General features: G+C 43.2%; 1 protein-coding gene across 1 annotated transcript; it reads right to left on the bottom strand.

Moving 5' to 3' along the window:
- Window positions 1–27,768: 27,768 nt before the first annotated feature.
- On the bottom strand, window positions 27,769–56,380 carry MTPAP (mitochondrial poly(A) polymerase). The gene is made up of 9 exons (XM_073677594.1): window positions 56,211–56,380; window positions 54,795–54,958; window positions 53,886–54,104; window positions 50,535–50,759; window positions 41,485–41,696; window positions 34,876–35,102; window positions 31,142–31,234; window positions 30,944–31,017; window positions 27,769–28,419 (listed from the first exon to the last, which is right to left on the bottom strand). The coding sequence occupies exons 1-9, from the start codon at window positions 56,311–56,313 to the stop codon at window positions 28,087–28,089; spliced, it is 1,650 nt and encodes a 549-aa protein (XP_073533695.1). The 5' UTR covers window positions 56,314–56,380; the 3' UTR covers window positions 27,769–28,086.
- Window positions 56,381–72,089: the final 15,709 nt, after the last annotated feature.

Below are 72,089 nucleotides of genomic sequence, written 5' to 3'. Positions count from 1 at the left end.
TCCTGGCACAGCACATTATGTGGGGCTCCTGGCATAGCTCCTGGCGGGGACCTGGTCTACACTATATGATAAGTATGCACTAAACTCCAAATCCCTCCATTACCCCGCCCCCATATGACCAAAGCCCCGCCCACCCCACCCCCTCCTTGCTGGGCCATGGAAAAATGATCTTGCTTCAAGCCGGTCCCTGGTGCAAAAAAGGTTGGGGACCACTGCCTTAGAGGATGAGATCCACTTCCAGTTGCAATGTGCCAAATACTCAGCAGTGAGGGACACTCACCTCAGTAGTAGATTCTCTAATCTCTTACCGGACTTCAAGTTCAATGAGGAAGAAGAGAAATGATATATCCTGCTGGATGAAGAGGAAAATGTAGTTAACATAACAGCATAATATATACAGTATGTGAATGACATAGACTGAGAGGAAGAAGGTATGTCATGCACGTCTATACCTCCCACACTGGATGTGTCACTATCCCTCATTCTCACATTTCTCATCCCTCAATTCCCCTTTTCCCACTTGCTTTGTCAATCCTAATGTATATTTGGTCCCTGCAATAAAGCTTCTTTGAATTTAAATAATATAATATAAATTAGAGAGATAGATGATAGGTGCAATAGATTAATTGGACAAGCACTTCCTAAAAAACGAAGTAAATGTACCGTGCAGGTAGCTGTGACTGCATCGTACAAGGAAACAACCAAATACAACCATATATAGACTGTAATTATCAATTTTTTAGCATTGTATGTAGTAAAATATATATACAAAATAATTTAATACAATCACTTATATAAGGTAAAAGTGAAGCATTTCCGCAGCTGCACAAATATAAAAATAATAACAATAAAATAGGAAGTCTATCTGTCTGAATCAGAAATAGTAACAGAACAATACAAGGAACTTATGAAAGGAAATGGCAAACATACAGGTATATTTAGTTTCTGAAAAGGTTGAGTTTTACTAACTAAGCAGATTTTCCTAAATAATTCTAAACAGTTTCTAAAAAAAAAACAAAAAACCTCATACTACTACCTGTTATTTGTATATGAGGAATACAGCAACAGTATGTCTGGCTATTATATGGTTTGTTTCCAGCTGCTATAATATGTCCAATACCCAGAGAGATTCCGGCTATCTGATCTCTATGTAGCACATGATCAGAAGCAGCATTAGTAGTACTAAACAACGTAACTGTGAATCCAGCTCTGGGTGAGATAGCTGACTCGCCCCCTGGTCCGTGGGGTACTCAAGACCGGGTCTCTAGGTTGCGCGGTGCTGATGGGGGTAGTAGTGGCAACCCGGTCCCGTGCTCAGGGTGTCAAGCTGTAATGGTGGCAGTCTCTTTATATATATATAGACATGTGAAAGTCCGACTACGCCACCCGTGGATTGCGGTCAGGGACAACCGCAGCTGCAGGACAGACCGCTGGGGCTGATGTTGGTGAGCAGCACAGGAATGGTATAACTCCCCACGGGAGAAGTGTAGCCCCAGGACAGTGTAGGTGGAGGTTGGGGGTGATAGTTCCGGCCGCGATAGTCAGAATGCAGAATCCGCTTAAACAGTTCAGGGTCTTTATTGTAACAGGTGGTAATGACCCAACAGCAGTACCGGCTAGAAGGGGGCCTGGATATCTGAGAACACTCGGGAAGCCCCTCTGGTCAGGGTGAGGGTGTAGGCCTACCGTGCTCTCTATGCTCTTTCTGACTAGTTCCCCCTTTAGTGGTAAAATAGCCCACGTCCCTGAGCGTGCCGTGTATTCTCACCCGTATGGCTTGCAACTTGGGCTCCTGTTACCTCTGACCTCTCTTGGCTTTGCTGGTCCCTTCTGTTGTGGCGGAGCCTCCGGGCTTTTTAGGCCAAAGGACATGAAATCCCTCGCGGATTGGTTCTCTGCTGCTGGACTTAGAGTGTTTACAGCCTCGGACCCTAATGTCCGGTAGGAAGTTCTCTATCTGCCAGGACAGGCTCTTGGCGCCGTACGTCCCTGGCTAGCAGTTCCTCCACTGCCTCACGACCTCCTCAGCTACAGCTGAACTGTCCCTCCTTCTCTGGGACTAGTCTCACTCCTGAGCTAGGTCGTCCAGTTCTCCCTAACCCTGCCCCCAGTTCCAGCTTTTATAGGGGCAGCCAGCATCCCCTACTGGCCTGGGACAGGAGATGCTGTATGCTAATTGTCCCTGACCAGGGAACCTCCCTCCTGCTCTCAGACACAGCCTTTATTATTTGTGGCATCCAGGCCTGGGGTGACACATAAACACTCACTAGAAAGAAGCAGCAAAAACCTGTGTGTAACTATGCCTCTCTTTCACACTCTACTCTTCCTGCCCCCTTTCTTATGTATAAACTTTAATAATCAGCTAGAATTTGATCTGTAAATGGGAAGACTTTGATAAAAAACATTGGCCATAGAAGAGGGCAGAGTTATCTATTGATATGAGCCTGTAAGCCAGCCCCCTCCACACCATAAGCACAGGTTCAGGAAGTGAATATGTAAATTGTGTACCAGGGTGAGTTCCTCAGGATATAGTCAAGTCATGGGTGAGAAAATCAACTCCTACACAGTTCACTCACCAAAATTATTTTACTTAGTTATGTGGGTGACTCAACCAGAAAATAGAAAACATTCATAACATTATCCAACATTCAACCGGGAGGCTGAGAAACTTGTGCGGTACAGCGTGGCATCCAAACAATCAGTACCTACTATACTTTCTATAAATCTACTTACTGTAGAGCCTGTCTAAACCCGTTAACACCCTGAAAACTGGGACAATTACATGAGGGTAAATTATGGGTTCATGTAAGGTACAGCACAACAGTTTACAATCTTACAATTAATTACCTCTATCCCCCAATCAAATATCCTCTTCCCGTCCTGATGTGACTATAGGAATAGTTTGTCTTCAACTATACTGGGAACACCGGGAATTCCCTAACAGTTAACCAACTGCAACGGCTATTTAGCCGTAAACGAAGTCTGTCGAAGTTGAAAAATTATCCCGAACTATAATGTTCCTCAGAAACTCTCTCCTGAAACAAAAAAAAGTTCAAGTTTGGTCTGAAGTCTGTTGCGTTCCGTGTCAACACCTAGACATGTATTAGGATTCTCAATTACGGAACAAACAGGAAATGTGGCAGCAAATCCGGTAGTTCCGGATGCTGGTTTTGGCAATAAACGTGGCCTGAAACAATCAATATGCCTATCTATCTAACTACAGGCCCTATCTTGAGTCTTTTGGCACCAGAATGTAGTGTGGTGCATGCACGGTTACCCACTGCGGCTGCACAGTGGACCTTAGTTTTCTTATCTACCCAGATCTGCTTCCTGACAAACAATCGGTGTATAGGGACAGATGTGGGGTCCCTCCAGCAGGTGAACGGTACCGATGAAAACTGTGACTTAACTCCCCAGCAGCGTCCAACACCTCTCAAGCTGGGTCCCGGCTTTTTCCATCCTGGCAGAAATCTCCATACATTTAGACAGGTTCTGGTAATTGACACAATCGGCTTCAATCTGCCCCTGTTCTGGTCTTGGTGGGATGCTTCCACAAGAGGATGTCCATAAAACTTTTGAACAATCTGTCTTCAGATGTTTCTTGGCCCAGTCTTGACATTTCCCCTTCTGTGTCTTGTTCAGTGGTGGTCGAGTTTCAGCCCTCCTTACCACGGTCATGTCTCTGAGCACTGACCACCTTCTACTTCTGGGCCTCCAGGGAGGTTGTCCATCTGGAATATGACAGTTATTACACAGATAGAGACTGTTTCATGGATAGACTCTCTAATAAATTATTCTCTATATACAATTGCAATCAAAAATATTCAACCCCCATTGTATATTAAAGGGGTTGTTCACTACTTTATATTCCCCCCGCCTCATGTATCCCCCCAGGGTCCCTAAGACTTCTTGTAAATACTTTCTGTTGCTGATAATGCCTGTGAGTGGCGCTATCACTGGCCGCTCACAGGCATCACGTGACCCCCGGCTGCAGCCGGCTCTGACAAGCGCTGGCAGCAGCCTGGGGTCTTTGTCTTTCTAGTTCCAGGTGGATGGCAGGCTGTGGGTGGGGTTACCCCCCCCCCCGCATCATACCCGGCATCCACCGTGCGCTCTGCCTCTCCACATTCATTGGGAAAGCGTGCGGTGTGACGCGGGGGGTAACCTCGCCCACAACCCAGCAGCCACCGCGGGGACCCCAGCGTTGAGTCATGCCTCACTTGTTGTGACATCAGCGCGGGGTCTCGTGATGCCTGTGAGCGGCCACCGATCGCGCCGCTCACAGGCATTATCAGCAACACAAGGTATTTACAAAAAGTCTAAAAAGTCTTAGGGGCCCCAGGGGGATACATTGGGGGGTGGGAATAAAGTAGTAAACAACTTCTTTAAGTTTATTAGCAAAATTTCAAAACTTTCTGCAGTTTAAATCAATAAACCAATCAAACAAAAACAATCTCAGGACCTGGTGCTCTGTTTTTTTGCGCTTTAATTTTTTCTTCCCTTTCTTTCAAGAGCCTTAATTTTTTTTCCATTGCTATACCATCAATATAGCCTTATAACGGTTTGTGTGGGAAGAGTTATATTTTACTATATAATGTACTGAAAAACAGGAAAAAAATTCCAAGTGGAGTGAAATGGTGAAAACAATGCAACCCCACTGTTGTTTTTGTGTTTTTATTTTTTTATTTTATTGTATTCATTGTGCTACCTAGTAATATGATTCTCCAGGTCAGTACGATCACTGCGATGCCAAATTTATAAGATTTGTTTTTACATTTTAGTGGTTAAAGAAAATTATGAAATACTGTATGTAATTATTTTTTTTTTGATACTCTTAAACGTTTTTATTTTCTGTTTGTTGAGCGGCTTGGGACCATGTTTTTTGCGTTCTGAGCCATTGTTTCTTTATACGATTTTGGGATACATAAGGCCTTTTGATCTCTTTTTATTGCATTTTGGGATGGGAGTGAGGCAAATAAAAAAACGGCAATGTTATTTTTTACATACTATATATATTTTTACAACTTTATTTCTCTAAAACGCTGCAATGTTTCAGAGAAAACGTAGCTTCAAAAGCCGGCCAGGGCCATCTGAGTGTGATCCGATTCTCTTGCATGACATAATTGCAGGAGAAGATGGAGAACCTAATTTCTCCATTGTCACTGTGAGCGTACATGGGTGCGTGTGAAACATTGGACTGCACTCGGATGTCATCTGAGTGCAGTCTGATGTTTCTTACGCACTGATAGACTGTATGAGTGCGTATGATACGATCATTGGATTCACTCGCAGCATGCTGCAAATGTTTTCTCATGCCGAATCGGTATGAGAAAATAATCGCAGGTCTGCACTGCCCCATAGTGTAGCATTGGGCCAAGTCCTATCCGATAAAATACCAGATAGCAAGGGTGAGTGAGGCCTTATTCTGAGACTGCAGTAGTCAGCAAAAGTGGAATTTTGTGTTGACTTTGGAGAAACTACTTGTTACATTAGTTTTGTTCAGCTACATAAATGGTTCTTGTTTGATTGCTTTATCACAAACAGCAGACAAGTTTCTTATATTTTGCTAATAAAACTAATTTGCATAGGGGGTTGAGTAATTTTAATTGCAACAGTAGTTATGAAAAAGTAGATCTAAACTGAAGCTACACCTTAAAAGTGTCACAAAGTATTCATAGCACACCAAGAACAACACTGCTTAAAACACAAAATGTTGTACAAACATGTTCCTGGTCTGACGACCTTCTATAACTGAATAAATAAAAATTTGGATCAAACATAAAAAAAATGAGTTGTTATTGAATTGTCCGTTGTCCTCTGCTGTTCCGCAGCCTCTTACAATAATATGAAATCATAGAACTTATCTGTTTGTTTTAAAAACAAAACTTCCTCCCAAATGTTTTTGTGGTGCAATTGCTTTGATCTGCCCAATGGTAAAATTAAATTTGGTTCAAAGACTGAGCGAGTTAAACGTTCCCATCTGCTGCAAGTAGATCACGTTGAATTTTAATGAGATTGTTAAAGAATCAAACGTTGCTGGAGATGATGGAGAATGGGGAGGTGTTGGCATGGAAAGCTCGTTGATAACATTCTGTCCTCAGTTTTATAGACTCAGATTATGTTTTTTAGTTTGGATTTCTAATCATTCTTAGAATTACTATTAAATCATTAACTTAAGTAATAAAAAAAAATCCCAAAGATCTACCCTAGGTAACACTACATAAGTAACTGGTGGCTCTGGAAACATGGGAGTATCACAATTTCCTCCATATTATTTATGATAGTCTTTGGATGGACATTGTAGAATTGGTAGTTCACACCAGCTAGTGGTCCAAACACTGATCAAGCCTTGTACATGGTGCGACCATAAAGCAAAGAAGGTGGTCAAGATGCTATAGTCGTAGCCTAAATTCCTATAACTATGGATATTTTTCTGCTGGGGAGAGAAGTTCTGCAGAATTCTTGCTCCATGCCGTGACATGGCTGCTCCACCTGAGTCAGGATCGGGTAGCTGGAACGGAGGGGCACAATATATGGATTAAAAAAAAATCTATCATCGTAAAATAATAGAAACAATCTTGTTTTCCATAATATAGTAATGCTATGACTATCTGAATAAACTTTGCATGGCCAAATGTTGTGCAGGAAGGAGAGCAACTAAAAATTCCCATCTTATCCTGCACTAGATTGCTGTTGGCCCATCTCATGTCTAGCTGACAACTCTTCCTCTAACCTCCCATACCCATGTATACTTGGCTTCACTAAGAATACATGTGTCCTCATTAATGGGAAGGGAGTAGACCTCTGGTGGAGGCTTATGTCCCATAAAAATAAAAGGATTGGGCATGTTGAAAACAAACATGTCTGACCTTGTTAGGATGGGGTAGCTGGAATGGGTTGGCACAATGTTATGACTATCTGAATAAACTTTGTGAGGCCAAATGTTGTACATGAGGGGAGATAATGGAAAATTACCATCTTTTGCTGGCTTAGATTGCTGTTGGCCCATCTTTTGTCCAGCTGACAACTATTCCTCTAAGTCCTCCAAAACATGTGTACTTAGCTCTAATAAGAATACATGTATCCTCATTAATGGGAAGGGAGTAGGCCTCTGGTGGAGGCTTATGTCAAATAAAAAAATAAAAGGATTGAGCATGTTGAAATCCAACATGTCTGATCCTGGCTGCTTCACCTAAGTCAGGATGGGGCAGCTGGAACAGGTGGGCACAATGGTAGGACTATCTGAATAGACTTTGCGTGGCCAAATATTGTACGGGAGGTTGAGCAATTGAAAGTTCCCGTCTTATGCTGCCTTAAATTGCTCTTGGCCCATCACTTGTCCAGCTGACAAATATGCTTCTTACCCCCCCATACACATACTTACTTGGCTCCGCTAAGAATATGTGTGTCCTCATTAAGGGGAAGGGAGTAGGCCTCTGGTGGAGGTTTATGTCCTATAAAAATAAAAAGATTGGGCATGTTGAAATCCAACATGTCTGACCCTTCTTTTTTCATACATTTGCCTTTGTGGGTCAGGACAACATATATATATATATATATATATATATATATATATATATATATATATAGAATGGAAATGCCAACATCATCTACTTTGCCCTGCCCATAAAGAGTTTTTGTAAAAAAAATTAACTTTTTTATAATATGCATCCATGATGGTAATGTAACTCTAAAATGTGTAACAGCAACAAAAAAAATTGAAGCAAAAATAAAAATGGATTTCAGGTGTCTTGGTAGGCAATCCCCTGAGGCCCCTTCAGTCCTCCCCAGATACATTTTACACATGGTAATTTTTATATCATTCCATCTAGAGAGGATTTTGTGGAATTCATGAATTTGACATTTGTAGTTTCTGGAGGAGTAACATAACATTTACTTATTATGATATGTTAAGATCTGTCACAAGGTTCACTGTTAGGTATGAAATAGGGCAAACACATGGTACGAGCCGTGGAACTGTTAAGCATATATAAGATGGGAGGGAGACATTAAGGATCGGTGATTTATTTGTATTGACCTTAACATTACTTAAGAAACTGAATTCCTCAAATTCTGAGAGGTTCACAAGGAGCGATACAGAAGGAAGATTTACATATAAGAGATGGAAACACACAGATGTTTTCACCTGATTCATCAATTGCGACTTTTTTAAAAAGTTGCAAAATTTGGTGCAATTTCACTTCAGTCTTTCCCGGATGTATTTCCGAGTACACCAATTTTTGAGTGAATCACGTGCAACATTTTGATGAATTTGGCGCCAAAAACGGCAACTAATACCACTAGACAATAGAGGAAAGTGACTTAAAACCCCCCAAAAATGATGAAACGAGGCCTTCATAGTGATAACAATATCTGCATTCAGCGTGCCCTAATTCAGTGATGCTTAAAGGGTTGTGACTGCAGACTTGTGAATCCTTACAGCGCTTAGTGTGTGTGCTATCAGGATTCTCCTGTGCCGGCATTGGGAGTGGGCAGGCGGCCACGTGACTCTAAGTATGCAATTCGCATGTGTGCAATCACGTGATGACTAGTCGTGCGCTGCCTCGCTCGATAAAAGTGAATTGAGTGAAGCCGGACATGTCTAGTCGGACTGTGGCCTGAAGTATACAAATTGCATACTTGCAGTTCTCTGGCCGGCACCAGAGAATCCTGACACCACGCACTGGATTCACAAGTCTGCTGCTGCATAGAATGACTGCAGACTTGAGTACTAAGACTGGATAACTTATTTAATTGGGTTGATATTTTGGACTGTATAGGCCATCAAAGCAACATATTATGTTCCCGGCCTGATTTTACGCTACAGTATATGTGAACTATTTCCAGGATCCGCACATTCCTTAACCAAGAATCTGCAAAAACACTAGTGCACTCCCTCATCATCTCCCGCCTCGACTACTGCAAACTCCTGCTTTGTGGCCTCCCTTCCAAAACTTTTGCACCCCTCTAATCTATCCTAAACTCTGCTGCCCAACCTCTCCTCTCTGCCAATCCCTTCACTGGCTCCCCATTGCCCAGAGACTTCGGTTCAAAACCCTAACCTTGGCATACAAAGCCATCCACAACCTCTCTCCTCCATACATCTGTGACCTAGTCTCCCGGTACATACCTGCACGCAGCCTCCAATCCTCACAAGATCTCCTTCTCTACTCCCCTCTTATCTCCTCCTCCCACAATCGCATACAATATTTCTCCCGTGCATCCCCCCTACTCTGGAACGTTCTACCCCAACACATCAGACTCTCTCCTACCGTGGAAACCTTCAAAAGGAACCTGAAGACCCACCTCTTCCGACAAGCCTACAACCTGCAGTAACCATAGCTGCACCATACCACTGCACGACCAGCTCTACCCTCACCTACTGTATCCTCACCCATCCCCTTTGGACTGTGAGCCCTCGCGGGCAGGGTCCTCTCTCCTCCTGTACCAGATGCCGACTTGTATTGTTCATTGTTGTTATTGTACTTGTTTTTTATTATGTATACCCCTTTTCACATGTAATGCGCCATGAAATGGATAGTGCTATAATAATAATAAATAATAATAACTTGTGTGATATAACACATTATCCTGTCAATCCTGCTCTCACACAGTTCCATCAGTGGAAAAATAAAAAAGTTGTGGGTCTCAGAATATGATAGCACAAACCAAAATTTATTTTAAAATTTTACTTTGTAAAAGTAGTAAAACTTAAAATATATAATTTGGTATTGCCATAATCATACTGTCCTGCAGTAAAGTTACCATGTCATTTGTATCGCAGTGTGAATCCTGTAAAAACTAAGCTAAAAAACAAAGGCAGAATTGATGTTTTTTTCTGTTTTGCAATATATTATATGTTGAATTACATGGTGCCATCAAAACTGCAACCTGTCCTGTAAACTAGCTATCATCTGTCTATGTTAAGGTGAAAATAAAAAAGATATGGGTTTTGGAAGGGAAAATGAACAAATGAAGTGACAAAAAAATGAAAATAGTGGTTAATAATCTGCTCCAGTATGTCCAAAACTGGTCTTCTAACATATAGTAGATATGATTCCACGGGACTACAATGGGTACAGAAAGTATTCAGACCCTTTACATTTTTCACTCTTTGTTTCATTGCAGCCATTTGGTAAATTCTAAAAAGTTAAATTTTTTCCTCATTAAAGTACACTCTGCACCCCATCTTACCTGAAAAAAACAGAAATGTAGAAATTTTTACAAATTTATTAAAAAAGAAAAACTGAAATATCACATGGTCATAAGTATTCAGACCCTTTGCTCAGACACTCATGTTTAAGTCACATGCTGTCCATTTCCTTGTGATCCTCCTTGAGATAGTTCTACTCCTTCATTGGAGTCCATCTGTGTTTAATTAAACTGATAAGACTTGATTTGGAAAGGCACACACCTGTCTATATAAGACCGCACAGCTCACAGTGTATGTCAGACCAAATGAGAATCATGAGCTCAAAGGAACGGCCCAAGGAGCTCAGAGACAGAATTGTGGCAAAGCACAGATCTGGCCAAGGTTACAAAAGAATTTCTGCATTACTCAAGGTTCCTAAGAGCACAGTGACCTCCATAATTCTTAAATCGAAGAAGTTTAGGACCACCAAAAGTCTTCCTGGACCCGGCCATCCAGCCTTGGTTAGAGAAGTAAAGAAGAACCCCAAGATCACTGTGGCTGAGCTCCAGAGATGCAGTAGGGAGATGGGAGAAAGTTACACAAATTCAACTATCACTAAAGCCCTCCACCGGTCGGGCCTTTATGGCAGAGTGGCCCGACGGAAGCCTCTCCTCAGTGCAAGACATATGAAAGCCTGCATAGAGTTTGCTCAAAAACACATGAAGGACTCCCAGACTATGAGAAATAAGATTCTCTGGTCTGATGAGACGAAGATAGAACTTTTTGGTGATAATTCTAAGCGGTATGTGTGGAGAAAACCAGGCACTGCTCATCACCTGCCCAATACAATCCCAACAGTGAAACATGGTGGTGGCAGCATCATGCTATGGGGGTGTTTTTCAGCTGCAGGGACAGGACGACTGGTTGCAATTGAAGGAAGCATGAATGCGGCCAAGTAGAGAGATATCCTGGATGAAAACATCTTCCAGAGTGCTCTGGACCTCAGACTAGGCTGAAGGTTCACCTTTCAACAAGACAATGAACCTAAGAACACAGCTAAAATAACAAAGGAGTGACTTCGGAACAACTCTGTGACCATTCTTGACTGGCCCAGCCAGAGCCCTGACCTAAACCCAATTGAGCATCTCTGGAGAGACCTGAAATGGCTGTCCACCAACGTTCACCATCCAACCTGACAGAACTGGAGAGGATCTGCAAGGAAGAATGGCAGAGGATCCCCAAATCCAGGTGTGAAAAACTTCTTGCATCATTCCCAAGAAGACTCATGGCTGTATTAGCTCAAAAGGGTGCTTCTCCTCAATACTGAGCAAAGGGTCTGAATACTTATGACTGTGATATTTCAGTTTTTCTTTTTTAATAAATTTGCAAAAATTTCTACATTTCTGTTTTTTTTCAGTCAAGATGGGGTGCAGAGTGTACTTTAATGAGAAAAAAAAATGAACGTTTTAGAATTTACCAAATGGCTGCAATGAAACAAAGAGTGAAAAATGTAAAGGGGTCTGCATACTTTCCATACCCACTGTAAATGCATTAGATCATTGGCAGAAATAAAAATTGTTTGCACTGCTTTTGCCCAACTTTTCCATCAAGGAAATCCCCCAGTTATTTATTGGTTGATCACATATGATTTAAGTAACAGAATGTATTCAGACTATTTTAGAAATTCCAGTTTTGAGCACTTTATGTAAGTAAAGCATGGTTGTAGTCATTGAAAATAATTAGTACTAGGGAAGTTATTACGGCAGCACTCAGGTAGCCATTAATGAGTGCTACATTATATCCGAGCTACAGGAGGGCAAGGCATGACTTCTGATAAAGGTTTCCAGATGTAACATAACAAGTACATGTGTATATCTGGAAAATTTTATCTTGAAGAATAAAGTCTACATTTTTACCCATCTGAGTGCTAGATACATCCCTGCATATAACAAGAACATGCCCCTCTAAATCATTTGCAAGCATCTAGATAACTGAGTTCTGGAATATCATGTATATATTACATTGGTATTTGAGGTTAAACAATGCAAGAACCAAAAACACTGGTGCAGCACGTAGAGCAGTTCTTCATTTTCAACGTGGCCAGACAGCCCCAACCCTGGTGGGTCCTATTCCCTTTTCAATGGAAAGAAACCGTGCAGAATTACCTCTCCAAAGGAAATATGAGGGTAAAGAATTGCCCTAAGGGTCATGAAAAGGATGTAAAAGTGGAAACAGATAATATAATCCTTGTGCCATGCGTGGTGAAACCTAACACTCTAATGTTGCGTACATTTAAATTTTTGTTCTTCCAAGGTTCCTTTTTCTTATGTACAATACTGCAAATTGTGCCAGAACCTTGTCATTAACAATAAAGATAGTAGGACTTAAAATATACTAATATTTATGTTAAGAGGTAAGCATGATAAATGAGGCATTAATTAACTATCCAGAACGAAAAGTTTGAATTGTTTTCCCACCAGAACATTAAGCTGTTGCATTCAATTTTATGAACTTTGAATGGAGTGTCAGCGACTTTCTCAGCATTGTCCACATTAATAGTCCTTTTAATCCACTAAGAACTCAGAAACCATGTTCTGTTCATTAGTAGAGGACCAGCATTCAAATAATTATCATTTATACTTGAATAAGAATGTTTAATATAGAAATAACTGATCTGCTGACATTTTTAAAAATAGGATCTGGTGAGGTATTTATGTACTGATGATGGTTCTGGTGCTGTATCCATGTACTGATTGTGGTTCTGGTGATGTATTCCTGTACTGATGGTAGTTCTAATGATGTTTTACTGTACTATTATTGGTTCTGATCCTGTACACATGTAGCAACTCATAATTTGTCAGATAACGTGATAAATGGCTATGTTAATAAAGTATTTTGCCGTTTGACAATTACTTCATCTGCACTTATGTTAGGAGCATTAATTATAAAATTAAGCTTTGTAGCATGCAAATCCTATCATTGTGTAATGTACTGATGGTGGTTCTGGTGCTGTATTTATGTTCTGATTGTGGTTCCGGTGATATATTCATATATTCTTGTACTGATGGTGGTTCTGGTGCTGTATTCATGTATAGATGTTTGTTTTGGTGTTATATTTGTGTACTGATGTTGGTTCTGGTGATGTATTTATGTATAGATGGTGTTTATGGTGATGAATTCATGTACTGATGGTGAATCTGGTTATGTATCCATGTACTCATGTTGTGTCACGCTAGGTGTGAGTGCAACACAGGGGAGAAAGGGAAAGGGAGCCCAGACACTAGGGAAAGGGGGAAGTGGTGACCTCCTAAACTGAACCAGCATCATCTTGGCTTCCCCTACTGTCCCTATACAGCCTCCGCAGCTGTCGCCGATCATGTGCCTTGCCCTACTATCCCTGGCGTAAGGCTATAGCTGGGGGTGGAAGAAGATGAGCACTAGTCAACCTCCACTAGCACTCCAAAGACAAAAGGGGAAGACAACACGGGGAATAACAACTTAGCTTTAGAAGAACTCCAACAGGGCACACGGCCTCAAGACTTCAGAGAGGACGTGATGCTGCTTCAGCCAAGTTCCAAGTAGAAATGAGTATAACTGGTGACGCACACCTAGACACACCAGGTATATATACACCCAGGCTAAAGGGAGGTAGTCACTGGGTCCGAAACACAGCCTCCTATCTAGGCAGCTGTCTGCATTGCCAAACGTGGAGATCTCCTGCAAAGCACTGCATGGCAACTGTCTGTCACCTCTGACACACCCGTGACATGTTGGTTCTGGTGTATTCATGTACTGAGGATGGTTCTGGTGCGGTATCTATGTACTGATTGTGGTTCTGGTGATATATTCATGTACTGATGGTGTTTCTGGTGATGTATTCATGTTCTGATGGTGGTTCTGGTGCGGTATTCATGTATAGATGTTTGTTTTGGTATGTATTCATGTATTGAAGTTGGTTATGGTGATGTATTTATGTATAGATGGTGGTTATGGTGATGAATTCATGTACTGATGGTGAATCTGGTTATGTATTCATGTACTCACGTTGGTTCTGGTGTATTCATGTACTGATGATGGTTCTGGTGCGGTATCTACATACTGATGGTGGTTCTTGTAATGTATTCCTGTACTGATGGTGGTTCTAGTGATATTTTACTGTACTGTTATTGGTTTTGCTCCTGTACACATTTAGCAATCCATAACTTGTCAGATAACATGATAAATGCCTATGTTAATAAAGTATTGTGCCATCTGATAATTACTACATCTGGAGTTATGTTAGGAGCATTAATTATAAAATTAAGCACTGTAGCATGCAAATCCTAATAGTAAATAATGTACTCACTGTCAGGATTCAGATCTAGCATGCATAACATGACCATTCCTATGTAATTTTCATATTTGTGGTCACGTGCTAACTAGCTTCTATTATGGTTTCTCTCATTCAAGCAGGGGCAGCAGTTTTTCACTGAAAATTGAGAGAATTGGAAAGAGCAGCTAGTTGGCATGTGACTGTAAGCATGCAAATCCCACATGAGTGGTCACATACTGACTCCTCAAACTGCTTAAGCTGTTTATAGGATGGGTCACCAAACTGAATTTTTGTGTCAAATGCCGGAAAACCTAGATTCGCCTCTGTATAGTATATTATGTGTTTGAGCTCTGGAGGCAGTAGCATAACTACCAATACAGTTAAATCCTGCGCTAAAGAAGGGAGCCGTAGTTGAAGTGCCTTATTACTCCCTGTTCTGTAGGAAGACGCCTGTATTATAAATTGTACATGGTAGGTGGAGGCAAGTGTTTAAAATTTTGCAATAGGGCCCAGAAGCCTAATGTTATCCCTTTGTATATAATGTTTTGTGTTGCTAGTATTTGAGCTCCAGGATATTCTAATGATGAGGTACTGTACAGACCAAAAGTTTGGACACACCTACTCCTTTAAAGATTTTTCTGTATTTTCATGAATATGAAAATTGTACATTCACACTGAAGGCATCAAAACTATGAATTAACACATGTGGAATTATATACTTAACAAAATAGTGTGAAACAACTTAAAATATGTCTTATATTCTAGGTTCTTCAAAGTAGCCACCTTTTGCTTTGATGACTGCTTTGCAAACTCTTGGCATTCTCTTGATGAGCTTCAAGAGGTTGTCACTGGAAATGGTTTTCACTTCACAGGTGTGCCCTGTCATGTTTAATAAGTGGGATTTCTTGCCTTATAAATGGGGTTGGGACCATCATTTGTGTTGTGCAGAAGTCTGGTGGATACACAGCTGATAGGCCTACTGAACAGACTGTTAGAATTTGTATTATGGCAAGAAAAAAGCAGCTGAGTAAAGAAAAACGAGTGGCCATCATTACTTTAAGAAATGAAGGTCAGTCAGTCCGAAAAATTGGGCAAACTTTGAAAGTGTCCCCAAGTGCAGTTGCAAAAACCATCAAGTGCTACAAAGAAACTGGCTCACATGAGGACAGCCCCAGGAAAGGAAGACCAAGAGTCACCTCTGCTTCTGAGGATAAGTTTATCCGAGTCACCAGCCTCAGAAATCGCAGGTTAACAGCAGCTCAGATTAGAGACCAGGTCAATGCCACACAGAGTTCTAGCAGCAGACACATCTCTTCAACAACTGTTAATAGGAGACTTTGTGCAGCAGGCCTTCATGGTAAAATAGCTGCTAGGAAACCACTGCTAAGGACAGGCAACAAGCAGAAGAGACTTGTTTGGGCTAAAGAACACAAGGAATGGACATTAGACCAGTGGAAATCTGTGCTTTGGTCTGATGAGTCCAAATTTGAGATCTTTGGTTCCAACCACCGTGTCTTTGTGCGACGCAGAAAAGGTGAACGGATGGACTCTACATGCCTGGTTCCCACCGTGAAGCATGGAGGAGGAGGTGTGATGGTGTGGGGGTGCTTTGCTGGTGACACTGTTGGGGATTTACTCAAAATTGAAGGCATACTGAACCAGCATGGCTACCACAGCATCTTGCAGCGGCATGCTATTCCATCCGGTTTGCGTTTAGTTGGACCATCATTTATTTTTCAACAGGACAATGACCCCAAACACACCTCCAGGCTGTGTAAGGGCTATTTGACCAAGGAGGAGAGTGATGGGGTGCTACGCCAAATGACCTGGCCTCCACAGTCACCAGACCTGAACCCAATCAAGATGGTTTGGGGTGAGCTGGACTTCAGAGTGAAGGCAAAAGGGCCAACAAGTGCTAAGCATCTCTGGGAACTCCTTCAAGATTGTTGGAAGACCATTTCCGGTGACTACCTCTTGAAGCTCATCAAGAGAATGCCAAGAGTGTGCAAAGCAAAAGGTGGCTACTTTGAAGAACCTAGAATATAAGACATACTTTCAGTTGTTTCACACTTTTTTGTTAAGTATATAATTCCACATGTGTTAATTCATAGTTTTGATGCCTTCAGTGTAAATGTACAATTTTCATAGTCATGAAAATACAGAAAAATCTTTAAATGAGAAGGTGCGTCCAACCTTTTGGTCTGTACTGTATGTAACCACCAAAGTACAGAAGTGTCCATTCTGCTCAGTATGGTGGCTCAGTGGTTAGCACTGCAGGGCTTCTTCTGGGTTCAAATCCCACCAAGAAAAACATCTGCAAGGAGTTTAAATATTCTTCCTGTGTTTGTGTAAGTTTCCTGCCACACTCCATACTGACATACTGGTAGGGAATTTAGATTGTGATCCCCAGTGATGACAATGTCTGTAAATTGCTGTGGAATATGATGGCGTTATATATAAGAAAATAAAAATAATAAATCCTTGTCTCTAAAACTGTAATATTGCAAGATGTTAAACAAACTAAAAAAACTTATAAGTCAGACATTTTCCATCCATCAGCTATAGGCCTCTGGGTAAAAAAGAAGTATACATCTAACATATCCATTTTTTTTTCCTTTGCCAGATACCCCTGACAGGGGCTATCCACTAGTTATCCTTCATCCATAGGCTCCCATATTAAAAATACATTTATATTTAATATATACTTTCTTTTACTGGATGTGGCGAGATTGTACTGGATTGGTATCGTGATAAATTGTAAAACTTAACACAAGAATAGTCAAATCTGTTGTTTGATTTGTACTCGGTCTGTGTTCTGGGTTCTGTCCGATGAGTAAAAGGAGACTTGGAGGACTACCTGGCACAACTAGAAGATAGGAGGGACCTCCTTCTAGGAAGAGCTAAGAGAGATGTCAACAACTTCTTGTGGTTCTCCATTCTCTGCTGGTAGACATTCACAAATGTCTCATATGGAGGCTAATCTATGAATTTCCATTTATTGTTCTAAGCTGTTTGGTCTGATGTGAGAACCATCCAGCCGGTTTATGTTCCTAGATGTTTCCCTGATCCCTGTGTAATCTTACACATTGCATCCTAACTTAAACTTTTTCTGGCCTCCACACAAGTGTAAGTGAGTGGAATGTGTTTAATATTTATGGGGATCCAAGAAACACATTTGTACATTCCAGAATGAATTCTTATGTGTTTTATCATATCAAAATTTACTATCCCAGCACCGGACAGGAGAAGAGCGTTCATGAGGGAACTTCATAATGAGGAAGTCCCCCAAACATAAAAATCAGAACATAAATACATGTTCTCCACCAATGAGTATTTCTACAGTGGGTACGGAAAGTATTCAGACCCCTTACATTTTTCACTCTTTGTTTCATTGCAGCCATTTGGTAAATTCTAAAAAGTTCATTTTTTTCTCATTAAAGTACACTCTGCACCCCATCTTGACTGGAAAAAACAGAAATGTAGAATTTTTTTGCAAATTTATTAAAAAAGAAAAACTGAAATGTCACATGGTCATAAGTATTCAGACCCTTTTCTCAGACACTCATATTTAAGTCACATGCTGTCCATTTCCTTGTGATCCTCCTTGAGATGGTTCTTCTCCTTCATTGGAGTCCAGCTGTGTTTAATTAAACTGATAGGGCTTGATTTGGAAAGACACACACCTGTCTATATAACACCTCACAGCTCACAGTGCATGTCAGACCAAATGAGAATTATGAGCTCAAAGGAACTGCCCAAGGAGCTCAGAGACAGAATTGTGGCAAGGCACAGATCTGGCCAAGGTTGCAAAAGAATTTCTGCATTACTCAAGGTTCCTAAGAGTACAGTGGCCTCCATAATCCTTAAATGGAAGAAGTTTGGGACCACCAGAAGTCGTCCTAGACCTGGCCGCCAAACTGAGCAATCGTGGGAGAAGAGCCTTTGTGAGAGAGGTAAAGAAGAACCCCAAGATCACTGTGGCTGAGCTGCAGAGATGCAGTAGGGAGATGGGAGAAAGTTCCAAGTTCCACAAAGTCAACTAACACTGCAGCCCTCCACCAGTCGGGCCTTTATGGCAGAGTGGCCCGACGGAAGCCTCTCCTCAGTGCAAGACATATGAAAGCCCACATAGAGTTTGCTCAAAAACACATGAAGGACTCCCAGACTATGAGAAATAAGATTCTGTGGTCTAATGAGACGAAGATAGAACTTTTTGGTGATAATTCTAAGCGGTATGTGTGGAGAAAACCAGGCACTGCTCATCACCTGCCCAATACAATCCCAACAGTGAAACATGGTGGTGCCAGCATCATGCTATGGGGGTGTTTTTCAGCTGCAGGGACAGGACGACTGGTTGCAATTGAAAGAAACATGAATGCGGCCAAGTAGAGAGATATCCTGGATGAAAACATCTTCCAGAGTGCTCTGGACCTCAGACTTGGCCGAAGGTTCACCTTCCAACAAGACAATGACCCTAAGCACACAGCTAAAATAACAAAGGAGTGACTTCGGAACAACTCTATGACCATTCTTGACTGGCCCAGCTAGAGCCCTGACCTAAACCTAATTGAGCATCTCTGGAGAGACCAGAAAATGGCTGTCCGCCCACGTTCACTATCCAACCTGACGGAACTGGAGAGGATCTGCAAGGAAGAATGGCAGAGGATCCCCAAATCCAGGTGTGAAAAACTTGTTGCATCATTCCCAAGAAGATTCATGGCTGTACTCGCTCAAAAGGGTGCTTCTACTCAATACTGAGCAAAGGGTCTGAATACTTATGACCATGTGATATTTAAGTTTTTCTATTTTAATAAATTTGCAAAAAATTTTACATTTCTGGTTTTTTTTCAGTCAAGATGGGGTGCAGAGTGTACTTTAATGAGAAAAAAAATGAACTTTTTAGAATTTACCAAATGGCTGCAATGAAACAAAGAGTGAAAAATTTAAAGGGGTCTGAATACTTTCCATACCCACTGTATACTGATCAATCATTTTTCTTTTGATGAGGAGGCACGGTGTACTCAGATGCTTCTGATTCATGAGGAGGTGCATTCCATTTACAGTGCTGCTCACCATTATTGGCACCCCTTCATTTTTTTCATAGACTGTACAATATCTTCAGAAATAAATGGAAATGTACCAAAGTTATATCCTCAGGATTTTTTATTTAGTGGTCCAAAGTAATACAACAATAAAACATTGTTTTTCAACTTCCATGTTGTAGTTTCAAAGAAGAAACAGAATAAACAGCATGTGCAGCAATAATGGCACCCCTAATTAATACTTGGTTACACACCTTTTGGCATTGCTGACAGCCTCCAAATGTTTCTTGTAGCCATCTATAAGCTTATTGCACTTCTCAGCTGGAATTTTCTCCCACTCTTCCTTTGCAGTTTGTTCAAGCTCTTGAATGTTTGCAGGTTTCTTTTTCCCAATGGCAGATTTCAACTCATCCCAAAGATTTTCAAAGGGATTGAGGTCAGGACTCATTGCTGGCCATTTTAAAACAGTCCATTTTTTCTTTGTGTTAACCATTCCTATGTACGTTTGGATGTGTGCTTTGGGTCATTGTCTTGGTGGAGGACCCATGATCTTCAACTCAAACCAAAGTTTTCTTACACTGAGTAGGACATTACGCTCTAAAATCTCTTGATAATTCTCCAATTTCATGTTTTCTGTGATACGGTCAAGGCCTCCAGTACCAGATGGAGCAAAGCAACCCCACAGAATTATGAATCCTCCACCATGCCTAACTGTTGGTTTGGTGTTCTTTTTCTTATAAGCTTCATTTTGCCATCTGCAAACAAACTGTTGCTTTGCATTGCCAAAAAGCTCTATTTTTGTTTAATCTTTCCACAGAACATTTTCCCAGAATGATTGTAGTTTGCCAAGTTACTCTTTGGCAAAGATCAGTCGTTCCATTTTATGTCTTTTCTTCAGCAATGACTTCTTCCTTGGCCTTCGCCCATAAAGTTCTGCCTGCTTGGTCTAGTGTGCGGCGTATGGTACTTGTTGAAACCATGAGCCCAGACTGTTCCAGACTGGCCTTCAGGTCTTTGGATGTTTGACGTGGTGTTTTTTCCACCATTCGCCTTAACCTTCGAAGATATTTCATGCCAATTTTCCTCTTTCCCCCACGTCCAGGGAGGTTCTTGACGGTTCCATGCTTGGCAAACTTCTTAAGAACATTGCGCACTGTTGAAACTGGGATACCAAGGTCTTAGGAGATGGCCTTATACCCTTTGGAAGTCTTGTGTTGGCTAATAATAACAGTTCTCATGTCCTCAGACAGATCCTTTGTATTTTGACAAAAGAACAGGGACTACCATGTGGCTTTTTAAGACACTAAAGTCATCATTCATTGGTTAATTCACGTTACATGGGCACCGACAATTAATCACAGGTGCATCTCTTTTGTGATTTACCACAGGTGAGTCAAAATGTGTTTCCATACTAAATTAATGTAAAGTGTGCCAATACCAATGTCACAGCAAATTTTAAGCTTTTCTATTTTTCCCTCCCATTATTCTTTGTTTTAAATGATTGTTTTTCATTTGTTCTTTTGTATTTAACACGACACAAAAACTGTTTCACTCGATTCATTTTTTTTCAGGAGATTTTCCACATTATGTACTTAAACTTCATGGGTGCCAATAACAATGAGCAGGACTGTAATGAACCTGGAGTGCACTAAGGGACTGCAGTAAGGTTACTGGCAAAAGAAATCCCACAGCTTGTCAAGCAATAGATGGGCTGTGACAACAGGCCCCCACAGAGCCCATAACCTGTCCAAGCTCCGCTCATTTTGGCGGAGCTGAGAAACATGGCCGAAAATGCCAAACGGTGCAAAGTTTAGGCGCAACTCCAAGTTGTGCAAAAATTCTGTGACTTTTCAAAGCTTTTGCGCTAATTTTTTGGTGTAAAAGTTTTGAAGATTCAGGTCCCTGGTGTTCATATGTCCATGTATTTTTGCAGATCAAGTTGTCTGCACCAAAACAGAGACATGTTTGATTTTGATATGAGTCACACTTGGCAAACTTGGCAATGCAAGTCTATGGGTCCATGAAGAACATCGGACAGCACTCAGATGTCATCCATCTGCTGTCCGATTTTCATGTTTGTTTGATTGGAGAAGCTTGAGAAAACTTTTCGTGCCCAAAATAAAAACTGATGGTAAAAACTGACAAACGGAACAAACACTGATGAAAATCTGATCCAAAACACTGATAGAAATCAGCCTGTTTTGGGCGTAAGAGAAAAATCACTGAAGTCTGAACAAGCTCAAAGAGCGTTACCAGACGGATTTTTATTTTTTTCTAGACAAGTTATCCAAAAATCAATGACAGATAACATTTTATTATGGACACATTGGTTAATTATCATAAACTCTAAAGAAGAGTAAAGGTTCCATCAGTCTATTGCTCTGAATACGGATATGAGCACATCGGCTGCATCTACTGTGAGCTGTAATGTGATGATCTCTACAATCACAGACGCCTCAAACTTTTTGTTTCAGACAGTGAAGAAAAGTGCCTCATTTTTACAAACTCTCCAGGAATTTGTGGTTGGTTGGCAATCCCTAAGAATAGGAAATAGTATCCTGTCATTTTATTGCATCTTCTGTCTACACCCAAAACCACTTTATTCTATTGGGTGGTGATAAATGCAGCTCAGCTGTACAGCACATACAGTGACATGCAAGACAAGACTGTGGGCACAGGAAACACACAGACGATTAGTGGACGAGTAAATGTGCCACATGTATTAAAGCTGTCAAACAGTCGCAAATCATGCACACGGGGGTGATTCAAACATATCACCGAGTACGCTGAAGATACTCGCCCGAGTATACTCACCGAAAGGGTTAACCGAACATACTCGCTCATCACTAGTCAGCACCACAGCCAATGGTAGGCACTGGGAGCAACGGAGTCTCCTCGGTGGATCTGGAGAAGGCGAGTACAAAGTGTAGCAAACATTGTCCGAAAGAGGACAAGAGAACCCTTTAAGGATCCATGGTAATTATTAACATGGGAAACTGTATTTGGTCATGAATTTTTATTTTAACTGTTGCTGTATAAAAATAGATGTAAAAGGGAAGAAAAAAAACCCCCCCAAAAACGGACATGCGGATGAAAATCTGTTGAATTTTCATACGCGTGTCTGAAGAAGGCCTAAAACTTGCCAGATTGTGCGCTCCAGTGATACAACTAGTATTAGATCAGTGCTTACAAGAAGATTGTAAGCACCACACAATGCTCGACTACTACTCCTAGACCGCCAGAGGTGGCCGGTAACCTAGATGAGCGCTAAACAGTAGCAATAAAAATCCCTCTGTTCTTTAGAAAGAGTAAATTGCAAAATTGTTTGTTCTTACAAGCACTTTGCAAATTCAGCCATTTGGGAAATGGAGACAATCCCTTTAAGCAATATTGGTTTTTGTGTTAAAAAAATAATAATAATAAAAAAAAAATCATATTTTAAGTTATTTTTTTACTACGGTAAATAAAAATCCTAAAATAATAATTGTATTTTTCCACCATGGCCGCACAGTTATTTTGATATCTGACATAGTGTTGCTGGCAGGACTTTGATGTTGATTTTTGAATTTTTACGTTGTACATTTAATTTCTACTTTTCATTTTATTTTCATGTCGTCTTTACAATAAAGTCAGAAAATAATTTTTTACTTTTCTTACTTTCCTTTTTCCCATAGCAGGCCCAGATACAGGGTAAAACTGCCTTGACAAGCGAAAACTTGTAGACTGCGTCTCTAGCAGGCGTACACCATTATAGTTTATGGCGCATATGCCCGAATCATGTTTGTGGGGGGTTCAGACGCAAGCGCCGATGGGACCATTGAACAGGTGCCAGAACGCAGTGTGAAAGCAGCCTTAGACATTTCACAGCAGTCAGGTTGCAGAAGTTCTTCCATGCTGCTGAATATGCAGTGTGTTTAATACAGGTCATGTTAGAAGTGCGCCCTCCAGTGGAATTATGGAGAATGATCATCCCCCAGTACAGTGAAAAGCAGCACTGGTGTTTAATTACAATCCCGTGAGCTGCAGGTACCATTAGTTCTGTGCTGTGGCTCATTTATTTCAGCATTCAGATCCATTTATACCGAACTAGATAGTTTAATCAGAAGCAAATTAAGCAAAGCACAAGAGTTTTCTAGGAATAGATTCTGCACCAGACTGGAACAGAGAGTAGATTAGGAAGTCCGAGCACATCTACAGCTCCGGCAATTTAGAAAACATTTTACTAAATTAACTTGTACCGGACCAGTTGTAAGTTAAAAGGAACTAAAATTAAAAAGGAATCTGAGCAACATAATGGAGATACAAAGACACGTATTCCAGTGATGTGTCACTTACTGGGCCGCTTGCTGTAGTTTTCATAAATCAACAATGTTATCAGCAGGAAATGATCACTGGAGGACTAGTAAACCTGCTGCTAGGTAGTCCTCCATATTCATGATCTGTGTAACCCCGCCCCTAGCACGGATTGGCAGCTTTCCGCCTATGCACAGTGTACACAGAAAGCACCCAATCAGTGATGTGGGCGGGGTTATACAGAGCTCAGCATTCAGAGAACTGCTAGATCTGCAGTAGATAAGACATTGTATCAAAACTACAGCAAGCAGCCCAGTAAGTGACACATTGCTGGAATCAGCTCTCAGATTGGGTTGTAAAAACCTGACGACAGATTCCGATTAAAGGGATATTCCTTGCATTGAACATCATAAACTATCTGCAGGATTGGTGATAACTTTCTGATTGGTAAGGACTTCTGGGCCCTAAAGAGCCATGTTATAACAGAGCGGTGGCCTTGTATGGAGCTCAGGTGCACATGGTACTGCCGGAGATAGCTGAATACTGTGCACAACTATCCGCATTAGTCCCATAAATAATGATCCCTAAAGCCTCCATTCTTGGGATCTGTGTGGGTCCCATTGGTCGGACGCCCGCAGATTACAAGATTAACCTTGGGATGATGATGATTTTCAATGTTTTCTCTGTAGAAAATGTTTTGCAGCATAAACAGTGGTGTGAAAAAGTGTTTGCTCCCTTCCTGATTTCTTATTCTTTTGCTTGTTTGTCACACTTAAATGTTTCAGATCACAAAACAAATTTAAATATTAGACAAAGATAACACAAGTAACCACAAAAAATGCAGTTTTTAAATGGTCTTTATTTTTAAGGGAAAAAGAAATCCAAACCTACAAGGCCCTGTGTGAAAAAGTGATTGCCCCCACCCCCCTTTAAAACATGAATTAACTGTGGTTTATCACATCTTTGAGAAGCAGAGTTCAATTTCCCTAGCCACACACAGGCCTGATTACTGCCACACCTGTTCTCAATCAAGAAATCACTTAACTAGGACCTGCTTGACAAAGTGAAGTAGACCAAAAGATCCTCAAAAGCTAGACATCATGCTGCGATCCAAAGAAATTAAAGAGCAAAATTACCCCAAGAGTGCAGAGATGACTCATCCAAAAGGTCACAAAAGACCCCACTGTTTTGCTGCTTCAGGACCTGGAAGACTTGCTGTGGTAAATGGAATAGTGAATTCTGCTGTCTACCAAAAATTACTGAAGGAGAATGTCCAGCCATCTGTTTGTGACCTCAAGCTGAAGCACACTTGGGTTATGCAGCAGGACAATGATCCAAAACACACCTGTAAGTCCACCTCTGAAAAACAAAATGAAGACTTTGGAGTGGCCTAGTCAAAGTCCTGACCTTAATCCGATTCAGATGCTGTGGCATGACCTTAAAAAGGCAGTTCATGCTCGGAAACCCTCCAATGTGTCTGAATTACAACAATTTTGCAAAGATAATTGGCCAAAATTCCTCCAGAGCATTGTAAAAGACTCATTGCCAGTTATCGCAAACGCTTGATTGCAGTTGTTGCTGCTAAGGGCGGCCCAACTAGTTATTAGGTTTAGGGGGCAATCACTTTTTCACACAGGGCCCTGTAGGTTTGGATTTCATTTTCCCTTAATAATAAAGACCTTCATTTAAAAACTGCATCTTGTGTTTACTTGTGTTATCTTTGTCTAATATTTTACATTTGTTTTGTAATCTGAAACATTTAAGTGTGAGAAACAAGCAAAAGAATAAGATCAGGAAGGGGGCAAATACTTTATCACACCACTGTATACCAGTAGGCATTCAATGAGATCCTGCAGCATGATATTAATATAACCTTTATATTAGTCTTGCATGCATGTCTTTCCACTCTTATTATCAGCCTGTTCCTAAACCTTACCTCCATAATCCCCCTTCTCTCATGTTCACTACAATACCCAGAACACCCGTGGCTGCTGTGAACACATGAATCAGGAACGTGATGCACAGCTCCTCTCTTTTATCCGAGCTGACAGACGACGCTTGGTGTTAGAAAGTCAAGCCCAATTTATGCTGCAATTCAGACAATGTGAGGTCAAAACACAGCTATTCTTTGTGGAGAGCCATTACCCCTTCATTTTAGGCATCATAAGGTTTTTCTTTATGGTTGGGCTCCAATTAGGCACATTAATCAATGTCTTAAAAATCTGCATTGTGCTATTTCTCTTGGAAATGTAAGAACATGTTGACTTCACGTTACCAACTGAGTTTGTCCTTTCAAACTTTGCCGCCGTCCAATCTTTTCTGGCATTATGAGTATGGAGGAGAGTACCAGCGACCAGTAGTCAGGCTACTTATAGCTTACACTTCCAGGAGGAACTACAGAGGCACAAAAAAAAAAAAGATGCTTCAGGCTGTGTTCACACGATGCGTATTTCATGCGTTTCCGCGGCGTTTTTGCAGTTGCGTAAACGCCGCGGAAACGCATGAAAAACGCATGGTAGAAGGGCAGCAATGTTCCCCAATGGAAATCCGCATGTGCTGTGCCCATGATGCGGATTTTTCCGCAGCGTTAACGCTGCGGTCAAAAATCCGCAGCATGTCAATTAATTTTGCGGAAACGCGGCGATTTCGCCGCCATTGACTTGCATTAGAACGCGCCAATTCCGCAAGACAGCATTTGTACTTGCGTAATTGGTGCGTTCTAATGTGCGGATGGTACCCGGGTGTGGAGGAGAGGAGAGTCTCATCCACACCCAGGTACCATTAAAAAAGCTGTAAAAAGAAGAATAAAATAAAAAATAAATGTATTCTTACCATCTGTCGGCCCGCGCAGCGCTCCCGCTTGGTTCCCGGCACTTGCAGTGAGTTGTAGGACCTGCGGTGACGTCAGAGTCATGTTACGGGTCACGTGACGCTGACGTCGGCAGGTCTTTCAATTCAAAGTTGCCGGCAGCCGGGAGAACGGAGTGAGCAGGACAGCGCGGGCCATCGGAGGTAAGTATATACACTCTCTCGGGTCACACTATATAAATCCATGCTGTTTGCATGGATTTATACAGTGTGACCTAGTTATCAAGCACTTTCCAGGTGATGCTAACATCGCCTGGAAAGCGCTTGTCAATCTGCATGCAGAAACGCATGTGAATCTGCATGTGGATCCGCATGTATTTTGCAGGAAAAACGCATGCACAATCTGCATGCGTTTTTTCTGCCAGGGAGATGCAGAAATGATGCAGAAATTTTCTGCTTCATTTCTGCATCGTGTGCACATACCCTCAAGGGGTATTCCCATCTACAAGATCCTATCGCAATATGTAGTCGGTGTAATAATAATATTAGCAAATAACTCCAATTAAACATTTAATATGGTTCATCTGATTCGCAATGTTGCTAACCCATGTGCAGGGCATTGCAGTAGTTTAGGTAACCCATGGTTATGACCCCTAACAACTGTTACTATAGGAGTGATCATAACCATGGATACCCCATGTGCAGGGCATTGCAGCAGCTTGGGTAAGTGACATAGTTAATCAGAAGAACTATACTACATTTCTAATTAGTGGTATTTCCTAATATTATTATTATTATTATTATTATATCTACAACATATTGAGATAGGATCTTGGAGATGGGAATACACCTTTAAGAACTGAGAAGGAGTTGGAGTTTTAAATGGGATTGGACTTATCAGCTCATGCCCATCTCTATCAGCAAAGCCGCTGCGCCCGGTGATCGGCTGCAGAGATGCTGATGTGACATCACCGCTGCAGCCTGTAAACAATCACCAAAGCAGTGGAGGAGAGGCAGCCCTGGACCTGGGGAGGGCGAGTAACGGTTTATTTTATTATTTTCAATATGGGTGTTAGGATTTTGGAAAAAAAAAGTCGAAATGGGAAAACTTTAAGACTGTACGTTTGCCTCTCGTCCCGTTATATAGACACTTCCCTCCATCAATAAGAAAACACAGCAAATATAAAGAATAATAATTTTAATAAATTGACAGTCTCTGTCTTCTTGCTGTAGTAATCACATATTGTACATGACAAGTTTATGGCAGGGCCAGTGGTCTCCATTATTAGTGCCCTGTAATTAACGCACGGTCTGCCATCTTGTCTGTTGTAGACGATCCTGTTTTTTACATCGCAGACTCAAATATAAAATCAGTGAAAGAGCACTTGGTGGCCATAAAGTGGCGATGACTCCGGGGGATGATCCAGTGCTCGGACACTGCAGTTCAGGAGAAGTTCTGGTTCGGAGCTCGGCTTTTTCCGATGACCCTATAATCACGGTCAGTGCTGCACTTTTCTCTTTCCTGTATCACCATTGTCCTTGAGCGAGTCCAGGAGACTACCGATCCTCTCACTGGCCGATATCTTCTTCTTTCTCCTCGTGGTGGTTTCTCGGTCAGAGCTGTTAGTGATTAATATTGAAGCGAGACCCCAGGGTTTCCCAGTTTTTGAGGATTCTCGGACCTGGTCTTGTAAGATGAAGGCGCTCTCCTGAGCGAGGTTCACAAACCTTTGGAGCTGGGGCTGGTTGACATTTTTACTAACGTTTAGCGTCTGTTCGAATGGATTCTGGATGTAGAGCGCAGCGACTTCTGGTTTGTTCTTTTCTAGACCCTAAAGGACAAAAAATACCACTTATCATAATAATGAAGATCAATGCACTCTAACAAAACCAAAATGTGTGTATATGGCTTCAACTGGAGAGGAGCCAATCTATTCGAAACAAGTCAAATTTGCTTCTTATAACGGTCGCTTTGGCCTAGAAAAAAAGCTGCTACTAGAAAATAAGATCACATTAAATTTAATCACCAAATATGTGAGTGTAAAAGTCATCAGTAAATGATCGCAACTTTATGTCTAGAGGCCGCAAAACAGTGTGCTCTGTATGTCAATATGTACTAATAGAAAATATGGATGTTACAGAGGAGATCCCCAATTCATAGCCCTCTTGTCACAATCCTGCCACTAGCTGTGTCCTAGGGACGCTGTGAGTGACTGGTCAGCCCCCTATGGATAGCAGGGGCGTGTCAGGCTGTCAGTACTGTGAGTGACAGCTCAGCCCCCTATGGATAGCAGGGGCGTGTCAGGCTGTCAGTACTGTGAGTGACAGCTCAGCCCCCTATGGATAGCAGGGGCGTGTCAGGCTGTCAGTACTGTGAGTGACAGCTCAGCCCTCTATGGATAGCAGGGGCGTGTCAGGCTGTCAGTACTGTGAGTGACAGCTCAGCCCTCTATGGATAGTAGGGGCGTGTCAGGCTGTCAGTACTGTGAGTGACAGCTCAGCCCCCTATGGATAGCAGGGGCGTGTCAGGCTGTCAGTACTGTGAGTGACAGCTCAGCCCCCTATGGATAGCAGGGGCGTGTCAGGCTGTCAGTACTGTGAGTGACAGCTCAGCCCTCTATGGATAGCAGGGGCGTGTCAGGCTGTCAGTACTGTGAGTGACAGCTCAGCCCTCTATGGATAGTAGGGGCGTGTCAGGCTGTCAGTACTGTGAGTGACAGCTCAGCCCTCTATGGATAGCAGGGGTGTGTCAGGCTGTCAGTACTGTGAGTGACAGCTCAGCCCTCTATGGATAGTAGGGGCGTGTCAGGCTGTCAGTACTGTGAGTGACAGCTCAGCCCCCTATGGATAGTAGGGGAGTGTCAGGCTGTCAGTGCTGTGAGTGACAGCTCAGCCCCCTATGGATAGCAGGGGCTTATCAGACTGTCAGTACTGTGAGTGACAGCTCAACCCCCTATGGATAGCAGGGGCGTGTCAGGCTGTCAGTGCTGTGAGTGACAGCTCAGCCCCCTATGGATAGCAAGGGCCTGTTGTGCTGTCATTGTAGCATTTGGATTTCTTCCAGGTGTTTTACTTTCCAGATAATTGCCAGGCTATTTAACTGGCAATGTTAGGTCATTGCCAATTGTAAGTTCAGCTCAGTGGTGTGCTTACTCTGATCTTTTGTTGCTGGACCTTGGATTTGCCTTTTGACTACCAGTTTGTATAACCCGTTTTGATGCATTCTTTCTGATCTTCATTATCAGACCCCGGATTTTGCCCCTGACTATCAGTTTGTCTTATCCCTTTGTCTTTTATGCACTTTTCTGGATTTTCACCTTGGACCTCTTGACCACCCTGCCTCACGGCTAGTCCATGAGTAGTGACTAGCATCGCACCTCTATTCTGAGGCTGGCAAGGTTTCTTCAACAATAACAATAAGTTTATGGGAGGATTGAAGTATTAGGGCGAGCAAAGATCAGCTCAGCATCAGGGAAACCACTCTGGTAAGAGCAACACTTTAAATACTGCAGCATTAGGCTATGTGCCCACAATGCAGAAATGAATCAGAAAATTTCTGCATCTCCCTGTCAGAAAAAACGCATGCAGATTGTGCATGCGTTTTTCCTGCAGAATACATGCGGATTCACATGCATATCCACATGCGTTTCTGCATGCAGATTGACAAGCGCTTTCCAGGCGATAGCATCACTTGGAAAGTGCTTGACAAGTAGGTCACACTATATAAATCCATGCAAACAGCATGGATTTATATAGTGTGACCGTAAAACAATGCTTCAAATAAAGCTATACTCACCCCCGATGCCCCGGCGTGTGCTGCAGCGCTGCTACCTGGCTGCCGGCATATCGCGAGACAGAGCGGTGAAGGGCCTGCGGTCACATGACTGACGTCACCGAAGGTCCTTCAGCGCTGCCGGCATGCAGAGAGAGCCTTCGGAAAGGTTAGTATAAACTTTATTATTTTATTCTTTTTTTTTTACAGGTACAATGGTACCCAGGTCTGGATGAGTCTTCTCTCCTCCAGAACTGGGTACCATCCGCACATAGAGACGCATAGAAGCCGCTTGTACAAATGTACAGATGCGGATTCTATGCGTCTCAATGTAAGTCAATGGCGGCCATTCCGCTGCGCTTCCGCAAAATTAATGAACATGCTGCGGATTTTTGCACGCAGCATAAACGCTGCGGAAAAATCCGCAGCATGTGCATAGAACATGCGGAATCCCCTTGGGGACCATGGGGTGCGGATTACCTAGCGTTTCACAAGCGTTTACGCTGCGGAAATTCCGCAGCATATACGCTTGAAAAACGCTACGTGGGCACACAGCCTTAAGTCATCACGCAGAATATACAAACCTTGCGAATATCTATGCAATTGGTTTTGAAGTCAAATTTTCCATAAAATTCCAGGAATTCAACAAGAAGATTATCTACAAAAAAAATAAAAATGCAAGTTGATCATAATGACCCGGGTTACATAGTTCTAGTAAATCCACGACCGTTCACATCTTGTTCTTCCATCGCACATGAATCACTTTCAGCACTTCTACTTACCGAGGGACTCTGTATTTGCAGTCTGTTTAATTTTGTTAAGATCGCCAACAAACGTGCAGTCGCTGCCATCAATGATGCATTTTTCCTTTTTACCTGAAATTAAAGTGTGGGAAATCTGGTCATAGTTCAGTATTACTTTAATCAGATATAATGGAGGAGTAAGGGGGAAGAACTGCACCTCCACGTATAAAGTAACATATTTATAACAGACTGGGGAACTATAGGTTTTTATTACTCCCCTCCATGGAGGTATTATGTGATCTTTCCATTCCCCCTCCATGGAGGTATTATGTGATCTTTCCATTCCCCCTCCATGGAGGTATTAGGTGATCTTTCCATTCCCCCTCCATGGAGGTATTAGGTGATCTTTCCATTCCCCCTCCATGGAGGTATTATGTGATCTTTCCATTCCCCCTCCATGGAGGTATTATGTGATCTTTCCATTCCCCCTCCATGGAGGTATTACGTGATCTTTCCATTCCCTCTCCATGGAGGTATTAGGTGATCTTTCCATTCCCCCTCCATGGAGGTATTAGGTGATCTTTCCATTCCCCCTCCATGGAGGTATTACGTGATCTTTCCATTTTAGCAAACAGGTGATATAAGTTGGTCTGGGTGCAGTAATGCATTGAGGGAAATGTCATATATGGCACCACTACAGAGTAAAGCATTACTGTTGTACATTTTTTTCAGTGTCGGCACCAATAGGGTGCGACTAAAATCCATAAACCTTTGCTCGATGGTCTTGTGATTATGTGGTAAACTGAAATCCAAGATCTGCCTCATCACACAAATCGGATTGCTCTGTTCTTCCCCCATGCTTTATACTGCAGCTCTGATGGCTATTACAAGCACAAGTTGACTGTAGTTCAGAAAAAAAATCGGTGAATGAAAAACGGATTCACATTACAGGTGGAGAATGATTAGAAGATGAAAATAAACCTGCAAGAAAAGGGAAATGATGGTAAGAGGCCAATGTATAGGGGCTCCTGTGAAGGGGGAGCATGAAGTCCAGCTTCCCACCAGTTCAACGTGTTGAATAATATGGCATTAGGGCCGAATACTGTATTCACAATGCCCTTGCCCAATTTCTTCTTCTGGAGCAGCCGCATGAGCCCCCATCAGTCTCCTGGCTTCCTCATAGGGCTCGTGACCAGGCTCTGTACATCCGATTTTCGTTGTACAGACTTGTGGCTTGCTACATGGCTCACAAGAAAGGCAAGGGACCCAAAGGAACGGTGAGGCATTTTTATTTTTTTGGCCTATTTATATGTGAAAAATAATCTTTGTGGACAACATTTTAAGCATAAAGAGGAAGGGGGGCATTTATTATTGTGTTGTATTTTTTCCCACCATTAAGAATAAAGAAATTAAAAATAAAAATCATTTGGTATCGCTGCATCTGTAAAAGTCTGGTCAGTGCAAATATAAACTTAGCCCATACAATAAACTGCGTAAAGAGAAAAAAAATCAAATCTGCAGAATTTATTTTTTTTTCAGTCACTTCACATTCCTAAAAAAAATACACAAAACAATGCATGCATCTCAAAATGGTGTTAAAAAATAGCCAGCTTGCCATGCAATAAACGAGACCTCACACAGCTCTGCTGACAGAAAAAAAAAAAGAAGGTAGGAAAAATTGGGGAAAATGGCAACAAGCTATTTTTTTTTTTTTAAAGTACAATTAAAGGAAAAGAGGATTGTGTTATTAAAAGCAACAACTCGTCCCACAATAAATTAAGCTCTCATACGGCTATGTCAACAGAAAAAAACAAATAGAAAAAAAAAAAGGTTATGGCTCTTGGAAGAATAGGAGTGAAAACAACAATAAACAAACAAATATTAAAAATTGACTGTAGAGACAATGGGTTAAAAAAAAAGGCAAATGTCCATCAAATTCAACCAGGTAGGGTAGAGAACTTGGATACACCTTCAAAGTTGTATTCCCCTATAAAACGCAAGCCTTAAGGTTCACACATTTAGTATTTTACAGTGCTGCTCACCATTATTGACACCCTTTCATTTTTTTCATAGACTGTACAATATCTTCAGAAATAAATTGAAATGTACCAAAGTTATATCCTCAGGATTTTTTAATTAGTGGTCCAAAGTAATACAACAATAAAACATTGTTTTTCAACTTCCATGTTGCAATTTCAAAGAAGAAACAGAATAAACAGCATGTGCGGCAATAAAGGCACCCCTCATTAATACTTGGTTGTACACCCTTTGTCATTGCTGACAGCCTCCAAACGTTTCTTGTAGCCATCTATAAGCTTCTTGCACTTCTTAATTGGAATTTTCTTCCACTCTTTCTTTACAGTTTGTTCAAGCTCTTGAATGTTTGCAGGGTTCTTTTTCCCATTCTTGTGTACTTTTGGATGTGTGCTTTGGAAAATTATCTTGCTGGAGGACCCATGATCTTCAACTCAAACCAAGTATTCTTGCACTGAGTAGGACATTTTGTTCTAAATACTCTTGATAATTCTCAGATTTCATGATTCCTGCGCAAAGCAACCCCACAGCATTATGGGTCCTCCACCATGCTTAACTGTTGGTAAGGTTTTCTTTTCCTTATAAGCTTCATTGTGCCGTCTGTAAACAAACTGTTGCTTTGCATTGCCAAAAAGCTCTATTTTTGTTTCATCTGTCCAAAGAACATTTTCCAAGAAGGATTGTGGTTTGTCAAGGTACTATTTGGCAAAGATTAGTTGTTCCTTTTTATGTCTTTTCTTCAGCAATGGTTTCTTTCCTTGGCCTTCGCCCATATAGCTCTGCTTGGTTTAGTGTGCGGCGAATGGAACTTGTTGAAATCATGACCCCAGACTGCTCCATGTTGGCCTTCAGGTCTTTGGATGTTTAACGTGGTATTTTTTCCACCATTCACACCAACCTTCGAAGACATCTCTTGTCAATTTTCCTATTTCCCCACATACAGGGAGGTTCTTGATGGTACCATGCTTGACAAACTTCTTAACATTGCGCACTGTTGAAACTGGGATACCAAGGTCTTTTGAGGTGGCATTATATCCTTTGGAAGTTTTGTGTTTGCTAATAATAGCAGTTCTGATGTCCTCAGACAGCTCCTTTCTATTGTGACAAAGGAACAGGGCCTACCATGTGTCTTTTTAAAACACTGAAGTCATCATTCATTGGCTAATTCATGTCACATGGGCACCGCCAATTAATCACAGGTGAATCTCTTTTGTGATTTACCACAGGTGAGTCAAAATGTGTTTCCATACTAAATTAATGTAAAGGGTGCCAATACCAATGTCACAGCAAGCTTTAGGTTTCTCTATTTTTCTCTCCCATTGTTTTCTGTTTTAAATTATTTTTTATCATTTGCTCTTTTGTATTTAACATGAGGGCTCTATACAAAAAAACTTTCACTTGATTCCTTTTTTTCAGGAGATATTCCACATTATGTACTTAAACTTCATGGGTGCCAATACCGATGAGTAGGACCAGATATCAGTATTTTACAAAAGACAAAATCAGGAGTGGAACAATCATTGGAAAAGTATAATAGAAACACGTGCAGCCCTTTTGCTTTTTTTGTCCACTCCTGGTTTTAACTTAAAAATACTGGTCTAAAATACTGACCAAATACTGAATGTGTGAACGTGGCCTAAACGAGAAACAAAAATCCTCACACAAAGTGGGACACAGACTGGAACTTTCGGAGCAAATATAATTTATTTTATTTTAGAAAAAGAAATCTGTTTCCTTACCTGCAAGACTTTTCAGCTGATCAAGTGTTGGAATAATGGGAGGGTTTCTCTTCTGTAAGAAGAATAAGACCATCATGGTGAGGGAGAAATTGGTGATCCACTGTCCAGGAATGCAGCTAGTGATCCCATGGACACGAGCCCAGCATCTCAGGGTAAAGACCAGCGCTCGCACCCTGTGGTCCAGGTTACTGTATATGTACAAAAGCTCAGAGCACCGCAGTGCAATTCTAAAAGGCAAAAAAAAAAAAAGGTTTTAGTTAAAAAAATATATATATTTAAATTTCTTAAATAAAATATGTTCAGGGGGGGCATGCAGGTTTAAAATTAGCTTCATATATTTTAGTCACTTTCTACAAGAGATAAAATTCAACTAAATGTATAAATGCTAGGTTATAAAATTGTAGTTTTCCAATTAATCCAGCAGAGGGTGCCAAAAGGTTAGAAATAATTTATATATTCTACACACACATCTGTTATATCTATCTACAAGCACATACATATATATATATATATATATATATATATATATATATATACATATACATACAGTCCAGCCCAAAAGTTTGGACACACCTTCTCATTTAAAGATTTTTCTGTATTTTCATGACTTTGAAAATTGTACATTCACACTGAAGGCATCAAAACTATGAATTAACACATGTGGAATTATATACTTAACAAAAAAGTGTGAAACAACTGAAAATATGTCTTATATTCTAGGTTCTTCAAAGTAGCCACCTTTTGCTTTGATGACTGCTTTGCACACTCTTGGCATTCTCTTGATGAGCTTCAAGAGGTAGTCACCGGAAATGGTCTTCCAACAATCTTGAAGGAGTTCCCAGAGATGCTTAGCACTTGTTGGCCCTTTTGCCTTCACTCTGCGGTCCAGCTCACCCCAAACCATCTCGATTGGGTTCAGGTCTGGTGACTGTGGAGGCCAGGTCATCTGCCGTAGCCCCCCATCACTCTCCTTCTTGGTCTAATAGCCCTTACACAGCCTGGAGGTGTGTTTGGGGTCATTGTCCTGTTGAAAAATAAATGATGGTCCAACTAAACGCAAACCGGATGGAATAGCATGCCGCTGCAAGATGCTGTGGTAGCCATGCTGGTTTAGTATGCCTTCAATTTTGAATAAATCCCCAACAATGTCACAAGCAAAGCCCCCCCACACCATCACACCTCCTCCTCCATGCTTCACGGTGGGAACCAGGCATGTAGAGTCCATCCGTTCACCTTTTCTGCGTCGCACAAAGACACGGTGGTTGGAACCAAAGATCTCAAATTTGGACTCATCAGACCAAAGCACAGATTTCCACTGGTCTAATGTCCATTCCTTGTGTTCTTTAGCCCAAACAAGTCTCTTCTGCTTGCTGCCTGTCCTTAGCAGTGGTTTCCTAGCAGCTATTTTACCATGAAGGCCTGCTGCACAAAGTCTCCTCTTAACAGTTGTTGTAGAGATGTGTCTGCTGCTAGAACTCTGTGTGGCATTGACCTGGTCTCTAATCTGAGCTGCTGTTAACCTGCGATTTCTGAGGCTGGTGACTTGGATAAACTTATCCTCAGAAGCAGAGGTGACTCTTGGTCTTCCTTTCCTGGGGTGGTCCTCATGTGAGCCAGGTTCTTTGTAGCACTTGATGGTTTTTGCAACTGCACTTGGGGACATTTTCAAAGTTTGCCCAATTTTTCGGACTGACTGACCTTCATTTCTTAAAGTAATGATGGGCACTCGTTTTTCTTTACTTAGCTGCCTTTTTCTTGCCATAATACAAATTCTAACAGTCTATTCAGTAGGACTATCAGCTGTGTATCCACCTGACTTCTGCACAACACAACTGATGGTCCCAACCCCATTTATAAGGCAAGAAATCCCACTTATTAAACCTGACAGGGCACACCTGTGAATTGAAGACCATTTCCGGTGACTACCTCTTGAAGCTCATCAAGAGAATGCCAAGAGTGTGCAAAGCAGTCATCAAAGCAAAAGGTGGCTACTTTGAAGAACCTAGAATATAAGACATATTTTCAGTTGTTTCACACTTTTTTGTTAAGTATATAATTCCACATGTGTTAATTCACAGTTTTGATGCCTTCAGTGTGAATGTACAATTTCCAAAGTCATGAAAATACAGAAAAATATTTAAATGAGAAGCTGTGTCCAAACTTTTGGTCTAATATATATTATATATATATATATATATATATATATATATATATATATATATATATATATATATATATATATATATATATATATATATATATATATATATTGTATATGTGTATAGATAGATAGATAGATATATACACACACACATATACACTGTGTGCAGAATTATTAGGCAAGTTGTATTTTAAAGGATTATTTTTATTATTGATCAACAACTATGTTCTCAATCAACCCAAAAGACTCATAAATATCCAAGCTTAATATTTTTGGAAGTTGGAGTGGGTTTTTTTAGATTTGGCTATCTTAGGAGGATACCTGTTTGTGCAGGTAACTATTACTGTGCAGAATTATTAGGCAACTTAATAAAAACCAAATATAATCCCATCTCACTTGTTTATTTTCACCAGGTAAACCAATATCAGTGCACAAAATTTAGAAATAAACATTTCTGACAAGCAAAAACAAAAACCCAAAAAATTAGCGATCAATATTGCCACCTTTCTTTATGATGACACTCGACAGCCTTCCATCCATAGATTCTGTCAGTTACTTGATATGATTTCGATCAACATTGCGTGCAGCAGCCACCACAGCCTCCCAGACACTGTTCCCAGAGGTGTACTGTTTTCCCTCCCTGTAGATCTCACATTTTATGATGGACCACAGGTTCTCTATGGGGTTCAGATCAGGTGAACCAGGGGGCCATGTCATTATTTTTTCTTCTTTTAGACTTTTACTGGCCAGCCACGCTGTGGAGTAGTTGGATGCATGTGATGGAGCATTGTCCTGCATGAAAATCATGTTTTTCTTGAACGATACTGACTTCTTCCTGTACCACTGCTTGAAGAAGTTGTCTTCCAGAAACTGGCCGTAGGTCTGGGAGTTGAGCTTCACTCCATCCTCAACCCGAAAAGGTCCCACAAGTTCATCTTTGATGATACCAGCCCATACCAGTACCCCACCTCCACCTTACTGGCGTCTGAGTCGGAGTGGAGCTCTCTGCCCTTTACTGATCCAGCCTCTGGCCCATCCATCTGGACCATCAAGAGTCACTCTCATTTCATCAGTCCATAAAACCTTTGAAAAATCAGTCTTAAGATATTTCTTGCCCCATTCTTGACTTTTTATCTTATGTTTCTTGTTCATAGGTGGTCGTTTTTCAGCCTTCCTTTCCTTGGCCATGTCCCTGAGTATCGCACACCTTGTGCTTTTTGATACTCCAGTAACGTTGCAGCCCTGAAATATGGCAAAACTGGTGGCGAATGGCATCTTGGCAGCTTCACGCTTGATTTTCCTCAATTCATGGGCAGTTATTTTGCGCCTTTTTTGGCCAACACGCTTCTTGCGACCCTGTTGGCTATTTGCCATGAAACGCTTGATTGCTCGGTGATCACGCTTCAAAAGTTTGGAAATTTCAAGACTGCTGCATCCCTCTGCAAGACATCTCACAATTTTGGACTTTTCAGAGCCCGTCAAATCTCTCTTCTGACCCATTTTGCCAAAGGAAAGGAAGTTGCCTAATAATTAAGCACACCTTATATAGGGTGTTGATGTCATTAGTCAACACCCCTCCTCATTACAGAGATGCACATCACCAGATTTACTTAATTTGTAGTTGCCTCTCAAGCCTATGCAGCTTGGAGTAAGACAACATGTATAAAAAATATCATGTGATCAAAATACGCATTTGCCTAATAATTCTGCACACAGTGTATTTTATATATATATATATATATATATATATATATATATATATATATACACACACACACACACACACGTGTGTGTGTATAAACACGCACTCACACAGTATAATATATATATATATATAAAATTTTCAGTTTCTCTGATTTTTCTCTTTATAGGTATATTTTTGAGTAAAATGTACATTGCTGTTTTATTCTATAAACTACTGACAACATGTCTCCGAAATTCAAAGCTAAAAATTTTGTATTTATTTGCAGCAAAATGATAAAGCGTCAAAATACTAAAAAAGAAACAGAGAAACAGAGAACCAGTGCTTCCAGACCGCAAATTACTCATGTTTTAACTCAAACAGTTCAGAAATCAATATTTGGTGGAATAACCATGATTTTTAATCACACCTTTCATGCGTCTTGCCATGCTTGCCACCAGTCTTTCCAATAGAAAACTGTTCAGTGGTCTCTTAATTTTTGCCAGAGCTGTATATAAACATTTATGATATTGTTCAGATTTGCGGATCAAACTCGCCAATTTAAGTGAGTGGTTCAGAGAAAAAAAAATTTTTCACGTAGAAAAAAATTGGACACTGCCCAAAAATCACATTCATGAAAAATGGGCTGTTTCGTCTCATATGAAAAAAAAATAAGTCTCAATGAGGCCTAAGTCTGCAGAATATATCCTCAACATATTTCTATTGACTAGAGATGAGCGAACCAGAACGGTAAAGTTCAGGGTTCGTACCGAACACGGACTTCTCCCAGAAGTCCATGTTACTGTTCAGGTTCACCAGCAGAATAAAGCTTGTTGAAAGGCTATGAACTCCATTCACCTTACTGACGTTGCGTTCTCACGCTCAAGAGTCTCCTGGATGCCGGGTTGAGAGGTCACATCATGGCACCGCTCAGCAATGCATCCAGATGTATCAGAGTTGGGCTCGTTGCAAGACATATGGATTATCGGCGGACAGGTTTGGAATACTATGATTTGTTATTTTTACATTAATAAATGGGTAAAAGCGGGGGGGGGGGGGGGGAGTTAGTAATGGGGGCATCTTATAGGTCAAGAGCCAATATTGGCGCATATAATGGACACACCCTTTCTGGGGCGGCTGAGGGCTGATGTTCTTAGTCTGGGAGGGGGCCAATATCCATGTCCCCTTCTTAAGCTATTAATATCAGCACTCAGCTGTCTGCCTAGCCTTTGCGGTTTATTAAAAATATGGGGGAGACCCCACATCATTTTTTTTTTATTTTTTTTTTTTTTAGGGGGGTGTCCACCCTATTTAATAACCAGTAAAGGATAAGTAGACAGCTGTGAGCGAATATTAATAGCCTGGGAAGCTCCATGTTTATTACCCCCATCCCGGACTATAAAACATCAGCCCCCAGCTGTTGGCTTTCCTTCAGCTGGTTATGAAAAATGTGGGGATCCTACGCCATTTTTTTCAGGATTTTATAAGTTAAATAGATGTACATTAAGCTACAAATGCAATGCACTGATTATATATCTCACGCACTGATTTTTATCTATCTATATATTTAAGATTCTTTGATTACTTAGAAAGCTATATTTAAATGACAGAGAATAACTATGTAAAAGCTAATGTTAAAAATGTATTGCAAACGGATTACATAAGCATGTCATACTGATGCTACTTGAGAAAAATCACGTTCCACCCGCATGACACTTGCCCGACTTTTCAGGAACATCGGACAGATTTTATTAATGCAGAGGAGTGTGAGCCCTTACAATGTAAGTTTATGGTGCTTCGTTCTGACGCTCCATAGACTTACACAGTAAAAGCCACTTCTGGGTCACTCAGAATACCGCATAACCCGGAGAGTCTGCTCAGCCGTGACGTCACTGACAAAAGGCACTTGACCCGGTAGACAACAGCAGTAGGTGAGTATATTAACACACTCACACAGATTTAATTGAACAAAAAAAAAAAAAAAATATATATATATATATATATATATATATATATATATATATATATATATATGTATGGTAAAGCTGCTTTACAAGGGCCACAGCTTTAAATTTTATTTTAAAGGTATCAAGTTGATTTTTGAAGTTCTTTTTTAATGACAAAGCTTAATTATTTTTTTGTTCCTTTGCAATATTGGCCTTTAATTGTGTAAATAAAAAAATAAAAATAATAATAAAAAAAAAAAGGGAACCTAATATTTTCTTTATTAAATGAGGTGAAATGAAAGTCCGGAAAGAAAAAAATATATATAGTTTTTTCACCGCTCATCTTTATCTCATCTCATCAAGACTTGCAGGGGGCAAAAGGATGTTTCTGTGCCATGATTTGTACAAAGTGCGGACATGAGTGGCTCCGTGTGTCTGAGCACATGGCGGACGGGTGCAGGATCGGCCTGATGGTTACATGAACTACTCTGGTCTGGAAATTGGACTGGAATAGTGCATGGTGTAACTTTTACACAAAACGGGGACAGTGAAAAATGATCCATTCACACTATTAGCATGAAGGCTAACATGGGTCTGTGTGCGGTCCATTCTCCACACAGACGTCTGAACATCCCCTTAGTTGTAGATACACGGCCATGTAAGCTTCCACCCGGAGACCAGATGTAGTATGTATACAGCTATCCGGAAGCTTTCCACCCAGTCCTGCACGATCTCACACTCTGAAGTGTTTCTATAGCCCTGTATAAAAGCACTACAGAATAAATAAATACATTTTTCATGCAAGTTTCCAATGTACTTACTTGTTGTCGGCTGTCAGGTCGCACTGGAGGCCTGAGGGTTGGTGGGTGAACCGTACTAGAGGACACCGGGCGTTGAGAATTTTTTGTACTTCATTACATCCGGGTCCGAAACTGTCTATACATTCACCAATGACGGACAGGATCTTCTGCTGTGCTGATCTCCCCGAGGAGACGCGCCTCATCCAAAACTCTGCAGAGTAACCGCTTGTGGTCTGTGGACACAAATAACAATCCATAAAACCACGGTGGAGTAAGGATCAGGAGTGCACGTCAGGATGTCTCCATTGTGTTAGAGGAGCTGCACAGTTCTCAGCTTCCATTTTCAATAATTATATTAGTGAATTCAGGTCCACATTCTTCATTCTCATCTACAAGTTAAGCAGGAAACAAACACAGGTAGCATTTCTCTCTGGAAAGCCCAGCAGCGTGTTCACACACCACCAGCGCTGGCCAATGGCCCCAACATTTTGTTTCAAAATCATGCGTCCATGAGCCTCCCTGGGTGAGGTTTTTGAAAATTGCGGTCAGCTGCCACTTCTTCTAATCCAGGACAACCCACTTAAAGTATACGTTAAGTTATGTGCATAAATTAACGCCTTCAAGACATTTAATGGAAGTTTACTTCGTGGCGATCACAGGAGCTGTGCCCACACGATCACTGCCGGGAGCTCGGCATAAGCTATAGCCAAGCTCCGGATGTCACGGCCAGGAGCAGTGCCCGCACCTCCCAGGGCCATTTAACCACCTAAATGCTGCAATCAATAGTGATCGCAGCATTTTTAAGGCTGTGAGAGGGAGGGGGCTCCCTCTCTCATGTGATTGGCACCCCCACAACGTCATCACGGGGGCCCGATTGTTGCCAAGATGACCTCCGGGTCTGCCAGCTACTGAGGCCTGTTTAAACCATGCCAGCAGCATGGCGTCAGAGGCTTCTGTCACTAAGGCAGACAGGTATAATGCATTGCAGTGTCGGTGTATTGCAATGCATTATACCAAAAATCTGAGTGATAAAAGTTAAAGGGGGCATTTATGCATATAGCATTTATGCATACTTTATCGAAGTGCCATAATTTATCAAAGTGTCTCGGCAGTTAGATATGGCAGTTGGACAGGGTAGGAGACAGGTAAGACATGCAAGACAATTAAACAAACTTGCTTCCAGGTCATCTGTTTTGCAAACAGTATTCACCATTTGTATCTGTGCCATTTACATTCTGGCTGCTACAATCATCCACATTCACCATACTCTCACAAATTCTGCACACTTCATCCATATTAACCCCTTTCTCCTCTCTTCTCCTATGTACAGCTGTCATTCTCTCTTCACAATGTTATACCACACAGATCCATTCACTTCCACCATACAACAGAGGAAACGCTCTCACAAATCACTCAACCATCTGCTCACTCTCTGTATCTTCCTTCTCTTAGTCCCAGGTGATATTTCTCCTAATCCAGGACCCTCCAGTAATAACACCAACTTTTTCCCTGTTACATTCAGTAACCCTGCTAATCTCATTAATATTCACTGCATATCTTCTGTCTCATTCAACTGTGCCCTTTGGAATGCGCGCTCAGCATGTAGTAAACTCTCCTACATCCATGACTTTTTCCTCTCTAATTCCCTCAACCTTCTGGCTCTCACTGAAACCTGGATCCAGCAGTCGGACACCACCGCCGCTGCAGCTCTCTCCTATGGTGGCCTACACTTCTCTCATACTCCGAGACCTGACAACAGATCAGGTGGAGGTGTTGGTCTGCTTCTTTCAACAAAATGTACTTTTCAGGTTATCCCCCCAGTACCCTCACTTATCTTCCCTTCTTTTGAGGCCCACACTGTCAGACTCTACCGGCCCTTCTCCCTGCGAGTGGCGGTTGTCTATCACCCTCCAGGTCCCCCCCGTCAGTTTCTGGATCACTTTGCTGTCTGGCTTCCAAATTTTCTATCCTGCGACATCCCCACTATAATCATGGGAGATTTTAACATCCCAATTGGCGATCCTCTTTCCCCATCTGCTGCTCACCTTTTATCACTAACCTCCTCCTTCGGCCTTTCACAGCTTGCTAATTCTCCTACACATGAGGACGGGAACACATTGGGCCTGATCTTCTCCCGGCTTTGCTCAGTACATGACTTTACTAACTCTCCCCTTCCACTGTCTGACCATAATCTTCTTTCATTCTCTGTCAAGAACTGTGACTCTACTCAAGACCCCCCCACTTTCCACACTTATAGAAATATACGCGCCATTAACACCCAGAAATTTATGAAAAAGTTGCAATCATCATTGGCCCCAATCTCCTCCCTCTCATGTCCCGACTCTGCATTGAAGCATTATAACGAAATAATGCTATGCGCCCTGGATGAAGCCGCACCTCCTACACAAAGAACAATTCGGCATAGACGGCGACAACCCTGGCACATGCCTCAAACACGTCTTCTCCAGAGGTACTCCAGGTGCGCTGAACGGCTGTGGAGAAAATCAAATCTGCCCGAAGATTTCCTCCATTATAAATTTATGCTGAAAACATATAACTGCGCTTCACCTCTCCAAACAAACCTACTTTAACAACCTCATAATCTCACTTTCCAATAATCCTAAACGACTCTTTGACATGTTTCATTCTCTCCTCAATCAAACAACACAGGCCCCGACCACCGACCTCAGCGCTGACGATCTGGCCAATTATTTCAAAGAAAAAATGGACCATATCCGACAGGAAATTTTCTCCCAACCACCAAACATTATGCATGCTCTCCCCCGCCACATTGTATCTTGCTCACTTTCTGACTTCGAACCAGTCACGGAAGATGAAGTGATCAATCTCCTTGCATCTTCTCGCCCTACCACCTGCACCAGTGACCCTATTCCCTCACATCTCCTTCAGTCCCTTGCTCCAGCTGTCACCATTCACCTAACTAAAATTTTCAACCTTTCCCTCTCATCTGGTATCTTTCCCTCTTCTTTTAAACATGCCAGCATACATCCATTACTTAAAAAAACATCCCTTGACCAGAACTGCACGGCCAACTACAGACCTGTTTCCAATCTTCCCTTTATCTCTAAACTCCTGGAACACCTGGTCCATTCCCGTCTAATCCGCTATCTCTCAGACAACTCTCTTCTTGACCCTTTACAATCTGGTTTCCGCTCTTTACATTCTACTGAAACTGCCCTCACTAAAGTCTCTAATGATCTACTAACAGATAAATCTAATGGTCACTGCTCCCTGCTGATTCTCCTGGATCTCTCTGCAGCATTCGACACTGTGGATCACCAGCTCCTCCTCACTATGCTCCACACTATTGGCCTCAAGGACACTGTTCTCTCCTGGTTCTCCTCCTACCTCTCTGACCGCTCCTTCTCGGTGTCTTTCGCCGGCTCCTCCTCCTCTCTCCTTCCCCTTACTGTCGGGGTTCCTCAAGGATCAGTCCTAGGCCCCCTTCATTTCTCCTTATACACCGCTCCCATTGGACAAACAATCAGTAGATTCGGTTTTCAGTACCATCTCTATGCTTATGACACCCAATTATACACATCTGCTCCTGACATCACCCCTGCATTACTACAAAAGACCAGTGATTGTCTTTCTGCTGTGTCTAACTTTATGTCCTCCCTCTGTCTAAAACTGAATCTGTCAAAAACTGAACTCCTCGTCTTTCCTCCCTCCACTAACCTACCTGTGCCCGATATTGCCATTTCCGTTTGTGGCTCAACCATTACTCCCCAGCAACAAGCCCGCTGTCTTGGGGTTATTTTTAACTCAGATCTTTCCTTCACTCCTCACATCAAATCACTCGCTCGTTCATGTCATCTACACCTCAAAAACATCTCAAGAATCAGGACTTTTCTCACCTTTGACTCGGCAAAAACTCTTACTGTAGCTCTTATTCATTCTCGTCTGGACTACTGCAACTCTCTACTTATCGGGCTCCCTCTTACTAAACTCTCCCCTCTCCAATCAGTCCTTAACACAGCAGCCAGGATCATATTCCTCGCCAACTGCTACACTGATGCCTCTTCCCTGTGCCAGTCATTGCATTGGTTACCCATCCAATATAGAGTTCAATTTAAACTTATCACGCTTACCCACAAAGCGCTCCATCCTTCAGTACCCCCCTACATCTCCTCCCTTGTCTCAGTCTACCACCCTACACGTGCCCTCCGTTCTGCCAGTGACTTAAAACTAAAATCCTCCATAATCCGAACTTCCCACTCCCGTCTCCAAGATTTCTCGCGTGCTGCGCCAATTCTTTGGAATGCACTACCCAGGACAGTTCAATTAATTCCCAATACCCACAGTTTCAAGCGGACCCTAAAAACCCATTTCTTTAGACTGGCGTATCGCCTCCACACACTATCTGTCCGTCCCAGTTTTCCCCCATATTAAAATCTTCTTCAATTTCAGGTTCATACCATCCGTGCACATAATAGCCTCGGTCAGGACTGCACACATACTGGCAGGCGACCAGTCCATGTATTATTATTTATCCTATTTAGTATATTTAGGCTGCATTATGCAATATATGTACATTCTACCTTTTGTGTCTTCCCCATTTCCTTATAGATTGTAAGCTTGCGAGCAGGGCCCTCACTCCTTTCGATATGAAATATGCTTATTCTGTATTGTCTGTATAAGGGTATGTGCACACGATGCAGAAATGCTCAGGATTTTTTCCTGAGCGTTTCTGCATCTCTCTGGCAGGAAAAAATGCATGCGGATTGTACATGCGGTTTCCTGCCACTTTCATTTCCGCATGCGGGTTGACAAGCGCTTCCCAAGCGATTTTAGCATCACTTGGAAAGTGCTTGTCAACTTTACACTATATAAATCCATGCAACCGGCATGGATTTATATAGTGTGTGAATGTCAAAAAATAAATATATACTTTACCCTCTGATGGCCCCCGGTGTCCTGCTTCGCTCGGTCCCGGCTGCCGGCAGTGAAGACTTTAGGACCTTCCGACGTCAGCGTCACGTGACCCGTCACATGACTCTGACGTCAGCGAAGGTCCTTCTTCATTCAACCGCGAAGTGCGGGGAATCAAGCAGGAGCGCTGCGCGGGCCGTCAGAAGGTGAGAATATATATATTTTTTATTTTATTCTTTTTTTTTTAATGGTACCTGGGTCTGGATGAGAGTCCTCTCCTCCACACCCGGGTACCATCCGCACATTAGACCGCATGAAAAGAGCATCAACATATACAGTGATGCGGATTCCATGCGGTCTAATGCAAGTCAATGGCGGCAAAAGAGCAGCGTTTCCGCAAAATTAATTGACATGCTGCGGATTTTTGACCGCAGCGTTTACCGCATCATGGGCACAGCACATGCGGATTTCAATTGGGGAACATTGCTGCCCTTCTACCATGCGTTTTTCATGCGTTTCCGCGGCGTTTACGCAACTGCAAAAACGCCGCGGAAACGCATGAAAAACGCATCGTGTGAACTCAGCTTAAGTCCCCGCTAAAATTTGTAAAGTGCTGCGGAATATGTTGGCGCTATAAAAATAAAAAAATTATTATTATTATAAAGACTAGTAGAGGGACAAAGTATAAAAAAAAAAAATAAAACTGATAAAAATAATTGTGAAAATTATATACACACACAAAAAAAATCATAAAATAAAACAAACAAAAAAAAAAAGATACACAATTAGTATTGCCGCATCCGGAACGACTTGACCTATAAAACAGTCACACTATTTCACCCCTTCAGTGAACTCAGTAAAAAAAATTTTTTATAAAAAAAAAAGTGACAAAAAAAACCTGCTTATTCATTATATCGCCCTAAAAAAAGTGGAATAAAATGCAAATCAAAAAAGTTAAATGTAAATAAAAATGGTATCGCTAAAAACGTCACTTTGTCCCACAAAAAACGAGCCGAACATACAGCGCAATCAGTGGAAAAATAAAAAAGTTATAGCTCTTAGAATAAAGCGATGCAAAAATAATATTTTTTTCTATAAAATAGTTTTATTGTGTAAAAGCACCAAAACATATGGTGAACGCCAGAGGGGGGAAAAAAACAACAACAAACGTTTAGTGTGCGAGTGCAGCCAACCATAAAAACCTGACATTATTCTTCGGGTTGGTGCGATACCAGATTTAAGTTGTCTAATCACTTATACCACACGAGGAACGGCGTAAAAAAATAAATAAAAGCAATTCTTCACCTGCTGCTGATTTGTTTATTCTGCCTCCCAAAGATCGCAGTAAGGCTCGGCGCACATTTATCCTGCGCTCTGAGATGAGCACTTACACCGGGGTTTCCATGTAAATCTCTAAAATACGTGATTCAGACAGAACCCCAGGCGAAAGATTCACTATAATGAAATGAGGCAGATGGAGGCAGTGTGGACGCCATCTGGCCTGTGATCCGGCGGTGTCCATCTTTTAAGGCGTGCATAAAAGTGCCATCGGCCACAGTTTTGTGCACCTCTGAAAAGGACACCGCTAAACAGAGGCCAGACAGAGTTTAGAGTAACTCTGCTGCCTCATTAGGGAATGGATCCCTCGGGGGTTTCATCTGAATCACATCGCTAGGAGATTTAGATGGAAACCCCAATGTAAGTGCTCAGCATAGAGCACCGGATAAATGTGGTCCAAAATGTTCCCAATAAAAGCTTCAACTCAATCCAAAAACATAAGTCCCCACTCAGGTCCGTCATCTGTCAATGGAAATATAGGGGCTTCCACATTACTGGTACTATAAAGGCTCTAGAAAAGTGCTATGGCTCCTCGCCCTCCAAGAGAAATCCAGAGAATTCTGTGCTCCCAAATACAAATGCCCTCCTCCCTTCTGAGCCCCGCAGTGTGCCTAAACTACATTTAGCATCCACGTTTGGCATTTCTGTAGTGATGAGAGCCCACCTAATTTACGGGTGCATGTCTCCTGAAGCACGAGCTGGGCCCTACAATGTACTGGGCCCTACAACGGCAAGTTTACAATTTTCAGATAATTATCTTGTTTAAAAGGAATAAAAATTAAAGTTTAGAAATTACAAAAATGTCACCAAAATTCCAGTGAAGGGGTTAATTCTATGACTTCTTACAAAATGTAATCCCACATAAAATAATTTCTTACAGATCACCATCTGGCTGGAGATATTCGCATTCGCTTACATTACGGTTTGGCTCATTTAACACTTTATGTTAAATTAACCATAAAAAAAATAATATTATTCTTATATTTATATGCTCTAATTGTGATAACTACTGAAAATGGAAGACTTAAAGGGGTTGTTCCATTTCAAACATAATTCATCCCTAGATGCATTTTGTTTATAAAAAAAAAAAAAAAAAAAGAAAGCTTTGTCCTCACCTTCCTGAGGTCCACCGGCTGAGTCTCTACTGCTGCTTCCAGTGTCTGGAATTGGCTGTGGTGCTGACGTTATGTCGACAACGCTGCAGCCAATCAATGAGCTCAGTGGCTTAGAGTGGGGTGTTCCATCTACAGTGGAATGTCCTGTTCAGAACCGCTGAGCTCACTGATTGGCATAGTCTGTGGTACTGACGTCATATTGACAGCAGCGGAGACTCACCGGTGGAACCTGGGAAGAAAAGTACAAAACATTTTTTTTTTAAATAACCATGAAACAATCCCTTTTAGGCCCCAAAACACATTAGACTAAGGACAGACAGTTAATATCAACGGATTCAATCAACAGTCTAATGTGTATGGGGGCTTGCAACTCTTCCCTGGCATATTAGGCCAGACAACAGAAGGATCAAGCATGTCTGATTTCCAAGGGCCAATCCTTTTGTTCTCTAAAAAGTAAAATGAAGCCAGGGGAGCCCGCCAGCGGCGCTCCCTCACAGCCAGAGGAGGCCGCCAGCGGCGCTCCCTCACAGCCAGAGGAGGCCGCCAGCGGCGCTCCCTCACAGCCAGAGGAGGCCGCTAGCGGCGCTCCCTCACAGCCAGAGGAGGCCGCCAGCGGCGCTCCCTCACAGCCAGAGGAGGCCGCCAGCGGCGCTCCCTCACAGCCAGAGGAGGCCGCCAGCGGCGCTCCCTCACAGCCAGAGGAGTCCGCCAGCGGCGCTCCCTCACAGCCAGAAGAGTCCGCCAGCGGCGCTCCCTCACAGCCAGAAGAGTCCGCCAGCGGCGCTCCCTCACAGCCAGAAGAGTCCGCCAGCGGCGCTCCCTCACAGCCAGAGGAGGCCGCCAGCGGCGCTCCCTCACAGCCAGAGGAGGCCGCCAGCGGCGCTCCCTCACAGCCAGAGGAGGCCGCCAGCGGCGCTCCCTCACAGCCAGAGGAGGCCGCCAGCGGCGCTCCCTCACAGCCAGAGGAGGCCGCCAGCGGCGCTCCCTCACAGCCAGAGGAGGCCGCCAGCGGCGCTCCCTCACAGCCAGAGGAGTCCGCCAGCGGCGCTCCCTCACAGCCAGAAGAGTCCGCCAGCGGCGCTCCCTCACAGCGAGAGGAGGCCGCCAGCGGCGCATAAGAGAAACAGAAGTAAGGCTAATATTACCATTTCTTCTATTATGTAATTATGCGTAATTCGCTCATCTTACATATGCTATAATTAATAGAGGTCTGTCCTGGAGGGGAGAAAAAAAATAGTATTTTCTATACAGGATAAAGCATCCCAGCGAAAGTAATCTTAGACATAAAACAAAGACTGAAGTGGTTTGCTGCCATGTTAATGAAAAGCCTATAGGTAGGGTATGCCAACAATCCCTGATCAGTGGGGGGGTCAAACTGTGGGACAGCACATTGTTAATTAGTACTGGGGAGACAGTATTTCCATACACAGTGACATTACCAGCCCCCGCTGTACAGAGAACTGCAACAAACTCCCATCAATTGAAAGGAGGCCTGGAGCTCTGCTGTGCAGGAGAAAAGCACATGTTTCTTCTTTTATTTAATATATATATTTTGGTGTTCTTTGGGGGGTATGCCCATAAATCGCACCCTTGTCTATGGACTATGTCTCGAAATTGCAGCTCACACACATTGTCTTACTGCGCTGTCAAGTAAATAAAGCCTACTGCGCAGAATCAGCCCCTCCACCATAACCAGACGCTGATTTGCTACGTCCGCGGTCTTACCTTTCCAGATTTGTATCCCTTTATATCTTCCAAATTTAAAAACAAGTCCAAATCACAGCCCATTTTTCCGAATGAATTTACACTGGAGCCATAAAGGTGCACCGAGGCTTCTGGGAAGTAAGCGGTGGCAATGTCGCTTATCAGAGAACTGACCAAGTAGCGGAGTCTGATGCTTTCCTCTGTTAATTGGAGCTCGTCTAGGAGCATCTGTGCCTGGTCTTCTATCTGATTAACAAGAAAGGAGTCAGAAAAGTTAGTGAGCGAAAATATCATATAAGTACTGGGGCTAGCTGAGCTGTATACATCGTCTACAGACCTCAGAGGGGTTATCCGGGACTTTTATTATTTGTGTATGGGGCTAAGTACGAACAGGCGGGTAGCTTCTACTTGTCTATTCGGCACAGGGCCATCTTTGCTGGCTCAGGCAGTGATTCTCCTGCTTCATTTTCATCTTTCATTAACAGAGAAAGCTCCTCTTCTTTGTTCTGTTGATGGGGCATCACAGCAGACGTTAAGCCAATTGACATCCAGCTCCCCGCAGTTTGGCAGCGGGGAGCTGGCTGTTAATCAGAATGACATTGGCAGAGACGCCCTGTCAACAGAGCAAAGCAGAAGAGAAGATGCTGATCTGTCGATCCGATGACAGCGGAAGAAACAGAGTTGCTGCCAGGAGCAATCTGTGATCGCTTTGAGCCGGAGAGATCAGTGACGGGTAGAACAACTACGTGCCTGTTAGTTCTTAGCCTCATATGCAAAAATAATTTTAAAAAAGTCCCGGTTAAGTCCTGTAAACTCTTTGCACGCTGCTGCATCTGAGCCCTATGTTTGGGAATCTTAAGGCTATGTGTGAACATCTCCCTGCTTATATGCCAGTCACTATAAAGAGGCCAAAGACTATCCTTATAGCCTATATAGGGCTGCAATACCTTTTTTTCTACTAGGAGAAAGTGTACCAAAATATTCTTTTCCATAAAACAGCCATTGCAAAAACATTGTATAATTGGAGCCATTGTCTTGACATATACAGGAGCATCTCACTAAATTAGAATATCATCAAAAAGTTAATTTATTTCAGTTCTTCAATACAAAAAGTGAAACTCATATATTATATAGAGTCATTACAAGCAGAGTGATCTATTTCAAGTGTTTATTTCTGTTAATGTTGATGATTATGGCTTACAGACAATGAAAACACAAAAGTCATTATCTCAGTAAATTAAAATAGTTAAGAAAAAACACCTGCAAAGGCTTCCTAAGCGTTAAAAAAAGGTCTCTTAGTCTGTTTCAGTAGGCTCCACAATCATGGGGGAAGACTGCTGACTTAACAGATGTCCAGAAGGCAGTCATTGACACACTCCACTAGGTCCCAGAGTTCCAATTTTCATTTGGAAATCAAGGTCCTAGAGTCTGGAGGAAGAGTGGAGAGGCCACAATCCAAGCTGCTTGAGGTCTAGTGTGAAGTTTCCACAATCAGTGATGGTTTGGGGAGCCATGTCATCTGCTGGTGTAGGTCCACTGTGTTTTATCAAGACCAAAGTCAGCGCAGCCGTCCACCAGGAAATTTTAGAGCACTTCATGCTTCCATCTGCCGACAAGCTTTTTGGAGATGGAAATTTCATTCTCCAGCAGGACTTGGCACCTGTCCACACGGCCAAAAGTACCAATACCTGGTTTACAAACAACAGTATCACTGTGCTTGATTGGCCAGCAAACTCACCTGACCTTAACCCCATAGAGAATCTATTGGGTATTGTCAAGAGGAAGATGAGAGACACCAGACCCAACAATACAGATGAGCTGAAGGCTGCTATCAAAGCAACCTGGGCTTCCATAACCCCTCAACAGTGCCACAGGCTGATCGCCTCCATGCCACATTGATGCAGTAATTGATGCAAAAGGAGCCCCGACCAAGTATTGAGTGCATTTACTGATCATACATTTCAGTAGGCCAACATTTCGGATTTTAAAAACATTTTTCAAGCTGTTGTTATAAAGTATTCTAATTTACTGAGATAATGACTTTTGTGTTTTCATTGGCTGTAAGCCATAATCATCAACATTAACAGAAATAAACACTTGAAATAGATCACTCAGCTTGTAATGACTCTATATAATATATGAGTTTCACTTTTTGTATTGAAGAACTGAAATAAATTAACTTTTTGATGATATTCTAATTTAGTGAGATGCACCTGTATCTCCAATAAGAGTCTCGAATGCACTGAGTACAGTATCGAAAAAAAAATAAAAGATATAATACTTAATGGTTAGCTTTCTAAATTTCACCCGACATCTCATACATTCTCTCAGCTACATTTTTTAAAGTACCTGTTAGCCCTCTCGTGTCTGCATTCATCATAAAATAATTCTGGAACGAGTTTTCTTACAATTCTTCTTTGCATCCCAACAATGTTAGGAAATGTTCACACGTTCAGTATTTTACATCATTGTTTGTAAGTCAAAACCAGGTGAGGGACAATCAGAGGAAAAGTATAATAGAAACACGTCACCACTTCTGTATTTATCACCCACCACTGGGTTTGGCTTAGAGGCGCTATAGAGTTCTAGTCCTTTTCCTCTATGAAGAGACAATTTGCGTATTTAATTTCCCAGAGGAGCATGCAAGGCTTTCTGGTCTCTACATTCTGACATGCCAGGCCTGGCTTGTCTCTCTCCACAAGGAGAAACGTAACCCCTTTAACCCCAGTCCAGAACATTTCACCTAGCCAAATCAGATCTCATACTTTGCACTGATGAGGGGGCAATTCCCCAAAATACTGTCTGCAAATTGAGATTCTGGTTTGGCTGTTATCCCAAGCCATATAACAAGGCTCGTTAAAGGGTTGATATTGACTTTTAGGATCGCTGCTTCCAATAGGTGGAACTAGAGTTCTAGTCACTTTTCCTCTCTGAAGAGATAATTTGCATATTTAATTTCCCAAAGGAGCATTGCATGGTATACAAGTCTCCTCACTCAGACATGCCAGGTATAGCTTGTCACTCTCCACAAGGAGAAACGTTACCCTGACGTAAAAAATAAAAATCACCAAACGCTCAACATGTGACCGTGGCCTAATTCCGCCTCAAAATGTTCTGACACTGTCAGCAGTGTGTCAGCATGCTTAAAGACTGGATAAAACTGATAAAAGGGAATGGTTATACTCAGTTTTTTTTTTTATATTTATACATTTCCAGGAATAATAACTGAGGAACAGCAGGTAGACATGGCAAACCATGATTTTGTTTTTATTACTGAACATAGAAACATTGTGCGGCTGCCTTTGTCATTTGCATTACTTGCTCAGATGAATCATTAGAACACAGAACGAGGTTTAAGCATTTTCAACTTACGTTCTCGGCGGTGCATAATTTCTCTATTAGATTGTTGACGGGCATAGAGGATTGCGGCCAACACTTTGGAAACTGCTGGCCCACATTTGTAGTCTTTACTCTGATATATCTGGATTTATACGGTACTACATATACATCCTCATCGCTAGGGATCTTCGTTCCTGATAGGAGCGATTCTACGCTTTGTAGATCCACAAACTCCACAACTGCGTGCGTGCCCTAGAAGAAAACACAAAGTAGAAACGCACGGTGCTGTGAAAACAGTATGAAGAATATATACAGGAGAGACCAATGGCACAGAAGTGTGATGCAGAGGCCAGAAGTAGTTGTATGCTGGAGTCAGGGTCTCTGTCTGCATTATATCATCCAACTGCGGTCTGATGTTTACCACAGATCCATAGACATGAATGGGAATGTGCCATCCAATTATCAGCGGCAAATCGTGCACGCTGTACAACCCCATAGAAGACCATGAGGACGAGTGCTAGCTGTCAAAACCCTGAATAGCCTGCGTTATAACGTCGTCTGCACGAGCCCTATGTAGCAGGATAAAGTTGACAAGTAATTTTTACTGCACAGTGATCGCTGTACAACACTCCTATAACCTTCCCCAAAAACATTTCCAATCCCCAGATAATTTCCTGTTTTCTAATATATTATATGTTAAATTAATCTTCAAAAATACAAATCTTTTCCACAAAAAAACAAGCCCTCATACGACTTTTTTTGGCAGAAAAATAAAAGTTATGGCTCTTGGAAGTCGAGAATGAAAAAAAAAAAAACCTGACTGTAGCAAGAAGTGAATAACACAGGGGCGTCTTCACGGCCAAGCTCTGTGATGGCCATCTTCCATTTCACGGGTCATTATTATTATTAGACTACAGATAATCAGTGAGGACCAATACTTACATTGCTGTCAAAGAAGAAGTGGCTGGCCACCTCCCCGTGCTGTGTCAGATACCGCAGGAACTTGGTTTCGTTGATCTTGGCCGGGCAGGCGATCAATACTGAATGCTTGGCCTGTTCATGTCGTACGTTCTGCACATCTGAAAAGTTGGTTTTTGTGACTTGATCTGTGAACGGCATAAAAGGATCATCAGAAAGGCAGATCCAGTGCATGTAGTGACACACGACAGAAGCCACTCTGAAGACTCGACTCTGCATGATCCTCCTCATTCAAAGTATACGAGACACATCTGAACGGTGGAAACACAGGGTCACATGGTTGTCCGTGACTTAGGCAATATGAATCATGTTCCCTTTAAAAGGAATATATCCTAAATGTGCAATGGATGCACATCCTCATTCTGGTGCCTACTTGCAATGACAGGAGAGGAGGCGCCCATGTGCTAGCTCTCTCTATTTATTTCTATGGGAGTTAATATAAAAAGCTCCCCATTGTCAGAAGTAAACAGTGTAAGGAGCCAGAAAACCATGTTCTTGGGTACTGCAGACCAGCTCCTATTCACTTCACTAGGAAGTGAGCAGCACTACCCGAGAACAGCCACTACACAGTGTGCGGTGCTGTGCTGTCACTTCTCGGAGCAGTGCACTAATGGCCGCCATGGGACCCGTAAACAACTGATGGGTGGGGGGGCGGACCCCACTGATGACTTATACTAATGGTTACCCATTTATAATGAAATTATTTATTGTAGACGATTTAGAGAACGTTCATAATCCATCTTGAGCACCCGCAGTATCGCAGCTCAGCGGAGCTGATAACGGGGCGATCAGGGCGTCACAGAGCGCCCATCAGTAATGATCTCTGCAGCTGCTCGCACACTATAGATATCAATGGATGGTGGTGAACGTGAGTAATATTCCACCCAGCCCCCCAAAAAGAGGGCATGAGCGACGTGGGGGGAGGCCATGCCCGACGCAGTGCATCTACCTGCAACTCCCATAATATAACCACAATAGTGCATTAAACCGTTCCTCGGTTATTCCTCTTGGAAATGTTTACACGTCTATCTAGGTGTTACCATAATATGCCGATACAATCAGTGTGTGGGGGGGCCTCATTGATAAGGGGGGTGTAATGCTCAGTTATCAATTCATTCGCAGATTTCCAGGAGGGACAACAGAGGAAGCTGACAATGCAGGGCTCTATGAAGACCCTGCAGAGTGGGACCACAGTAACACGCAGCCAACTGTAGCTCAACTAAGGGAACTACAATTCCCAGCAGCCTCGCCCCAGTCTACGTGACAGGACGCCTCCGGCCCCATGGACACCACACGTGTGACGGCAGCAGTGACCTCCACACGGCGACCAGGGCGGGAGGCGCGATACATAGTACCGGGGCACAAGGACTGAGGCCTCACCTGCCTTCTCCGCCTCCAGCGGCCGCTGCTTCCTCCCGGCGGAGGTGCTCAGGGCCCGGCCGGCGGCCCTCAGCACAGAATGCAACCTAGTGCGGCTCACCATGACACTACCGGCCGGGGACGACCTTCTGCGCGTGTGTGAGAAAGATCTACGGCGTCCCAGGTGGCCCAAAACGCTTCAGAAATCTGCCATGCGCTTTCCAGAAAGTGAAAGTGAAAGATTTTTATTTTCTGGTCGGATTTTACATCCTAAAGTTTTTACTTCTCTCTGACGTAAGGGTTTATCTCCTTTTTTTCCCCATAAAGTGATTTAGCAACCAGTAAACGTTAAAAAATGTGAAAAGTTGAACTACAGCACCCAGCACACCAAAAAATGCATACATACGCATTTTTTGGTGTGTGTATATATTTTTTTTTCCATTGGGCAGTGAGGGTGACCTCCCATGACCATACAGCTGCTGTTTTTTCTTATCATCGATATCACGGCCGCACGTTCCAACCCCACTGTCTGTATACAATGCTTAGTCACAGCCGGAAACATGGCCTAGAGCTAGACAATATGGCCGCTGTACGGCCTCGTGAACTAGCCCTGGCCACTATTCAGTCCATGGTGTATGTTGCTGCAGACACCAAGAGAATGGGGGTGATGTGCTCTGCCAACATGTCCACAGACACTGCTGAAATATACAGGTGTATCTCACTAAATTAGAATATCATCAAAAAGTTAATTTATTTCAGTTCTTCAATACAAAAAGTGAAACTCATATTATATAGAGTCATTACAGACAGAGTGATCTATTTCAAGTGTTTATTTCTGTTAATGTTGATGATTATGGCTTACAGCCAATGAAAGCACAAGTCATTATCTCAGTAAATTAGAATACGTTATAACAACAGCTTGAAAAATGTTTTTAAAATCCAAAATGTTGGCCTACTGAAATGTACATTCAGTAAATGCCTCAATACTTGGTCGAGGCTCCTTTTGCATCAATTACTGCATCAATGCGGCGTGGCATGGAGGCGATCAGCCTGTGGCACTGCTGAGGTGTTATGGAAGCCCAGGTTGCTTTGATAGCAGCCTTCAGCTCATCTGCATTGTGCGGTCTGGTGTCTCTCATCTTCCTCTTGACAATACCCTATAGATTCTCTGGGGTTAAGGTCAGGTGAGTTTGCTGCCAATCAAGCACAGTGATACTGTTGTGTGTAAACCAGGTATTGGTACTTTCGGCAGTGTGGACAGGTGCCAAGTCCTGCTGGAGAATGACATTTCCATCTCCAAAAAGCTTGTCGGCAGAGGGAAGCATGAAGTGCTCTAAAATTTACTGGTAGACAGCTGCGCTGACTTTGGTCTTGATAAAACACAGTGGACCTACACCAGCAGATGACATGGCGCCCCAAACCATCACAGATTGTGAAAACGTCACACTAGACCTCAAGCAGCTTGGATTGTGGCCTCTCCACTCTTCCTCCAGACTCTGGGACCTTGATTTCCAAATGAAAATTTGAACACTGGGACCTTGTGGAGTGTGTCAATGACTGCCTTCTGGACATCTGTCAAGTCAGCAGTCTTCCCCATGATTGTGGAGCCTACTGAAATAGACTAAGGGACCTTTTTTAATGCTTAGGAAGCCTTTGCAGGTGTTTTTTGTTAATTATTTTAATTTACTGAGATAATGACTTTTGTGTTTTTATTGGCTGTAAGCCATAATCATCAACATTAACAGAAATAAGCACTTGAAATATCACTGTGTTTGTAATGACTATATATAATATATACGAGTTTCACTTTTTGTATTGAAGAACTGAAATAAATTGACTTTTTGATGATATTCTAATTTAGTGAGATGCACGTGTGTGTGTGTGTGTGTGTACACACACACACACACATACACACACACACACACACACATACACACACACACACATACACACACACACACACACACACACACCTTCCAACTTTTAGAGAACGAAAAGAGGGATAAATCATGGGGCACGCTACGTGGGCCATTGCAAATTTTAGCCACATCCCAATCCACGCCCATTTACCATTTCTTTCTCCCCTTTCAGGAGGAGTTGTCAGAGGGGCGCTGGTAGTAAGGGATATTCATCAGATGCCTGAGACTTTCAGGGCGTAGACCCAAATCCAGGACTGTGCACTGTATCCAGGATGGTTGGGACTAGAGATGAGCGGATGGATTCATGGGTCTCTGGTCCAGTGTCCAGGTCAGTGCTACCGGTAGGCTGGACGAGAGACCGCGAGTCTCTAACCATCCGGCGTCCCCGAAGTGGCTTTGGATCACCCAGGGCAGCGCAACGTCATCTGTGCACCCTGCTCATCTCTAGTTGGGACCTGTGGATTATTTTTTGTTCCCTCATTCACATTCGGAGCCGCCAGAACTTTCTCATCTTTTTGTAACTTCACTATACAACATTCGGCTTTTTTGTGTCTGTAAGGCCATGTTTACACGTTGCAGAAATACTTTGTTTTTTTATTTTCTGCAGGATCCGCACCAAACTACAGAATAATAATGTTCTCTAATTATTGCCGCATTTTTTAGGCCTTTCCCCCCTATTTGATGCGTCTTTGGTGCAGATGTGAAGCCGCGTTTTTTAATTGCTTTTTATAGTACAGACCCATTGACGTGAATGGGTCCGTGTGATTCGGGCTGCCGGCCAAAAACAGACATGTCTACTTGTGGATCACACGGACACACGGTCCGGGGAAACACACTGAGATGTGCGCAAACCCATTAATTTGAATGGGTCTGTGTGTGTCAGTGTCTACGGTACGTTTGGAAACTGTCACCACTCGTACCAGACACACTGACGTGTGAAAGAGCCCTTAAACAGAGCAGAATTTCTGTGCAGAAAAAAACGCAGCTTTTACGCTACATGTGAACACAGTCTAAATGTCTAAGCAAAGTAAATGTGATTCCATGAAATCTCCGCTCTCTGTGGTCTGAAGACGCTCCTGAACTCTGCGGTTTTGGTGCATTTTATCTCTATAGGCATCTTCTGAAAAAAAAAAAAAAAAAACGCATGAAGAAAAAAACTTTGTTGCATTTTTAAGCGCAGAATCAAAGCTTTTCTGTACTATTAAAAATGCGTTAAAAACGCGTCTTCACATCTGCACCAAAATCGCATCAAATAAGGGGGAAACGCATAAAAGAAACGCAGAAAACAAGCAATAATCAGAAAAGATTGTTATTGCATCGTGTGCTGCGGACTTCTGCAGAAAACGTGCAGAAAAAAAGCAGTAGAGAAAACGCAGCACTTAATCTACATGCGAACTCGGCCCCAATGTTACGTTTTTATTACATTTTTAATACATTTTTTATAAGTTTAATAGAGAAAAAATATCAATCACGTCATTTTGTTATGCCATTTACCGATCTCCGTAAATAATCTCATCGCTGTGTTGTGTGAGTCGTTACGATTACAGGGACACCAATTATGTCCGTGTTATTTGCTGATTTGTGATGTTTATTATTTTTTAAAAAGCGCATTAAACATGACTATTTCAAGAGTTTTTCATAATTTTTTTTTTTGTCATTTTATAGGAAGAAAAAAAAAATCTCTTATTTACAAACTAGAATACAATACATAGAAATCCACTGCTGTGTGTAATGTATCAGTGCAATCTGTGCAGACAGAGCTGCTATAACAGATCAAGTATAGAAAATTCTCCTGAGAACATCACTGGAGCTTGTAGCTCAGTATGTTCAGCTCCTAACTGGGATGTTGAGGGTTGTGAGTTTGAGACCCCAGGGAGACTCTTACATAAAAATAAAAATACACTTTTGTAATTTCTTATATTCTTAGTTTTATAGGAACAATAATATGACTTTTTCACTTTAGAATACAAATACAAAGAAATACACTGCTGTATCCAATGTACTTGTATTCTCTGCTGCTGGAGCCTGATATAGAGGTCAAGATTACTAAAACCTCCTATGTGTAACATTATGAGCGGTGGCTCATTGGTAGAGCTGCTTCCTGGGAAGGAAGATCAGACAGTGCCTGCTAACAACTTCAAGTCCCTGGAGATCAAAGTGAAAATTGTAATTTTATTTATGCACTTCACAGGGAGGAGCTAGGAAGATGTCAGAGAGGTGAGTATGACTAGTGATGAGCCAGTATGCTCTGTTAACCTTTTCGGCGAACATGCTCGGGCGAACACCGAGTATCTTCAGCCGTGTTCGGGTGTTATGTTTCACTCACTCCCGTGTGCATGATTTGCGACTGTTTGACAGCTTTAATACATGTGAGGAATGCCTAAGAAACAGACATTCTCACATGTATTAAAGCTGTCAAACAGTCGCAAATCATGCACACAGAGTGAGTGAAACATAACCCCCAAGCACGCTGAAGATACTCGGTGTTCACCCGAGCATGCTCGCCGAAAGGGTTAACAGAGCATACTCGCTCATCACTAGCTGAGACGTGATGGGACCGTCCCGCTGAATACGGGACGGTTGGTCCAGCATCCAGGTCAGTGGTACCTGGTGGCTGGATGAGAGGCCGAGAATCTCTTACCTTCCGCATACCCCGCACGGCTTTTGATTAGCCTGGGCTGGTTGGACTAAAAATCTTAGTTTTATAGGAACAATAATATGACTTTTTTCACTTTGGAATACAAGTACAAATAAATACACTGCTGTATCCAATATACTAGTATTCTCTGCTGCTGGAGCCGATGAAAATAAAATTGGGAAATTTGTAATTGTAAAAGAATAATTTGGTTTGTGTCACCATTTTCTGAGTTCCATTTTTTATTATTTTGATGATCAACCTGTGTGAGGCTTTTTTATTTTTTTTGAGTGGCGAGTTGACTTTTTTACAGATTCCATTCTGGGGTAAATATGACGTTTTGACTTGCTTCTTATTGAATTTTTTTTTTTTAAGGAGGAGCGGAGACAAAAAAAGGCAAAAAAAATGCATTTGATTGTTTTTCTTTTTATAGCAGTTACTGATTGGGCTAATTAATTTTATATTTTCGTAGTGTTGACTTTTTTCGGACGTGTCAATACCAAATATGTTTTTTAATGGGAGAAAAAGGAGGGAGTGTCGGTCAAAATTTTTTATATATATATATTTAAAGGCTTTTTTTTACTTTATAGTCCTTTTTTGGTGGGTAATTGAACCTTTGATTACTGGTTCTTTATTCTTCAATATTACAATCAGTCCATTTAAATGCTGCAGTCAGTGATTGACAGTGGCCTATAAATGGTTAAATAGCAGTGATAGATGCTGGCTGCATAACATATGCAGAGTATGGTGCGTGCTCTTAGCCCACTTCATACCCGCAGGCTAGACAGTTTCTTTTCCGTTTTTATGCCGACCTGACGTAGGATGAACTATTAGCAGCATTCCCTTGTTTATTAATTGGGCAATATTATTTAAGTGACATTAGGTAGGTGATCCCTGGTGACCCTGCAGAAATGATATTATGTCCATCAGTAATGTTACTGCTGCAGCCAACATGTGTCATATATGCAAGTCTCTCTGCAGCACTGGTGGGCATCCCCAGAGAGACGACGCTTGCACAGATTGAGAGCATCGCTTGCCGAAAGATGCTACTGCGCATGCTTCCGACGCCATTTTGTTGGAGCCATTTTTGTTTTTTGAAGACCACAATATTAAGGCTGTGTGCCCACGTAGTGTTTTTCAAGCGTTTATGCTGCGGAATTTCCGCAGCGTAAACGCTTGTGAAACGCTAGGTAATCCGCACCCCATGGTCCCCAAGGGGATTCCGCATGTTCTATGCACATGCTGCGGATTTTTCCGCAGCGTTTACGCTGCGTACAAAAATCCGCAGCATGTCATTTAATTTTGCAGAAGCGCAGCGGAACTCCCGCCATTGACTTGCATTGAGACGCACAGAAACCGCGACTGTACATTTTTACAAGCGGCTTCTATGCGTCTCTATGTGCGGATGGTACCCAGTTCTGGAGGAGAGGAGACTCTCATCCAGACCTGGGTACCATTGTACCTGTAAAAAAAGAATAAAATAACAAATAAAGTTTATATTCACCTGTCCGGAGGCTTCTTTCTGAATGCCAGCAGCGCTGAAGGACCTTCGGTGACGTCACAGTCATGTGACCGCAGGCCCTTCACCGCTCTGTCTCGCGATATGCCGGCAGCCGGGAACCAGACAGGAACGAGCGCTGCAGCCACGCCGGGGCATCGGGGGTGAGTATAGCTTTATTTGTTTTAATTTTTACGGTTCACACTGTATAAATCCATGCCGTTTGCATGGATTTATACAGTGTGACCTAGTTGTCAAGCACTTTCCAAGTGATGCTATCGCCTGGAAAGCGCTTGTCAATCTGCATGCGGAAACGCATGTGAACCCGCATGTGGATCCGCATGTATTCTGCAGGAAAAACGCATGCACAATCTGCATGCATTTTTTCTGCCAGGGAGATGCAGAAATGCTGCAGAAATTTTCTGCTTCATTTCTGCATTGTGGGCACATAGCCTAAATGCGCAGGAGCAGTATTTAAATAGGAGGCAGGTGACTGAAAGTTTAGTGACTGATAAAGGAGTGGGTGATAAATGCAGAATTGGTGACTTTTTTTCTATTATACTTTTTCTCTGATTGTTCCTCACCTGGTTTTAGCTCCCACGCCTGAGAAAAAGTACTGACCAAATACTCATAGTGGGGCCGTGGCCTAACTCCAAACCTCAAACACAGATTAAACAATAATCACAGGACGGATTTCTTCAACCCAGTGTGACATGCAGAAGTAGTGCTGTTGCTTTAAAAGTATTCAGCAACTATTAGAAGGAAGTGTTGTGCTTCAGACAGTGACGTACCGCCAATAGCGGCAGACCACGCGACTGCTATGGGGCCCGTGAGCCGGGGGGGGGGCCCATAGCAGTCCAGGGGTGGACATACCGCCGCCGGTGCAGCTGCGCCGGGTCCCCACCATGCAGCTGCACCAAGGGGCCCGCAAGGTGCAGCTGCTCCCTGCACGCGGCGGTCAGGGAGCGATCCCTGCAGCGCCACTGCTGTCAGGAGGAGAATAGCAGCGGAGCTGGAGGGTTCGTCCTCAGCTTCCTCCCTGACCCAGGCGCGCAGCTTGATGACGTCATCATGCAGCGCGCGCCTGGGTCAGGAAGAAAGCTGCCGGCAACCAGGAGGATGCTGCTGCAGGGGAGCGAGCTGAGGTAAGTTGTTGTTTTTTTTTTTTACTGAAATGCTGGGGAGGGGAGGTGGGGGAGAGCAATGGTGGGATGGTGGGGCTGGGGAGAGGAATGATGGGGCTGGGAAGAGCAATAATGGGGCTGATGGGACTGGGGAGAGCTATGATGGGGCTGGGGAGAGAAATATTGGGGCTGGGGAGAGGGCTGATGGGGCTGGGGAGAGGAATAATGGGGTTGGTGGGGCTGGGGAGAGCAATAATGGGGCTGGGGAGAGGAATAATGGGGTTGATGGGGCTGGGGAGAGCAATAATGGGGCTGATGGGGCAGGGGAGAGGAATGATGGGGCTTGGGATAGGAATAATGGGACTAATGGGGCTGGGAAGAGCAATAATGGGGCTGGGGAGAGGAATAATGGGGTTGATGGGGCTGGGGAGAGGAATAATGGGATGGTGGGGCTAGGGAGAGTAATGATGGGGCTGGGGAGAGCAATGATGGGGCTGGGGAGAGCAATGATGGGGCTGGGGAGAGCAATGATGGGATGGTGGGGCTGGGGTGAGCAATAATGGGGCTGATTGGGCTGGGGAGAGGAATAATGGAGTTGATGGGGCTAGGGAGAGGAATGATGGGGCTGGGGAGAGCAATAATGGGGCTGATGGGGCTGGGGAGAGGAATGATGGGGCTGGGAAGAGCAATAATGGGGCTGATGGGGCTGGGAAGAGCAATAATGGGGCTGATGGGGCTGGGAAGAGCAATAATGGGGCTGATAGGGCTGGGGAGAGCAATGATGGGGATGGTGGGGAAGGGCAGAGCAATGACGTGGTGCTGGGAGAGAGCAATGATGGGGGTGCTGGGAGAGAGCAATGATGTGGGGCCGGGAGAGAGTAATGATGGGGGTGCCGAGAGGAAATGATGGGGGTGCTGGGAAAGCGCAATGATGGGGGTGCTGGGACAGAGCAATGATGGGGGTGCTGGGACAGAGCAATGATGGGGGTGCTGGGACAGAGCAATGATGGGGGTGCTGGGACAGAGCAATGATGGGGGTGCTGGGACAGAGCAACGATGGGGGTGCTGGGACAGAGCAATGACGGGGGTGCTGGGAGAGAGCAATGACGGGGGTGCAGGGAGAGAGCAATTATGGGGGTTTCACTTTGCTTGTACTGTGAAGCCTTGTATGCTTTCCGTGTGCACATAGCCTTACAGTTAATTGGGAAGAGTCACAGAGACTGTATAATTTATATTATTGGCCGGTGGAGATTATAGTTAATGGGGGTCACAGTGCTGCTTATCACTTTATATTTTGATTACTAAGTGGCTAATAGTATATTAATGGGGGGGGTTACATATCAGTATTCAGGGGTGCAGAGCGGGGGAGACACATGTATGCATACAATATGTGACCTTGTTATTTTCTAGGCTGGAGATCATCGTGACAAGACGAGTCGTGGCTGGGAGATGTGGACATGAAGGTCTGACCAGATGGAGAAGAAGCAGCAGAAACCGACTCTGATCAGACAAGACGTCAGCGGTAAGTGCCTGGATGTAAATATTATTCTGTATCTGCACTGTGTGACTTGGAGTGATAATGTTATCTGTAAAATCCCTTAGGCCATATTCTCACATTTGTGTGAAATGTCTGTGTGCTGCCAGACTTTTTTATAGGATGGTCTACGGACTCGTACAGTTTTATAGATCCATTCACACATCCATGAAAATCACGGATCTGAGAATGAGATCTAAGAGGGTCAGAGAATGTCCTGTTCTGATCCGATTTTGAGGATTAGAATAGGACATGCTCAATGCGTCAGTAAAACAGGGCAGCACACCGACACTGCACACAGATGCAGGAATGTAGCCTTATTATCTATAGCACAGTCCCTTAGTATATAGTGTACTCACTTATTATGTATAGCGCCATCCTTAGTTATATAGTTTCCTCTTTTATTATATATAACACCCTCCCTTATTATGTACCATCCTCTCTAGCGGCTCACAGTTGGGGGATCATACTGTGTTGGGGTCAGCATACTTTACCCTGGGAGTTGAGGTGGGGTACAGTAGGGTCATTATACTGTGCATGTGGAGGAATTCACCATGGGGGTTTCACGCTGTGTTTGGGGGGCCCTTTTATTGACATCACACTTTATGGGGCAATGAAAGAGAGATCTAGGACGTCAGCAGGAGGAAAATTACTATGTAAAGGATGGAAGGTTGTGAGATATGATCTTTGGTGACCCCGACAATTATTTAATTTTTTTTTTGGGGGGGGGGGCCCAATTAGAGCTTCTGCTAAGGGTCCCCATGATTCCTATGTATGCCCCTGGCTTCAGACGCATCCAGCAACTAGAGGAGTTAACACAGTCACAGGAGAAGAGGAATGTTTTAGCAGAGCCCCAGGGGGATTGTGGGGAAGTTGTTTACTGTCTGTCTGGAGCCGAAGAGAAAGGAGGTGTGTGTGTTCTGTATCTCACAGAAGCGCCCTTGTAAGGGAAAAGGATTCAAGTCAGGAGTGAAGCTAAACACAGGACAGGTAGAGTTCCTGAACTAACAGTGCAGAATATTGTCAGGCAGAAAGATAAGGACTGGAAGAAATGTTGTCACAGGGATCATCATCCTCAGCAAACCCTCCCCCCTCCTCCATCTCACTGTGCTGTAAGGAATGCTGTGTTCATTAATGTGCCTTTGCATTAGAACTGTGCTCTCATGTAATACTGGGAAGACTGTGAACTACTTTGCTGCTAAGGAAACTGTACTGTTTGTCACTGGAGCCTGTTGCTCATAAGACTTAACTTGCACTGGCTGTGCGGCTTCTTATTAAATGCTACTGTTCTACCGTTTATGAGGACTCTTGTCAAGTGTGTCTGGTCAGGAAGTGAAACAACCTACATGTCTGTGCCTGAGGGTCACTACCACTGTGTGCCTGAGAGAAGCTGCAGCACATGGTCTATGGTCGCCCTGAGTAACGATTCCCCCAGGATTCCAAAGAATTAATGTAAACTGTATCGCTCCTATCTGAACCTAGCGGCGTGCGTCTAACATCAGGTATCATTTTAATCAGTGTAACAGCCCCAACTTGACACTGCATATAGTTTACTTAGCACAATCCTGATGACAGGTTCACTTTAAGCTTAGGCAAACCTGCCAAGTTTGCAAGCTGAAGTCACCTCAGGAAAACCTGAAGCGTTATTTTGCATGTTTTTTTTACTTGTATACCATAAAATAGCGAGCAGCTTCCAAGCTGCCTGAAGAATGGTCGGGTTACTTCTTTTAGTCACTTTTCGGCTTTGAAAACCTGAAGCGGTTATAAGAAGCTGAAAAGACTGAACATATGCACAGCAAGTCATTTTTACATTGCAGCGCATATGTTCATTCATTTTAGCATTTCTTTAGCACTTTTTTCGGTGTCGCTTTTTATCTTTATTTTGCACATTTTTCCATTTTTATGCAGGATGCAGCCGGGCCCTTTAGTGTTGGCTGGGTGAACTGGGGCGTCTGTCTTTGTGGGGTGCACTCATATAGTGCTGGACAGCCCGCCTGATCAAATAGTATGGGCGTCATCAATAGGCTGTAAGCCAGACACTGTACACAGGGCTGCCACCAGGAATTTCAGGGCCCCATACTGGCAAATTTTTTGGGCCCCCATTGTGACTCAGCCCAGACTCCACCCCAACTCCGCCTCCATCTCAGCTCCGCCTCCACACTTAGAAACTTCCACAGTCCCACCCCTCACTCTTGGAAAAACTCCACTTCTGCACCACGTCCTCACCAATCACACAGTAACAGTTCCCATCGAACACCAGATCACATACATAGCCAGCAGCTTTTGTTTTGGCCAAAAGATTTTTTAAGCCACCACCACGACAAGGAGACTCTTCTGGCCGGGCTCTACTCTATTCTAACCTATTAATCATTTCTTAAAATACCCAATACTCATTTTAGGTATATTTTTATTTATTTTTCTTTAAGGGAATGTATCACGTACATTTTTTTTAAAATGACCAATAATATCACATACAAAAGAGAAATACCGTCACACCATGGCTGGATCACATATTACTACCACATAGTGACCAAATAATACCACATACAAGGAACAAATACCGCCACACCATGACCAGATCACATATTACCACCACATAGTAACCGAATAATACCACATACAAGGAACAAATACAAGGAACAAATGCCGCCACACCATCATCGGAACACATATTACCACCACATAGTGACCGAATATTACAATACTGATAATTAATAAAAAAACACAATACTAATATTACCATAAGTGCCATTATACATGGGAGCTCTTTATATAGTGTCAGTGTACAGGCAATACAGGGATCACCAGTGTCATTATACACAGGAGCTCTGTATATAGTGTATACTGTAAAGGTAATACAGGGATCACCAGTGACATTATACACAGGAGCTCTGTATATAGTGTGTAGCAGTGGCGTACCGCCACTGGCGGCAGACCACGCGACTGCTATGGGGCCCGTGAGCCGGGGGGCCGGATAGCAGTCCAGGGGTGGACATACCGCCGCCGGTGCAGCTGCACCGGGTCCCCACGCGGCGGTCAGGGAGAGATTCCTGCAGCTCCGCTGCTGTCAGGAGGAGAATAGCAGCGGAGCTGGAGGGTTCGTCCTCTGCTTCCTCCCTGACCCAGGCGCGCGCAGCTTGATGACATCATGCAGCGCGTGCCTGGGTCAGGAAGGAAGCTGCCGGCAACCAGGAGGATGCTGCTGCAGGGGAGCGAGCTGAGGTAAGTTGTTTTTTTTTATTTTTTTTACTGAAACGTTGGGGAGGGGAGGTGGGAGGAGAGCGAAGGTGGGATGGTGGGACTGCGGAGAGCAATAATGGGGCTGGGGAGAGGAATGATGGGGCTGGGGAGAGGAATGATGGGGCTGGGGAGAGGAATCATAGGGCTGGGAAGAGCAATAATGGGGCTGGGAAGAGCAATAATGGGGCTGGGAAGAGCAATAATGGGGCTGGGGAGAGGAATGATGGGGCTGGGAAGAGCAATAATGGGGCTGATGGGGCTGGGGAGAGGAGTGATGGGGCTGGGAAGAGCAATAATGGGGCTGATGGGGCTAGGGAGAGCAATGATGGGGCTGGGGAGAGGAATAATGGGGCTGGGAAGAGCAATAATGGGGCTGGGAAGAGCAATAATGGGGCTGATAGGGCTGGGGAGAGCAATGATGGGGATGGTGGGGAAGGGGAGGGCAATGACGGGGATGCTGGGAGAGAGCAATGATGGGGGTGGTGGGAGAGAGCAATGATGGAGGTGCTGGGACAGAGCAATAATGGGGGTGCTGGGACAGAGCAATGATGGAGGTGGTGGGAGAGAGCAATGACGAGGGTGCTGGGAGAGAGCAATGACGGGGGTGCTGGGAGAGAGCAATGACGGGGGTGCTGCTAGAGAGCAATGACGGGGGTGCTGCTAGAGAGCAATGACGGGGGTGCTGGGAGAGAGCAATGACGGGGGTGCTGGGAGAGAGCAATGATAAGGGTGCTGGGAGAGAGCAATTATGGGGGTTTCACTTTGCTTGTACTGTGAAGCCTTGTATGTTTTCCGTGTGCACATAGCCTTACAGTTAATTGGGGAGAGTCACAGAGACTGAATAATTTATATTATTGGCTGGTGGAGATTATAGTTAACTAGATGGTGGCCCGATTCTAACGCATTGGGTATTCTAGAATAGGTATGCGGTGGACCGGACGCAATCAGCAGAGTGGTACTTAAATTTGACGCCAAAATCGCTGATTGGTCGAGGCCGGCAACCGCGACCAATTAGCAAAGCGGTGTTAAAATTTGGCGCCTATATCGCAGATTGGTCACGGCCGGCGGTCGCGACTAATCAGCAGAGCGGGGTTTAAATTTGGCGCCAATAATGCTGATTGGTCGCGGCCAGCGAACGCGACCAATAAGCAGAGCGCTATTTAAATTTGGCGCCAATAATGGTGATTGGTCACGGCCGCGACTAATCAGCAGAGCGGTGTTTAAATTTGTTGCCAATAATGCTGGTTATTCGTGACCGGTAACCGCGACCAATGAGCAGAGCGGTGTTTAAATATGGCGCCAATATCGCTGATTGGTCACGGCCGGTGGTTGCGACTAATCAGCAGAGCGAGGTTTAAATTTGGCGCCAATACTGCTGATTGGTCGCGGCTGGCGACCGCGAGAAATCAGCAGAGCGTTGTTTAAATTTGCCGCCCATTTCGCTGATTGGTCGCGGCCGGCCACCGCGACCAATCAGCAGAGCGTTGTTTCAATTTGGCACCAAAATCGCCGGCCTCCGCGACCAATAAGCAGAGCGGCGTTTAAATTTGCCGCCCATCTCGCTGATTGGTCGCGGTAGCCGGCCACCGCGACCAATCAGCACAGCGGCGTTTAAATTTGCCGCCCATCTCGCTGATTGGTCGCGGTGGCCGGCCGCGATTAATCAGCAGAGCGGCGTTTAAATTTGCCGCCCATCTCGCTGATTGGTCACGGCCGGCCACGGCGACTAATCAGCACAGCGGCGTTTAAATTTGCCGCCCATCTCGCTCATTGGTCGCGGTGGCCGGTCGCGATTAATCAGCACAGCGGCATTTAAATTTGCCGCCCACCTCGCTGCTTGATCGCGGTCGGCCGGCCACCGCGACCAATCAGCAGAGCGGCGTTTAAATTTGCCGCCCATCTCGCTGATTGGTCACGGTCGGCCGGCCACCGCGACCAATCAGCAGAGCGGCGTTTAAATTTGCCGCCCATCTCGCTGATTGGTCGCGGCCGGCCACCGCGACCAATCAGCGTCGTATTAGTGTGGGCCCGGGAGCGGCGCTACTTGTGCGGCTCCTTCTGATGCGAGAAGCGGGGAGATGAGCGGCTGCTCGCAGCAGAAGCATCCCGACCGGCGGCGCCACTCCCCATTCCTCCGTTCACACTTGCTGTCGGGAGATCAGCGGGCCAAGCCGCTGATCTTCCGACGTTAGCCGCATGGAGGTCAGCGGCGCCGGTCGGGGTAGTTGTGCTGCTAGCGCCGCTCATCTCCCCGCTGCATCGCCGCTGACCTCCGTCCGCCAGATGAGCCACGAACGGCCGCCATCTTTTTTCAGAAATCCCGCGGCGCTGATTGGCCGCTGCCGGACCAATGAGCGACGCGGGATTTCCAGGACAGACAGACAGACAGACAGACGGGATAAGACAATTATATAGTAGATGGGGGGCACAGTGCTGCTTATCACTTTATATTTTGATTACTAAGTGGCTAATAGTATATTAATGGGAGGGTTACATATCTGTATTCAGGGGCGCAGTGCGGGGGAGACACATGTATGCATACAATATGTGACCTTGTTATTTTCTAGGCTGGAGATCATCGTGACAAGACGAGTCGTGGCTGGGAGATGTGGACATGAAGGTCTGACCAGATGGAGAAGAAGCAGCAGAAACCGACTCTGATCATATGAGACGTCAGCGGTAAGTGCCTGGATGTAAATATTATTCTGTATCTGCACTGTGTGAATTGGATTGATAATGTTATCTGTAAAATCCCTTAGGCCACATTCTCACATTTGTGTGAAATGTCCGTGTGCTGCCAGATTTTTTTATAGGATGGTCTACGGACTCGTACAGTTTTATAGATCCATTCACGCATCCATGAAAATCACGGATCTGAGAATGAGATCTGTGAGGGTCAGAGAATGTCCTGTTCTGATCCGATTTTGAGGATTAGAATAGGACATGCTCAATGCGTCGGTAAAACAGGGCAGCACACCGACACTGCACACAGATGCAGGAATGCAGCCTTATTATGTATAGCACAGTCCCTTAGTATATTGTGTACTCACTTATTATGTATAGCGCCATCCTTAGTTATATAGTTTCCTCTTTTATTATGTATAACACCCTCCCTTATTATGTACCATCCTCTCTAACTCTAGGGGCTCACAGTTGGGGGATCATACTGTGTTGGGGTCAGCATACTTTGCCCTGGGAGTTGAGCTGGGGTACAGTAGGGTCATTATACTGCGTATGTGGAGGAATTCACCATGGGGGTATCATACTGTGTTTGGGGGGCCCTTTTATTGGAATCACACTTCATGGGGCAAGGAAAGAGAGATCTAGGACTTCAGGAAAATTACTATGTAAAGGATGGAAAGTTGTGAGATCTGATCTTTGGTGACCCCGACAATTATTAACTTTTTTTTTTGGGGGTGGGCCCCCAATTAGAGCTTCTGCTATGGGGCCCCATGATTCCTATGTACGCCCCTGGTGTGTAGTGTACAGATAATACAGTGATCACCAGTGACATTATACACAGGAGCTCTGTATATAGTGTATAGTGTACAGGTAATACAATGATCACCAGTGGCATTATGCACAGCAACTCTGTATATAATGTATACTGTACAGGTCATACAGTGAACACCAGTGATATTATACACAGGAGCTCTGTACATACTATATAGTGTATAGTGTCAGAGTACAGATAACACACTGACTCTCCAGTGACGTCTCTAGTTGAAGTCCTTCATCCAACACAGACCGCAATCACTTCTTCCAGCCAGGACTCGTCTCTGCATAAAATAACACAGTTATCTATAGCAGCTTACAGAGCACATTCCCCACTTTTTCTCCTTCTACTCAGCTGAATACAGATGTGCACCCACCATTATTATATCATTAGTTATTATGAAACCCTCCCATTCCAAATATAAATTGTAATCCACCACTGTGCCCCAACTAAC

The sequence above is a fragment of the Phyllobates terribilis genome, unplaced genomic scaffold, assembly GCF_046119375.1.
Source record: "Phyllobates terribilis strain yellow unplaced genomic scaffold, ASM4611937v1 Scaffold_4__5_contigs__length_816908805, whole genome shotgun sequence".
In the NCBI taxonomy this organism is placed as follows: Eukaryota; Metazoa; Chordata; class Amphibia; order Anura; family Dendrobatidae; genus Phyllobates; species Phyllobates terribilis.
Note: the sequence above shows the minus strand (reverse complement) of the source record. Positions and strands in the feature narration are given on the sequence as shown.

Bases quoted from the DNA above. Each gene is read 5' to 3' on its own strand.
- MTPAP (XM_073677594.1), bottom strand. From the start codon at position 56,313: ATGGTGAGCCGCACTAGGTTGCATTCTGTGCTGAGGGCCGCCGGCCGG. The intron at 50,760-53,885 runs GTAAGTTGAAAA...CTTGTTAATCAG, and splicing joins AATTATGCACCGCCGAGAAC to ATAGAAGACCAGGCACAGAT. The intron at 31,235-34,875 runs GTAAGGAAACAG...CTTTAATTTCAG, and splicing joins TCAGCTGAAAAGTCTTGCAG to GTAAAAAGGAAAAATGCATC.